This window comes from Nannobrachium achirus, assembly GCF_963921795.1.
Source record: "Nannobrachium achirus genome assembly, chromosome: 20".
NCBI lineage: Eukaryota > Metazoa > Chordata > Actinopteri > Myctophiformes > Myctophidae > Nannobrachium > Nannobrachium achirus.
Genome location: NC_137827.1, coordinates 35,420,895 through 35,487,030, shown reverse-complemented (window position 1 = coordinate 35,487,030; position 66,136 = coordinate 35,420,895). Strand labels below are relative to the sequence as shown.

Sequence of the window (66,136 nt, the reverse complement as noted above, 5' to 3'; positions counted from 1 at the left end):
TATGCAAACAAGGGTACCGGATTACACGTACAAAGAGACAGTACTGGATGTAAGTTAAGCAATTTTAGATAGCCTTTACTCTATTGCCCAGCTTTTCATTATCATCACTTGTAGATTTGCAATTCAACCATTCTCTCATTCTTTTCAGGACCTTGTGGATTCAGCAAGTAATATCCTTAGTGACTCACTTCAAAAATCATGGAAAGAGGACCAACAAAATGACAAAGGAAATCAGTCAATGGCTGAAAGATATTTACACTCAGTCGAGGGGCTGATTAATGCAACAAATATGACAAATGACATTCTGATTAAGCCAAACATAGAATTAATGGCATGCAGCAGTACCCAGGAGGAGTCACATTGTACAAACACAGTGCTCAACATCACTGTCTCTGTGGAGAACTCAGGTTCCAGCCCTGTGAAAACAGCAGGATTTAGAAGGCTGGGTGAATACCTGCCATCCAAGAACCAACATAGTAAGATTAATAGCATGGTTGTTTCAACAACTGTTGATAAGAACCAATCTCCGAAAGTAAAAATAGACTTCCATTTGATCAAAGAAAGACCTCGTAACAGAAAGATGGAGTGTGTATCATGGAGTGAAAGTGAAGGACAGTGGACTAAAGATGGCTGTAAGTGGGGTGGTCCCACTAATGAAGCACACTGTGAGTGTAGTCATTTGTCCTCTTTCGCCATCCTCATGTCCAAGAACCCACAGTCCGTTAAATACCTAGATGAGATAACCTATGCAGGACTGGCTTTGTCCATCATTTCCCTTGTAACATGTCTGGGAATAGAATTGGTAGTCTGGAATGATGTCATCACAACCAAAAGCTCATGTCTTCGCCATACTGCACTCGTCAACATCTACCTGTGCTTGCTGATTGCAGATTGCGGTTTTCTCGCATCTAGTTTCCCTGACAGGATTACAGATAATTGGTGTCAGGTATTTGTGGTGGTAAAGCACTTCTGCTACCTGTCCATGTTCTTTTGGATGCTGTGTCTGAGCTTCATTCTTCTTCATCAAACCTATTTCCAGTTACATCAGCTTACCAAAAGAAAGTACATGGGCATCTCATTTCTTCTGGGTTATGCATGTCCTTTCTTGATTGTTGCAATCACATTCATTACCAATGGCAGTGGTGCTGAAGGCCTCTACTACACGTCTGAGACATGCTGGCTGATTTACTCTGGGCTCCTGAAAGGGACTGTACATACATTTATTATGCCGGTCGGTATAATTGTGATGTTCAATATGTTCACCATGGTGTTGGTGATCTTGAAGCTCTTGGAATCTCCCAAGGGTTTAACAAGTAGCCTTCATGCTGAAAAAGCAGCTACCAAACACATCCTGAGGACAGTTATCATCCTGACTCCAATTATTGGTACGACATGGATTTTTGGATTTGCCGTATGGGCTGTTGACCTCACATATGGAGTCATTGCTTACATTGTCAATTACGCCTTTACCCTGCTGAATGCATTCCAGGTATGATCCTGAAATCAACAAAACCATGTTCAAGCAAACATTAAGATACAAAGTATGTGTGCGTCACATGACGGCCATTGTTCTTACATCATACATCAGACCCTGTTTAGTAACGTGTCATGTTTTCTTTTTCTTTTTTCAGGGTTTCTTCATTTTGCTGACAACATGTTTGGCAGATAAAGCGGTAGAGTGCCTTTAATTTAAACATGGTCTAAACAATCATGGTCATTGAAAACATGCACAAAAAATGGTTGAACCTTGATTTTTTATTCCATTTAAACAGATACGAGATGCACTGATGAAGCGTGGTAATGCTCAAGTGAGTCTACAATACATTTAAAAAATATATATATTTCTTTACATTTAACACAACAGCTGATCTTAACCTGTTCATTTCAATTATTTTAGAACCTGTCACAAAATACCAAGAACTCCATGAAACTTAAACCAGCATCAAAGAAGACATGAAAACTGGTTCAAATCTGTGTACAATATTCCACTTCAACATTTTACTCTATAGTAGCATTTATCTGTAAATTAGACATCCTAGGCCTATATACTTCATTAATTCATGAGATATTTGGACTGTTGTTTTTATTTTATTTAGATTAAACCTGTAGCTACATCTTCATTATAATGTACTTGGTTGCATAATTTCACGATTTGTTTTGATTATCAGTTTATCTGGCTAATAATAAATGCTTTGAGTAATATTTGCATTCCATGACCATACATAAATGTGATGTGTATGGTCTAGCTGTTGCACCAACAGTTTTGTGTTGTGTAAAGTACAGTTGATACATTGAATTTGTCATCAAGAAAAAGAGCCCGTCACATACAAAACAGTACAAATAAATAGAAAATGTAATATTTGTGTAGTCTATTAATTTGGAAACATGACTTCTACTACATTACAATTCAAAGACAAATGTTGTGCTTTTGACTCTGAATTTGTGTGGGTAACTGCATCATGTTCACAAACTACAATCATTGGAGCGAATTCCTTGCTAAGCCAGGACCTGTACATAAATTGGGATGTAATTAAAATTAAAATGATTAGGTAATTAAAATGTAGGCTATAATGACTAACCTTTTTCAATTGAGCTCAGAGTCACAGAGTTTTTGTTAATTCAAATGCATTTCTATGCTTAATGGATGACTTCACCCATTTTCAAGCTTTTAATCTTCAAATAATTGGTCCTCCCTAATGCTCATTATAATATGGTACCAACTTTGTCTACTCGGTCAATAGACCCATTTCTTGTTTACAAACATTGAGACTAAATGCACAGGTGACTGTATCATGTAATCAATTCCCACCAATCCCCAAACCTGTTGTTTTGGGGAACACTTCTTTCATTGGCTAATTTTGGTACCGATCTGCGCGCGCAACTAGTTCTTATCAGTGTAACGTGGACCAGAAATGCGTCTATCGCTCAGAGGAGGGCTGTGAGGACAATTCAGAGATCTGCCTACCAATGACATCATCATTAGTAGAGGTAGCATTAGTGAGGACCATCTTATGAAGATAGTTTGAAAATGGGTGAAGTTTTTTTATGTGTTTGCCAGACCCATGAAATGGGTAGGCCTACATAAGCAAATGTCGGTCTGTCTGTCCTGGTTTTCTATATAAAGGGTATATATGATGATGACATGATGATGACATGCCTACAAAAGGCATGATGTCATAAATGATGATGACAGACAGGGGGTCTGGCACAACCAGGTTGACCTGGTCTAGTTTTTTATATGCATTGTGTATAGTCAGTGTTTTTTTTTTTTTTTTTCATCCTTTAATTTGTATTTTTAGTTATGTCTGTATTGTTCGGGACCTCAGCATAAACATACAAGGAACTCTGCATTATGTGGTTTCAGAGAGTTACAATGTTCTGTAATTGCACTGTGGAAAACAACATAGCAATGTATTGATATTAAAAATAGAATCAGTCTACTTAACTTTTGAATACTTAAAAAATGCACTATGTAACTTTTTTTGAAAATGAATACATTTGAATTTTGTCCAAATCTGTTTGGTAGACACTATGGAAATACAATATGACTTATACAATTGGGGTGGTTGTATTTTGTCTCTCTGCTGTTCTATTGAGATCGTGTCGAATGTCATGTCTAACCTAGAGAAAGGATCTGACACCACATGAATTATTCAATTTATCCCCTGAGCAAGCAGGTAGGCTCAATTCTGTCAATGGAAAAAAATGTCAACACTTGAAAGCGGGTTCATATCCGGGGTAGAAGAGGAAAATTACATAGTGCAGTGTTTTTAAAAGCATATATTTGTTATACTTAAAGGTGCAGTAAGTGATTTTCTTTTGTTAAAATAAGTGTTAAATATCTCTATGTTCTGATAGTAGCTCCTAATTGTTGCATTACACTACAGTGTTTGTTCCTCTCTCAAGCTCTTTAGTTAACAGAAAATCAATTTTCAGGTTGGGATACCAATTTCATCCAATCAGGAGAGAGAACTCATAAAGGATACAGTATATAGGAATCTATAGTCATAGCCTTTTTTTTTATTGTTGTTTTCTCCTCCCTCCATGTAAAGCAGGGGTCTTCAACGTTTTTAGGCCAAGGACCCCTTAGTTGATAGAGATGAAGCAGGGACCCCCACAACCTTTTCACAGATTCCATAGTTTCATCCTTTGACAGCACAATCATCAGTGTATTTTGGATTCATGTCAATTTGTGTTTTCAGATATTTAACCATTTGGACCGTCAATACTTAAAAAACTTGACCTATCACTCTTAGTGATAGGTATAGTACTTAGTCTGCTCTTTTCCCCCTCTACACCAAACCTCATTGCTGAAAATAGCCGATCTACAAGCTTGTAGATCGGCTATTTTTGGCTGAAGTACTCAGAATAAGGACCCTGTAGTAACTCTGAGGACCCCCTGTTGAAGACCCCTGATCAGGGCCATAGCGCATCTAATCAGCGCTCTATGCGAGCTCTCTCGAATGCGCCTCTCTCCACGCGTATTTGGCGTGAATAGTCGGTTTTGGGCCGGTTTGGGGCTGGTTTGGGTCCACTCCCTCCATTTCGGCACCCCCTCTAGGATGGCGCTCTAGGCGGCCACCTAGCTTGCCTATAGCTAAAAACGGCCCTGCCCCTGATGTAAAGCATCCTTGGGCTAATATTAGCCTATAGTGAAATTGGAAGTGATGACACAAAGAAATGAGCTGACCAAATTAGGCCAAATTTAAGTTGATAAATGGGTACTTTCTCTAACCCACCTGAAAATGTATTTTGTTGGGGAGACCCCTGGTACTGAACAAATAGCCTAGCCTAATAGCTATGATAGCTTTATATAGCCTATATATATATATATATACATATTAATTTTTTCCTTTTTTGTTACCTAAAAAAATATCACTTACCCTCCCTTTAAGTACTTTTTAAAAGTGAAATACTGGTTCTGCCCATAGGTTCTGCCCATTCTTCATCGGTGTCATCCACAGAAATGTTATGTGCTGCCATCTTGTGGTAGGTCTTGGACTCTGACTCAGCACTGCAATATATAAACAGAGGTAGGCTAGAGAAAAAGCAGTTGTCACATGAGGATACAATTTCATGGCCAATTTTTACTTTTACTTTACTTTTTGAAGATATAAAGATATGAACCATATTCAATGTGTTATTACCTTTGAAGAAAACGAACACAGTTCTCGTGTCCGTATATTTGGGCTATCCTGACAGGTTTGTCGCCACAGCGGTCCTCCTTGTCTATGGGGGCATGGAGAGAGTGTAGCAGACGCAACACAGCCAGTCGCCCTGCCTCTGCAGCAAAGTGGGCAGGTGTCCATCCCTGATCGGTCCTGAGGCAGGACCTGGCTCCGTTTTCAATGAGGATTCTAACGATTTCGGTGTGCCCTGAAACAGTGTAAACAGTGGTGGGGAATGAATGTACTCAGATGTTTTGCTTGATAGAAGTATCAATTCTCTGTTACAAGTGGTTTAGTTTTCCGACTGTCTTGTGATATTTTATACAATATAGCCTAAGCCTATATAGACTATAATGCGTTGTATTTGTTGTATTGATTGATTGAAGAGTTTAATGGCAGTTTGGAAAAGGTGGGACCCCAATTCAAACAATTAGCCCAAATTAAGCTAAATGGTGTTCATCCTTTTAGGTGACCTTACCAGGCAGTGAACTGCAGGCCTACTGTTCTGTACCTTTTCCTATGCAAACCTCTAATAAAGTCCTGAGTCCTCACTCAATCAAGTTAAAGTCCGGAATTCAAAATATACTTGAGTATGAAAGTGTTGCCATAAAATACTTTTAAGTAAAAATGTTTGAAAATAGCAATCTACAAGCCCACAACGACTACGCAACGAGTTGTGAGCATTTAGCCTATGTAGGCTATAGGCTACAATAAAATAGGGCTATTGTGGTTAATGTAGGCCCTATGTTTTATAGTATAGCCTAAGTTATACCTGAAAAGTATAGTAGCCAATTTTTTTTGTAAAAGTACAATATTTGGATCCAAGATGTAGTGGAGTAGAAGTAGACCTACAAATACCTCAACATTTTAAGTACAGTAGGCTACTTAATGTACAGTTGCAATTTTGTCGTCTTGTGTGTACACTGAAGTGTAGCTGTTAAACAATTTGGAGCTAAATTAATTTTAAAGTAAAAAATCCCACAACTGTAAAACGCAATTACCGTTTGCTGCAGCCCAATGGAGAGGAGTCTTGTAATTCCAGTCAATGTCTCTGTGATTGAGGTTGCATTTATTTTTTCTCATAATTTCCTCAACTACATCAAAATCCCCAGCCGCTACTGCTTGATGTAACTCTGTCATTTCCATAGGTCATTTCTCAGGACGAAAATGTTGCCAAGCAACAGATCAACAAGAGGGTGCCAAAGTCTGAACTTATGATCCCATGGCCAGGGGTATGGCCGAGCTGTGATTGGTTGGTTATTGGTTGTCTTGTCAACATGATGCACAGAACCTCCTCCTGGTAAACCCTCTAGGTTGATACAGAACCACCTTTATGCATAGAACAACAAGCAGCTGAATCATTTAGACCTATTAGTTGACTCATTAGCTAAAATAAACAATATCAACATGAACTATAATCCCTTCTGGGGATGATCCACAATAACTGGTCCAATAAATCGCCATCTGGTCAAGATATAGGCCTATCGCTTCACATAGCAGCTCGATCTTCACATCCAAAGATTCCAAATTTAAGATTTATTGCCTCCCAGTGGTCAATCTGAAATGCATTCTTAGCTGTAGTTAATATCAAAACAAGCCAAATCAAACTACAGTAGGCTACTAGACAGACAGAATGGAGGCCAGGGAACCTTTATTTTTATAATAGCTCTATATTCTGTATTATTTTTAGCTTTATTTATACAGGCGATATCTCAATGGGAGACTCTTTTACAAGTGGGCCCCGTTTAGGGAAGCAGCAACAACTTAGATTATAACTACATTTACAAAACAGAAACCACTTATAAGTGCACAGTTATAATGGCAAGAAAATACTGTAATAGTAAACATTAGGAATGGCACTGTGGGCGCTGGCGGCGTGTTCCTCCTCCGCGTCATCAGCGCCCACACCCTAGGTGGGGTTGGCGATAGGGCCTTTCTGTGTGGAGTTTGCATGTTCTCCCCGTGTCTCCTAGGGTTGATACCCTCACAAAAACATGCACGTAATCCTGGTCTCAATAATGCCTCCCCCTGGCCAGCCGGGGCGCCTGATTGAGGGGAAAGGAACTGGTTGGAATAACGTGTTCCTTCCACGCGCTACGTCCAAACCAGGGAAATCTCCACTGTCAGGTGAAAAGAAGCAACTTGGACTCCTCATGCATAGAAGGAAGCATGAGGTCAGTCCGTTGTCTCCCCAGGCGCGGCAGAGGGAGCGCAGAGCCCAGGATTACATAGGCAATTAGCACTGGGTGAAAAAATGAGTTACAAAAAAAATTGTGGGATAAAAATTATATAAAAAAAAAAAAAAAAAAAGGAATGTAGTCACACATTCCTTTCCTGCACTTGGTCATTATAAATGTACTTTATAAATAATTTGAGAATCTCCCCAGCTGTTTAGTAGCCTCAAAGCCTCAACAGAAAATATATTTACATTTAGTTGTGATACCAATTTTATCAAATCAGAACAAAGTGAAATTGGAAGTAAAAAAAAAAACACACACACATTTAAGCTGTTACGTTAGGATAACAAAAAAAAGCTCAATCAACTTTGCAGATAGGCAACTTTATTGGCAAGTGAGAATCAGTGGGTGGCTGAAATGTATTTACTTAAAACAATAGACTTAAAAATCAAAATGGCATGGCCGTTGCATCAGCTTCGCAAATCCAGACAATTTTTCACCCAGTCAGCAAAATGGTCAGGGTCCAGCACTGAAACAAATGAAAAAATAAATAAATAATATATCAAATACACTTCAGTATATGTCAACTATATAGAGCATTCTGGACTACAAAATATATTGTATCCTTTGTAATTGCTGGTCCCCCCACCACCAAAACGTGTCAGGTAACATCACATATCTCCTGTTGTGGAATTAACATTATGCCTAAACAACAAGACTTTCCAAAAATAATCCACACACACACACACACACACACACCCCAGCTGGGGGGGGGAATATTTCCGACATTCTCATCGGCCAATATAATCAGACATCACTACTGTAAAACCCCATACATTAGACCAGGGGTTATCAAAGTGGGTGACGGGGCACCCTGGGGTGCCGTGACAGCAGTCCATGGGTGCCGCGAGATAATTTGATAATATTTGGAATTTATTTGGACAATTGAAAAAATATTTAGTATCATTTTAAACTTGAAGTACAAAGTTATTTTCAGTCAGTTCTAACCAAAATGGCCATTATCTCAACGTTTTCCTCGCAACTGTCACACAAAACTAGTGAAAACAGCTGATCTACAAGCATGTGTGCTTGTAGATCTGCCGTTTTCACTAGTTTAGTACATTTTATAGATGATAAATAAAAAACGAACGGTTTTGGACATATAAGGTTTCCACCCGACAACGACGATATTGCTATAAATATAAGGTGCTGGGAGTGAAAATTATAATGTAGGGGTGCCTCGGATTAAAACAATATTTATGGGGTGCCTTGAGACAAAAAGGTTTGGGAACCCCTGCATTAGACAATGTCAGTCAAAACCCAATATAAAACTGGACCATTTCCTCACCTGCTTCCATGATTGTTGGTCCAACATTCTCATCCATGCCTTGGACCCCATGATGATGCTAAACCTGAGGGGGAAAAAATGGAACAGGAAGGTACAGATAAATCAAACTTTATCTAATCTCAACTTTTCATACATGCAGCTCAAAAGAAAAAACATATTTAACCCATTAAGACCTGAGGATGATTCAAATCAATTAAAATCCTAACAGGGTTCCCCCCCCCCCCCCGGCCACAGAACAAAATATTGTTCCAGGGACCCCCAGAAGCAAAGATTTGAATTTTTTTTATACATCTACGTAAAAATTAACAGATGCTTTCCTGTTTTAATGGATCAACAGGAACTCATTACAAATTAGATACAAAAACATCTGATAGCCAACCAATCAAAACCAACCAAACATAAATTACTTACATAGTTTCAGAAGCAACAATACTGTACATAGACTGACCTGATTCAGGATGGCTGACAGCTGCCAACTCTGCATCATCTGTGGAAGACACTTTCCAGTATTTTTCCATCAATTTATTCACATCCATCTCTCCAAGCTCAATTTTCACACTATATTGAGGAATCCCACTCTCCAAATTATCCTCCACATGCTTTGCTGTCAAACGGAGCGGTTTATCAACAATGAGATCGTAGAATTCATCTACAGCACTGTCATCCCAGGTGCCCTTGGACTCGTCAAATCCATCCAGAGAGCACACAAAGGCCTGTGGAGCCCTCTCCATCAGAGTCTGAGGGACTGACCTCACATCCTTGATGTCAACTTCAGACTCATTTCCATAGTCAATAAACAGTACATTGAGAAGATTTCCAGTTTTGCGAATGACCTGAGCTCTGTACCACAGTTTGTCCTCAGAATAGAGTGCGAGGCAGACACTCCCAGGTTCCAGGGTCTCCGAATGGGACACATCCTGCTGTCCTGCACGACCAGATTCCTGAACCAGACTGCACACGCTGTCGAGTTCCTCAGAGTTGGCATGCTGACACCAGAAATAGTAGGGTGCTGCTATGGAGGAAGAATACACCTCCTCAGTCTTGAGTAGAGAAATGTTTGGCTTATTGTACCTACAGATGGTCACATTTGCCTCAGGGCATTTAACCTGTGTCACATCCGACTCACTTTGACCACTTTTGACTAATGTGTTTGCCAAAGTAATGCCTTGATCCTCCAACACGATGTCCCAAGTATTTCCTGTCTCCTTAACGAATGTGCATGCAAATGTCTTTTCAGGATTCTCCGTTATGGCCTTTTTCAATTCAGACACTGCACCCTCATCCCACTGTACATTATCGATGCATCCTCCCTCAAGTGTGCAGGGTATGCTGTACCTTGGACTCACTGCAAAGGTCTCATCAAGGTAACGTGTCTTGAGACATGACACTTCCATGTCATTACCGTGGTCTATAAATTCAACACAAACAATGTTGTCTTCAAGTTTGCGTTTGACAACTGTGCGGTACCAGGAACTGTCATCTGGAAATTCTGCGAGAACCAAATCGCCAATCTGCAGGTCACAAAACTCTACTGGCGTGTCACAGAATGACTGGGGTTTATTTAGTTTCTCTTCCAGATGGTACATGTCATCTTCTTCATTTTTCAGATGAACAAAAAGACTGGAGGGGTTGTTGAAATGAGACAGATACACCTCTGTCACAAAGCCTTGTTTAATGCGTCTTGGAGGCAAGTCACCCATTCTGATATTCTTTTGCTTGTTAGTTTGTTTTCCATGGTCATCTACACTCTTCATACCGTGTGGCACAGAGATTGAAGGTGTGGATAGTGCATCGGTCCTGACTTCACCTTCAGCACACATTCCATTACTGCTTCGGACTTCATTTTGTTTCACCATCTCCCTCGATGGTGGCACAGGCTCCTGTTCTTCTGTTTGACAGCTCGCTCTTGACACAGCACACATTCCATTACTGCTTCGGACTTCATTTTGTTTCACCATCTCCCTCGATGGTGGCACAGGCTCCTGTTCTTCCGTTTGAAAGCTCTCTCTTGCCACACCAACTATAGTGCGTTTTTCGCTGTAAGAGGGGTCGTGTTGACCCTTATGGACTGGGCCAGCTGGTTTCTGTTTTACCTTTGAGATCCTCTCTTGGACCTCTTTGTTGACATTTAGGCAACCATCATAGAGTACAACTAGCAGCTTTCCACTGTGGTCTTTTTCTACCACTGAAACGGTGAAGAAGTTGTTAACAGCATGATAACAAAACCAACTGTTGACCTCGTCTGGCACATCTTCTGGTACCTCAAACAGTGCGAGTCGAATAGCCTGCACAGGAACAGATTGGACTGTACTTGCTTGTAGAGGAATGGGAAGAATATCAGATTTGTCTACCACGAGGACATCACCATAATCTACAAAACACACCTGGACGTTTGGATGCGTTGCTGTAATTTGACCTCTGTGCCACTGATTGTCAGTGTATTTGGCAAAGCAAGGGGTGTCGGGCATTAGTGGGTGAGCTATGCGTTGCGGCTGGTTACACAGCTGCTGAATCTTCTCCGACAGTTCATCATAAATGGAATGTCTGTTCAGCTGGCAATAGAAGTGATGAACACTCTCAGAACATGTTATCCACACCTCTTCTTTTCCTCCAACCTTAATGTTATCTGTACAGTACTTGTAGGGATCACACACAAAGTCCTGGACCGGATTTTCTCCATGAGCATCCGATTCCTCGAGCACTGAAGGAGTGCATGAGGAAAGATCACCATAATACATCTCAGGGGGTGGCTGTTCCGGTTTAATTTGTGCTTCTTCTGTATGCGCTGCCATCTTCATGAAACATTTGTTGATGTTTTCACTGCAATCTCCATAAAGTGTCACATAATAGATACCATTTGGTTCATCAAGTTTCTCAAAATTTGCTGCGACTGACTTGTGCAGGAGCACCGATTTCAGGTAGTCAACTTGCTCTACAGTCCATTCCACGTCCTCTTCGGCTACTCCATGGAGGCAACAGCGGAATGTTACTACTGGCATCCTGAGGAATCTTCTATCTAGTGGTCTGATGTTGCATACTGGGACAACTTCACTCCTTCCATCATCAACATGCAACACTTCCACAGTGCCATCACTTGTCCCAATGTCATGCTTTAGCAGAGAGCGATACCACCTGCCGTTTGTACCTTTTGCTGCACATGGAGCACAACAGGCCCGTGGCTGTCCCTTCACAAGAGTCAGTGTCCCTTCATAGTACTGCTGAATCTGTATTGATAACTTCCTCAGCTCCGTGGAGAAAATTGAGAGTTGGACAAAAATGTGCCGTGCATCACTCATCTCCGTAACTTCAACACTTTCAAATGCACCCATTTGCAGTTCTGGGTAGAAGTACTGCTCAAGTTCCAAGCCAGCATCACTTGATTTGTCCTCTGGCTTTTGACCACTGGCCTCAGAACCTCCTCCTGTTGATGAACGCTGAAATGAAAGAACAAGGCTTTTGAACTGGTCTGTTGAAATCTTCTTTGCAAATCCACGTTGACGCATGTGCTTAGAAACAAGCGGAATGCTGAGGACAATAATTCTATCTGCCATCAGTACATCCTGAACTGACCCACTAATTGTCTTGCCAGGTAATGATTTCAAAAATGTATCTTTTTCAGAACATTTATTCTCAATGAATTGAACATTAGCAAGAACGCAGTACTCCATCTCAGGGGTTAGAAGGAAAAAGTCATCTTGGCCCCACGCCAACATGCTACTTGTGGTGATGTGGTCATGTCCCTCGTCAATAAGAAAGACTTTGTAATTTTGCTTGTGAACTGATTTAATCCGAGCTCTCTGCCATGTTTCATTGTTCTGTACCAGACACAGGTCTCCGGGTTTTCCTTCGGACTTACTGAACCGCTGTTTGGGTTTCTGAATGTCCTTTTTCATTTGTTCATAAACCGGTTTACGTCCATCATCGATGTAAGCCCACAAGAATACAAGACCACAGGGGGTTAAGTTTACCCGTGTGATATGAACGGACACTTCCTTGTATGGTGTTGGAAGCCCAGGAATTGAACACATTTTCATGCCGTGTCAAGATTCACCTGCAAAAAAGCAGAAAGACAGGGATATCTCTTTAATTGGAAAAATACACTATCCGTGAGCTATTGCAAAAGTATGTCTACCAGTTTATAATAAACAATATTTACCCAATTGAATCTAAATGCATTTTGAAAAAAAATATGATTTTATGACATTGAATTATACTTTCATTCTGAAAGCAATAAACGGATACAACTTTTGTAAGTGGTTCATGTAAATAGAAAAAGAATGTTCCTATCACAAAGATTTGGCAGCCCCCCTTACAGCAACTCAGTATAATCTCTGTATTTTGATAGTAATCATTGCTATAGAGCAATGATTCTAAAACATTTTTATGTCAAGGACCCCCAAAATGATAGGCATCATGGAATCCCACCTGCAAAATGTTCTACCAGGAATACACATAAGGTTTGTGAGCCATTTTTAAATAGCCAAAAGTATAAAATAGGGTTTAAGTGGTTTAACACATTTTGCTAGGGACCCCCTGGAACCACCACAGACCCCTGGGCATCCCCAGACTCCACTTTGAGAGTGTTCAGTAACAGGTGTCTCCCTGGTTTTGCTGGTTTAGTAAACAGAAAATGCATTTTTCAGGTTGAGATATCAATTTGACCCAATCAGGAGAGAATCTCAGGATACAGGATAAACAAGAAATTGGAAGGGATGACAAAGATGCACAGACACAATCTAGCTTGAGGACACCACTCAAAGTAATAGGGTGACATAAAACAGGGCAGCCGTGTCCATCGAATTAAACGGCGAAGTGGCGCCAATGCCATGTTCTATTCCAGTGGGTCGGCACCCGGGGGGGTCCTTATATGACAGTGAAGTGACAATTTAAGGACTTTTAAGACCTCAAACAAAAGAGAACAAAAATACCATTGCATCAAAAGTAATCAACAAAATATATTATAAAAACTGGTCAAATATTGGCTAAATTGGCAATATATATAAGAAAGAAGCTAAAGCTCACAAAGCCTCACATTGCGAGTCAAATAAAATTGAATGCCTCAACTCCTACATTCCAAGTGCTTATCAGGGTGGGGGGGGGGGCCTGCTCATATGATTAATTTAGAGATTCACAGCCTGAAAAGGTTGACAATCAGTGCTCTATTCAGTTCAAGCTATCTGAAGTTGAACACTGTAAAATACATCTCAATATACAGTAGAACAAGTGTAATGTAAGTGTCGTGATATAAAATATCACTTTCACTATCTTTACATTTATTAAGCATTTCCTTTGAATTACTACATCTACTCCACTCGCTAGGAAAAGTACAGGACACCGTATAGTTCAGGTCTTCTAATAGGATTTAAACCACAAGAAAGAACAATGGCGTGTTTACATTGGGATGCACTGATAGGCCAGGCTACACTTTTGGGGATACCACCAACCTTGTAAAACATGCAACATCACAACTACTAATAGCCACAACAGACGGCACCTAGGATTGTATTAAACTATGTTAAACTCACCAACATTGCAGCTGTACGGAAAGCTCTTTGTATCTGTCACGTTTGTTTCATAAAAATCCAAAATGGACATGTTATGAGCTACCTTCAGGGGTCATCAATGTGTCCGTACTCCGTACACAGACAAATGTGTCCATGTAGTCAGGGGAAATTAGCAGAATACCTGTCAAATCTGTGAATAAATTCCTTACCAAACAATTTCTTCACCAATGTGTTCATAAAGGTGTCTAGTAACATATCTAACAAAGATTGAAATTGAACATCCCTAGCAAAATGTTTGACAGCTAGGGTAAGTCTGGGTCTCATTCACTTACTATACACTGTACTATAAGGGAAAAACATTCCTTGGTCCAAAAATGGACCCCATACAACTGTGAAAAGTGATGACTCATCACTAAACCATCGTTTTTTTGGGTCAGTTTTTAGCCCAATGAATGTTTTTAGTGCAAAACAAATGCTTGCAGTGGATTCAGAATAATAAAAAACACCTAGTTGGACACCTACTGTAACATGCTACTTAAAGCATATTTCTGGGAGTCATTTTTCCCTTACAGTATAGTGTATAGTTAGTGAATGAGACCCAGAATTACCCAAGCTGTCAAACATTTTTGCTAGATATGTTACTAGACACCTTTACGAACTCATTGGTGAAGAAATTGTTTGGTAAGGAATTTATTCCCCGGTTGTATTAATATCCCCCGACTAATGGCAAAGACTTGGTCTTGTCCATAGCAGGTTTTACATATTCTTTTTTTACACACCATTTAGCCTCATGTTCTTATTTTGATCATAAGACCCAATTACTGAATGTCAGTCTCCAGGTTTCCTTCAGAATATATGTATGACACTGATTTGCTATGAATATGGAATATTATGAGTGGTTCTCAAACATTTTATTCACAAGGACCCCAATAACTCAAATGGAACCAAATGGACCCATTTGTACACTCAAAGAGTTACCAGCCTGGTATGGTCATTCGGGCAATCTTGTGTTTCTGTTATTATTGTCTGCTCTTTTTTGAATGTCTTGTGGCAAAAGAAAAAAAGAATGGACGAAAATGTCCACCATTAGCCAACATGGAGATGAGCTATTCTGTCAATAAATTCCATTCAGGTGAAAAAATTTCGAACAGTTCCAAATTTGCTCATTTTCAAAAAGGCAAAGTCCTGCTGCCCCCTGCATTATGTGCATCATAATATGATATATATATCATTATATATATCATTATGTAAGCAGGTGTGGTGGTAGTAGTCCTGAACAGAGGCCATTTTGGAGAGAAGTTGGGTCTCTTCTCACTTCCTTCATAGGTGTTACCAATGATACTAATGAAGGCTCTGGTCCATTTCATATAGCACAGTGGTTCAAACCTTTAATTTCAAGGGCCCCCATAACTCAGTGTATGAATGGAACCAAATATGGACCCTGAGGTCCATTTGTTTCCATTATACACCCTGAGTTACACTCCACATTTTAAGGGGTATTTGGAACCCCCAAGGAACAATGAGGGTCCATGGACCACACTTTGAGACCCACTGGTGTAACAGTGTTTCCAGTGAGCCAAGCCAAGATGCACCCCACAATATCAGCACCCTGACTGTTTGACAAGAATGGAACAGAGCCTTGATTTGTATTATTGGTGAAGGAAACGAAAAGAGACCCAACTACTCTCAAAAATGGCTTCTGTGCATTGGGTAAGCACTTCATTTTTGAAATCTGAAGACATGACGGTCATGTCATATGGATATCATGGCCGTCATGTAGTCTATGTTTCAGGGTTAGTGGAGGTAGCTGGCTGCCTATGCGCAGTAGGCCAACGCGGGACATGACATTAGTGATTTCCAACTAGTGCCCCCAAACTCGAACGCTATTAGAAAAATACCTGCACGGAATTTGACAGAACATAACTCGGAACATGTCTACGGTGGACTTGTATGAAACAAAAACTTGACAGATACAATTTAACGCAAGCTTTCAATATAGGCTACAGCTGCAATGTTGGCAAGTTAAAGGTATAATGGGAATTTTCTGTTACAAATATTGGTGAAGGGTTTGGCATCTAAATGGCAACCGCAGTTGTTCCATTGAATTGATAATTAATGCATTTCATCTTGGTAAATAATAGGCCTATAGGAGGCCCTGGCCTACTGTTAACAATCTAACAACACAGTGATTTCCTATGAACTAAAAGTTATACTATAGCCTCTATTTCGTTTCGTTTCCTCACCGTTTGCAGACATCTGTTTGCTCTTGGGCGGCCCTCCCGAAAACCACACTCCTGTTTGTACATTCTCCTGTGACAAACCTCATTAGATTTAATTGGGACCAGATGGCAAGAGTGGGAATTCAGGGTGTTTACATTTGCGCAGAATGCGCACAGGTATGCGCGCGAAAGGACCATTTTCAAATGGCCTAAACTGGTATGTTTGACTTTGAAGTGGTTACATGATCTACAAAGTAACTTAGCAACTAAAGTTTTCAAATAATTGTAGTAGGCTAGAGTAAAAGTATAATATTTGCCTCTGGAAATGTAGGCCTAGTGGAGTAGAAGTAAAAGTAGGTGCCTACAGAATACAGAATACAAAATACATCCAATCTGATAAAAAATAGCCTAATAGATCAAGTATATTTTGTCCCAAACTGGATGAGGAAATATGCTAGACCATCTGCAATATTAAAGTAATGAACTCATGAAGTGCATTATTAATTACAATTATATGTGAAATGGGCCATCCTTTGATGGTGTTTTTTGATTGATTGATTGAAGAATTTATTAGAAGTTTGCAATAGAAAAAAGTACAGTTTCATGACAGAACAAATCACTGGTACAAGGTCAACTAAAAGGAGATCCTAGAAAGCCGAGGCTTATTTCCACAGGAACCACACTTTAAGTATCTCATATAACATTGAAAGACAGACGGATAGAACATAGTAGCCTACTTTATCTAGGATAATATCAGTTTCAAAAGCATAACATCAAATACAAAGGCAGAAAAAAAGAAAAGATGGGGGGGAGCATGGGGGCTTAGTCTATTTACAAGTCACGGGTAGCAGCTGTCTGAAGGTGACTTTTCATACCAATTTTGAAGGAGGCTATAGGGATTTGCTCTCCTAGTCTCCTTTAAGGCTTGTGGAAGGGCGTTCCACATGTTGATGGTATAGCAGGAGAACGAGTTAGAGCCTTGTTTAGTGTTAAATCTATGTTGATGATGATTAGTGGAGCTGCCTCTGGTGTTGTGATCGTGTATATATGCCAATATGCCTACTTACTTATATAGGCCTACTGTTAATTTACAAGGCCGATCTACAAGCTTGTAAAATGTAATGCGACATTTTGACACGTTGTGAGCTTGCCTTGTATTTTGTCTATTTGTGGTGCTGTCTGAATAGGCAAATCCAACTGACCACTTTGAAAATAACTGCATGGACACTGGACAGACTGGACAGTCAGTCCTAAAGATCAGACCTATGTAGTCTGAACAAGCCAACAAGGCCAAAGAGATCATATGAAGACAAGGATCAGAATTCAGGATAGTTATTGTGCCACGGAGACCAGGAGCAGGTGATCCGGTATAGGAGCAGTGAGCACTCCACCACTCACCCAATGACATTTCCACAGTTTTTAATTCACTTTGGCTGTCATGTTATCTCCTTTGTTGGGTTCACACTTCACAGAGATTGCGCCCAGACCTAGTGGTGGCACCATGGGTTTGATTCCTGGTTCTTGGCTCACAATGATGTCACAGGTATGAAGAGGGTTGACAACATATTCACTGTGAAAACCTGAGAAAATAAATACCAATCCAGTTAGATTAAGCGATCGGGGGACCAAATTATTACGCTCTACACAAGTGCATTTGCTACTCTTGAACTTTTATAGATCTTTCAGGACCTTTGTGAGGGTCAAATATTTAAACTATACCGGTATATGCATCCTGCCACTGGATGCACATTCATATTTCATTTCATTACCCTACTCTTTTAGATAACATCAAAAACTACAGAATTAATTGCTGTGGAATATTCTGTGCAACTGAGCAGTAAAGGATGTCTGATTTAAGCCAAGGTCTTCACTTGCACACTATTATCTCAAATTCACATGGGCAGATTGCCTTGAAACATTATGCATTCAGCAAGGATGATTTTGAGTACCCTGTGGCATTTCCTCTAGCACCATCCTTAGGTCAAACCTTCCACTTACACACAAATTATCTAAAAGTTCTAGACAGATTGCCATGAAACTAGCTGAGCACATTCATGCTCCCTGAAAGATGAGTCCTTTTTGTGTGAGCTCATCTTTCTTGGGTCTTTAAGTGGCAGGTTAAAATGTATAACGTATTGTTACTAATCAACAATAACTTGCTTTGTCTTATCAAAATGGGTGAGTTCTCTCTTGTTGCTGCTCTGGTGTCTGCTGAGCTCTGCTATGTGTTGTGCACATGCCTGTATTCCCTTCCTCTTCCCTCGTCACTCTAACTGCATCATGCATGTAGTGAGATATTTTACTGACTGGCCATTCTGATGGCATTGATGCCATTCTGTTTGAATGTAGCATAAAATTAAAACATTTTTATTTTGGTTGGTTTCCAGCCTCAGCATCAGGGCAAGGCAAGACAGCTTTTCCTTCGTAGGGTGACGTACGTTTGAGTCATTGGTATGTATTTGTGTTTCTCATGATGTAACATTAGTTGTTGGTGACTAGTCCATCCACTAGCTACCGTACTGGGGACTTTCGTTAAGATTGGCCTAATATAAGCAACAATTCCACAATGTCACACAGTTAGTAAAAAATAGAAATAAAACAACGACCTTAGAGCCAATACTCTAGGGATGTGTCCCGATTTAAGTGCTATGCAAGGCTGGCTTTGACTGTCATGTAGGTGATTGCTTATAGTACGATAAATCAATGGTTTTCCACTGCTGTCCTGCGTGGTTACACAGACTACTCTGCTACACAGTAAAATGATTAGTGCTAATGAGAGTGTACAAATGGAACCAAATAATGGACCTTATAATGTGTCTTAATGCTCTTGAAGAGCCTTGTTGAGAGAAATGAGCTTTACAAGTAATTAAACTTGCCTTTGCCTTGCCTTGCCTTAGAGATCCATTTGGTTTGTATATACTTTTACATTAAATTAAGAGTTAAATTAATACTCAGGCCAATGGCCTTCTTCCGCGTTGGCCGGAATGTCTGAGTGATCTTCTGCTGGGGCTACTCAATAAATAAGAGATCCTAAAAGGACCAAGTGAGTGCTGGTGATCTTTTCTAAGATACTAATGACATTATTCTCAGATTAGGCAGCTAGTATGAAAACCAAATGTGCTATGGCCTCCCAGTGCTGGACTAAATAGATCTAAAAGTAATGATACAAATATTTTGTCTTTATTTTTCTACATACTGATCCCACTGGTTCTTCTCCTAGAGTTGTCAGAGGGAGGCAGCACCTTCATCAGTCTGTCCTCTTCCCTGACTTCTTCATAGCATCTGACTGAATGTGTTGAGATTTGTTGCAGAATGATGTTCACCATTTAAGCCCCATTGGGGGTCCTTAAGGCTCCTGGCTTTGAACACAGGCCCATGGCCATGCTGCTTGTTGGGCTTGCCTTCTGTGTCCCCCTTTCATCTTCTAATAAAAAAAAAAAGTTATAATAAATATAAAATGAGCAAAATCGTGCAGTGACTGCAGTCATGAAACTATCATGTGTTAAATCCTTGTAAGATGACTACACCTCGGATGTTCTGTAGATTAGAAATATTGATGAACTTGATAATTAATTGATTGATCAAATGAAATCATAATAATAATTTTCTACACGTGCATAACAAATCTGAACGAATCACGTTGTGATGTTCAGTGGCAAATATGACACATGAAATGAGGAGGTTGAAGAAATGCGGTGGTAGCAAGAGGGGAGCGACAGCAAGATAGATGAGACAGGGAAAGAGTTTATAAGAGTTTCATGCCAAAATTACATATCCAACATTTGAAAAATACTACTACTGTTGCTCTGACAAAATCATTTCCTTTATTATAGTTAAAGTTGCTATTTATTACTTGAATGTCGGACTGTACCTCGTGCTGTTTACATTTCAGACTATACCGTAATTATTGTGACCTTAGTTCGCAGTTAACTATGAAAACTGGCGTAACGTCTCAATGTCTATAGCTGCTGACCTGTTGTGGCATCACATTGTTGACATTGTGACATCAGATTGTTGTGAGTGACATCACATTGTTGACATTGTGACATCACATTGTTGTGCCATCACCTCATCAAAGATCAAACCCTGGAAATCCATACATATAACCAGTGCGGTTGCCGCGACACACTTGCAAATGAATAACGGCCTTGTCCCTTTTATGCCCATACCGGTATATGGAGATCCCATATATGGAATATTTTGTCCACATTTTGTCCAACTTAAACAACCAACTCGAATCACACTTGCAAATGAATTCCGTCCTGTGCGAATTCCGTCCGGTAACATGTCCTTGGTTCGAACTCCCTTTGTTCCGACCACCTACAACTAACCTTAACCCTAACACTAACCTGAGTAAAAACTAACGCTGGTGAATGCTAACCTTACTATCAAAACCTCCGTCTCATATCTCCGCCACCGTTGCCCCTATCCATGCCAAACTTTGCACTCACACTCCTTGGCTGTCAAACCACAACCCCCATCCCTCATTTCTCACTTGGCCCTCTTCTAGCACCACCATGAGGCCGATTCTTGAAAAACTAATTTTTGGACTCTGCTCCTACAAATTTTGCCTTAAAATCACGCAAAGTGGTACACAGTATGTCATGTTATACAAAATGTAATGCCTCGACTCTTAGTGTTGGGGTGGGGGGTCCCCATTTCAAATATGATTATTTTGGGGGGTCGCGGCCTCAAGGTTGAGAACCACTAGATAGCCCTCTCCAGCTCTCAGCAGTAGGCCTAGTTGATGATTCTACTGTTGTTGATACATAATCAATAGCTGTGAACTCAGCAGTATGCATTGCAATGTTATTTACAATAAACTGTGATCAGTAGCAATAGCTGACTAAAGTTCTTTTATTATATGGAAGATGCTGTACAGCGTTAATATGAAAACTTGGACATTGCAAATAGACCTAACTTAGCAGTTCCCTTCCTACAATTCACCCATTCAATCTTGAATTGGATCTATGAGACCAGCATGGCTAAGATTGACATCAATCTAGTTTATTTTTATATGGGGGGTGTTTCTGCTTTTTTTCTGATAGTGACCGAGAGAAAGATAGGAAAGGTGGGCGAGAGAGGGGATGACATGCAGCAAAGAGCCTCAGGTTGGATTCGAACCCCGGCCAGCTGCGGGAGGGCTATAATTTATAACCTTATTTATGTGATATGCACTGTTACCAGATGAACTACCGCCCCAGGGTAACCCCTCATTATCTTATTTTCTCCTCGATGCTGACATCAACCTCCATGAGTCATCACTGAATAATTATTTTTTAACCAAATGATTCATTTATATGCAGCAATATAAAGCATTAAATGGGCTGTTTTGTTTGTTAAATGTTTAAAATAGTTTGATATTCCCACTGTAATCATTGCTATAGAGACTTTGTTCAATAACATCGGTCTCCCTGTCTCTCAAGCTCTTTAGAAAATACTTTTTGAACAGGGATACCATACAGTATATCTCCAATCAGGAGAGAGAACTCATACAGGATGGAGTGGAGATATTGGGAACAAAGACTCTGTAGCATTGTAAAGCATAATATATTAATCTTAACCTTTTAAATAATTACTTTTTGCTTTAACCCCAAAATATGACTTACACTTTGATTCTGTATCAATCTAAGTTGTTTTGTTCCTTTTGAAGAAGAAAAAGAAAAAAATCCATTTGCTTGTTTATATTTTCTTGAAAAACATCCTTACTACCTCTAGTTGACTCTCAGTGCTCACGTTTCTTCCCATAGCAATTATTTTATGTGATTATTCTATGTTCACAGGGATATTGTCACGGCAGATTTTAGATCTAGAAATTGAAGGTTTTGTGCTCATTTGTCACCCTGGATGGGAGCACCAGCTGACTCCCTTGAATCGTAAATGTGAAATGTTGATTCTGCTTGAATAATTAACAGCGCTCACTCATCATCGTCAATCATTTCCAGTAAATGCAACTCCTAGACCATGTCTTTTGAAAAAGCCCATTGATGTTTTATTGATTTTTGATCACTACAGAATTTGTTTTTGGGGTGCAACACATGCCACATGTATAAAAGAACAAAATAAATACAGTCACTTGTGTTTTAATTCTTCATATTAGATATAAACATTTACTAGACAAAATTTTGGACATGACAATTGGATCAGACTGTATAAATACTAAGGACTTATGAAGGGGTTTGGTCTCAGTTTTGCTGTATACAGAACAGTGAAAAGCTTTTGTGACTCCACTACTGTAATGCTTCATTTTAACTCTGTTGTATGATGGTGTCACTCTCTGACAATGGCTGATCTACAAGTTCACAATGTGTCACGAATCTCACGATGCATCAAAAGGTAAGCTTGTAGATTGGTTATTTTTGGCAAGCGACACCATTATACAAAGAAGTATAAATCAGGTTTTAGTGGACTACAAGCAGACACTCTTTGTCCATGCTTGCATAGCCTAGAATTGGGCAAGCCAAACAGCCTAAATTATAACATAACCTGGTTGCCACCCTACACTAAACACTCTTTCTGAGGCTTTGCCAAGCATTTCTTATGAGAATCTTGCTTCATTAATGGTCACTGAAAAATGGAATAGATTAGAAGATGAAACCTGCAACAATAAAAAGTTTTTCTTTTTCTTTACAAAAAATCTTTGTATGTAGGAATGCAGTGTGTCCAGTAAACATATGTAAGGCTTTTTCCTTTTTGTTGCAATGGAAAAAGAGCCCCTGTCACCAGGTGGCCTAGAGGATGGGCTCCAAGTATCACGGTCAAAAGCCAAGATTGTATTCATTTTGCAGTGCTCTTCATTTCTGTAAACATACTGATATGTATTGAGTAATGATACTCAAGTTGAAATCAAATAGGCAGTCTGTAAAATTGTAAAAATCCAACCAATTCTGAGTTTCGATGGGGGATGATGCATCCAGCATATGGGTACTTTGCCTATGGCTGGTGGTAATTTTAGCTTTTGCCTAATTTCAGTGACAGCAGTACAATTAGCCGTAAGAGTGCATTATAAACTACTGGCTATTCTCTTCCCAGATGCCACTGAACTTAAATTCAAAACAAATATTTACGTATAGCTCTCTGTCCAACACCATTCCAAGCAGTCTATCTTTCACAAACTCAGTGGCACACATACACATGTATCAATGGAAGGAAGCATGCTCCTGGGTGGGTAAAATAATAGAATCACATACTGTACATCCCATGCAACAATACTAAACAGATTTTTGGAGGGCTTCTCTTTTGTTACCCACCTAAGGATGCAAAAGGTAAGAGATTATATTTTTTCGGACACATAATATATGCATGCAAATAACCTACTCTTCTTGTTCCATTTGTATGAGAACACCTGGAACAAACTGGAGCCCCTCTATTCTCCAAGAGCTCAAGAAGCCTGGACAGTATAGACAGTTACAATTATCATAGGAGTTATTGTTTGTTACTATTATGTAAAGCATACGGTAGCTGCAGCAGTGAAAATTGGGGTTTCTAAATACTGCAGGAACATAATTTAATGCAGTGCTCCACCGATATACAAGCTAGAGTTGAATGAGAAATGTATAGGATTTACTGTGCACAACTCACATTGGCAGGTTTTTGAAATATAAACGTATGATATTGTATAGCTAGATTCAAAATTATTCAGCATTTGACATTCTCATGCATACAACCACAAGAAGCAAGTCCATTGAAAAATAGTCCAAGCATAATTAGTATTATTTTTTTCCTGTGGAAATGGCAGAGAACTTAATAAGACATTAAAACATGTGCTGCTGTCCAGTGTGTAGATACAGACAGGGAGACATGAGCGAGCTCACTTCTGCATGTCACATTGCAAGAGGAGGACGATGGACGGGTCGCTCTTCGCTGCCTCTTTGAATTCTTCCAAAGAGATCTGGTCATCGTTATTCTTATCCATCTTGCTGAAGATCCTGTCCACCCTCTGCTCCGGTGTCAGGCCATCCTCGTTCATCTTCATCATGATCACAGTGCCCACCATTTTGTAAATTGCCTGTGCACAGGGGGTGAGGCACAGAGACATGGTACTGTAGCTGACATATCATTAAAGTGTTGAAAGAAAAGCCGCATTTGTTCAGGACATCTAATTATTCTCATGGTGGGCTCCCTTCGGATTGTTAACCTTTATTTATTAGCCTTTCAGCAACTCCCTGCTTCACATTCATACAGGTACCATTGCACACCTGCCGACTGCCTAGCAGAACTATGGCCTTCTGCTTAATGGCCATGGAGCAATTAAGGAATTGCCAGTGTTGCTGTGGCAGATAATGGTAACAGAGGGGATTCCATCATGGATTGAGGATTATTGATCAGATAATCCCTTACCTCAATTATCTCCAGCATCTCCACCCTGGTGATTTTGCCGTCACCATCCAGGTCATACATGTTGAAGGCCCAGTTAAGTTTCTGTTCAAAACTGCCACGGGATGTGATGGACAGGGCACAGATGAACTCTCGGAAATCAATGGTTCCATCGCCATTTTTGTCAAAGGTTCTGAAGGCGTGCTGTGCAAATTTTGATGCATCACCATATGGAAAGAACTGAAAGAGAGAGAGGGGAGGGGGAGGGTAATCATGTATTTCTAACCAACAATTCAAAAACAGATCTTGTTCTTGAGAGAAAACAAAGTGGTTGAATAAAATAAAAGACAAAAACACTGTAGAGAGTAACAGAAGCAGCACCGAGAGACTTAAGACAGAAATGAAAATGGCAATACGTCATAATTCTTGGACACTTGGCCAGACCCTCAGGAAGCCATGGGATAAGGAGAGTGTTCACAGACCTTGACATAAAGCTGCTGGAACTCGTCCAGGTTGAGCCTGCCAGTAGGACAGTCCTTCAGGAAGCCTTTGTACCACTGCTTGAGCTCGTGTTCATTAAATTCTGTGTTCTTCACGAGATCCTCCATCACCTCAGGAGTCAGCTTGCTATTCTGTTTCCCCATGGTTCCTGTGGGATGCAAGAACACGTGAATAACGCATTTATGTATGCTTGAGTGGTGTGACAGTATGAAAATGTTCTCTGCTCAGTGAGAGAACCACACCTTTTCAATTCTTCACATCAAACACGAGCCACAGTGAATGTGTTGCGGTGTTTTTGACGAGCACCAAATGGTTCCTTGATGCCACTGATCTATTTCTGGTTCCCTGAGCCTGTTTTTTACAGCAGCCGCTCTGAATGAGAGTACACACTTACTACACTGACCTGAATCATCACTGTCAGTGTCAGCAGAACCAGTTCATCAAATGTTCGATCTGTGCTATCAAGTTTCCATTACTACCACTGTCCTATAACCCGACAATGACAACAAAGCTACTGCACATTTGGCTGTGCTGTAGGGGCTGCAAAATGCTTGTCAACCTAAGACAAACACTGGCCCCTAAAGGAGCCAGTGTAGCCTTGGTACTGTAGGCCTACATGTGAGTCAGTGGTATATAGTGCAGGCTCTTTGCTGCATAATTGATTTGTCAATCAATTTACCCTGGCTTAATGATTAGGTAATTCATCAAGAGAGAATTAGCTGATTGTATCAGTGAATCCACAGACCAATTGCACTGCATTTGTTGGTTGTTCACACCGCAGGCCCCTATAATCTTCAAATATTGAGTAGCCACAGAAAATACATAGTCTGGGTTAATGCATGATGTGTCAAATGAGAGAATGTGGTCTGAATGCGTCAATTCTCGACACATAGCATAATGTGGCAAATGAGACTGCAGAATCCGAGTGGAAACCCATAGAGCATGCGATTGCAAGGTTGTCCACCACCTGAACCATATTATGATCCACGTCTCTGGCAGCAGCAGTACGGGACAGCTCCACAAGCACACTGCAATGGCTTGGGCCTTTTTATAGCAAAGGGCAGAAATGCGTTGTGTAGCCTAAAAAGCAGTACAAAGCACATCCACCACAGCTCTTGAATTACATAAGCTATCAGTTGATTATGCCTGACGAGGCCAAATTATAATTATAAATCAATCAAGTCTTAATCTTTTAAACAGGCTACAATGACCTTGAGGGGGGAAATCTTGCAGGAGGATGACAAAACGAAAATATTCTCTTGAGCTGAAATAATGGTTTCTTTAGAATAATGCTCGTCGTTGATCACGAAATTGGCGCATTTTTATAGCGAACTATCCGCTATAATTCAAGGGCCACTAGACTACTTTTAAATGGAGAAAAGTGGCAATAAATGTATTACATTATTTGAGACACAACATCCCAGTTATGTTGTTAATGCTAACTGCCTGAGATTGGGGCAATAGGGGCGCCACTGCATTCCGATAGAAACGACGCAGTGAGAGAAAAGCCTACTGCTGGAGATGCGAGCCCATATGCCATCCTTATTTAAATGACATCTTTCCATGCGCGCATCGGATGAAAAATATGTCATATTTTCATTTCCAACGGCCCGGACATTTTTTTTTAAATAGCCCACAAGACAGATGACTCAATGTCTTTATAAAACATCAATAGATATGCAGATCTATTCTAATCTAATAAACTAATTTGCATGACATTTTGTTCATTCCCCCAAATTATGTGTCGATGTTTTCTGCTTATTTTCAAGCGAAACGTAGCCTAATGCTTTCATTTTAAGGAATGCGCAGGTGGTAAAACCTCTCCCCGACTGCATGCCAACCCTCTCCACACACACTCAGTCAAGGGGTAAAAAAAAAATCAAAATCTTATAAATGAGAAATACGTCAACATTCAGTAAAATCAAGTATAATTTGACATAGCCTACATTCCACTGCTGATAACATAGCATACATATCTGCAGGCAATCACTTCTTACCTTATTACAAATGTGGAGATTCTATATTGCTATAAATCTGCACTGGCGCGTACAGAGAACAGCAAGCCCCGTCCGTTGAATGCGTTTGCCCAAATGGGATTATTCTCCCCCAAATCAGCTCCTTAAAAATGCTGAATGATTTCTTGATTTCCCGACGTTATTCCAGATGAGGCGCAGCAGGGGCCGATCCCACGCTCGTCTTTGGTCTTTGGGCTCTGCGACTATGGCACATGTACGGCGTCACCCGTGTGCATCACACACAGATCATAAGTTCACTGCTGCTCTGCTGCTCTGTAGCCTCTAACACCACATCTCGACGGGCTGACGTCCACTCCTTGAGCAATGCAAGGCCCAAGTTATATAATTAGCGAATAATCATTAGTCGTTTTTCGTTGGCTGGGGGGGAAAAAAGTGATAGGCTACATTGCAGGAATAAGTTCCACACCTTGTTAGCAACAACTTTGATTATTAGCTATAGGGATTGTGGACAACGCTATACTATCTCTCTCTATGTCTATGTGAACCAGTGCTTGGGGGATTTAAGGCCAAATTCTTCTTAATGTTTCTTACTATCTATTCTAGGTTGAATGGAATCACATCGTTTACATAATGCATTTTGCCACCATTCTCACATCTTGCTGATAGGCTAATATAATATTGGTGGACAATGAAGTCCACCAATAAACCATTCTCAGATAATATCCTGACCTAAACCAATCCTCAGCCAAAGAAAGATTCATTTTGAAGGTCTTATAGTGTTATAACATATAACATTTAGCAAACTTCTCAACACACTTTTTTTTTACTTGATTAATTAATTTAATACTCACATACGGTACAGTATACACATGATTTCATTTACATATCACAAACACAAAAAGCAAACAGTCAAATACATAGATAACTTTAGCACCAGAATAGAATATGATCCACTCAGCTTACTCTAAAATTCTTCTTCATAATGATTTTTCAAAATAAAACACCCTAGCTTGATCTCACTTGGCATGGCTTACATGTAATACATCTTACAGCAGCATTCACTTACAAAGGTTATTTGATTAAAAAAGGATGCATACTGTATGCCACAAATGGCATACAAAAGCAATACTATAGCCTTTAGGTGTTCTTGTGTGACATTTATGGTGTTTATCAGTCATTCTCTACCTCGGCTTCAACACTAATGCTCGTTAAAAACATATAAACATTGGGGATTAAAAAATCTGTTTGTCATGAGTATACTTGATAGGCTATGGGGATACACTGTAAAATCCTGAGTGTTAATTTAACCGAAAACTCTCAAGAGTTAAATTGACATCACCCAGGATTTTGCAGTGGAGAGTTGGTCTGTATTAATCTTGCATATTCAAACATAGATATTGTATAACATTCACAATGCTCTCCCTTATATCACGAGAGTACAGTATATCAGAGAATTTCTTTGTCTTTCTATATTGGCTATCATTTGTCTTGTTTCGGCAATATTGTTTTGTACTAAAATGATATTACAAAGGATGATTATTTCACTAACCAAATGTCCTTTTTTACACAGTGATGTGAAAAAATAGTATCAAAATGATTTCTTAACCTCTTCATAATAAAACCACCATAGCAGAGAATGTACGGCTTCCCATTGGATTAAAGAATGGATGCGTCTTGAACTTAATTAACAAGGTAAACCTTGTGAGCTTACAGAAATGATGTGAACACTTGAAGTATAATTTGCATCGTATAATACATATCTCGTCAAGCAATAAAAGCACCGCATCACAAGCAAAGTAAAATGTGCAGTGTTCCTTTAACTCTCATATTTACTGTCAATGAACACCACATGTTTTACTGTGCAGCTGTACTGTAGGTCTGTGGAGTTATAGTAGGAGACCAGGGTAGTACTACTCTTAGACACTGGTCTTGTCTCCTCTGTTACATAATGTGTGATGGGTATACAATCCACAAGCTGAGAATTGTTCACTCCAAATCTGTGCTAAAATCATACAAAATGAAGACTTTAATTTAATACTATTAAGAAAAAACAAGGCTGAATATTTGGATCATCAACACAAGACATTATGAAATGCAAAATTGTCAGTGAAATGTATTGTTTGGATCGTTCCACACTTTTTGTGAAAGAAAATGATTTCAGGGCGTTTTCAGAACTTCGTCTGCTTTAGTTTATCGATGTGGTAGCAGAGTTTCAAGGCGGGCCCCAGCTTCAGTCCAAGGTATTTCATTATCATGTCGCTCTTAAGGAGCAACAAAGCATTGCCATCAATTTCCTGTGAAAAACAGAGGTTTGTGTTAAACCAATGAGAAATGTACTGCCTCACAACATGTGCTATATAGAGTATGTGTACATTCACTCATGTATGCTCTGTTGGATATTTATTCTAGCTGGTTAAATCAGGAGAGAAATGAGGCGTCTTGTATTTCTGCCCGACATGTTCTGTTATTCTCTCTTAACCAGTTATATTGTGTCTTTACTTGTCATCTTGAATGTTTTGTTCCTTATTCTGCTCCTTGTATAACAAGAAACTTTCAATGAGCCAATATTTTTTATCTCACCGGTACGAATTGGTAATGAGCATCTTTCTTTTTCTTGTTATCATTTTAATGCCATTATATGGCAATGCATTACTGCTGTGTGTTTGTTTTTAACTCAACTCAACTACGATATTTCTCAATACTGTAAATAACATGTGTATACAAGGTGAATTAATCATTCATTCATCATAATTTCAAGTCTTCCATGAAGATTGGTAAAAACCTACATGCTTCCTAAAGACGTCTGCATGAGGCCCCAGAGCCTGAGGGTCAGCATCTCTAATAAACCAGACAACATCCTCCACAGACCAGGTAGATGGGTCCTTACTAAGAGGGGGCTTGGACTCCTGGGCCTCAGAAGATGCATTATAACCTCCTGGCAGGACAAAGGGGGAGAAAGGGGGGAGTTAGATAGATAGATGGGAGGAGGCAGAGGGAGAAGGGGATGGAAGGAAGCAGAGAGTGTTGCTGATACACTGATGACTCAAATGGCGGTAAACTGTCATACTGCCATGGTCTGTTACAGTGGTTCTCAAACCTTTTCATGTCAAGGACCCACAAATTAATGATGTATTTGGCTACAGACAACCATCTGAAAAGATGTTGTGCCAGGAACCCCCGCGAGAGAGGATTTGTGTTGTTAAAATGTTTCAAAAATATTAAAAATATGACACATCAAGATCTTTTGAAAATTGCATTGCACCGCGACACGTTATTAGCTTGTAGGTCGGATATTTTCGAATAGCCCATGGCATGTATATAGGGTTAAAGTGGTTCTACAGATGTTGATGCTATATTAACTTATTTAGCTGGGGTCCCCCTGGAACCACTTCAAGGACCTCCCTGAGCCCTACTTTGAGAACCACTGGTCTAATACACATACACATAAACACACTGCTTCTCATGAACCACTCACCTGTCCTGTTGCTTTCCAGGAACGTGTTGGGGCTGCTGGACGTCTGCCTGCACATGCCCATGGGGGCAGTACCGTTGGAGAACGGCTGTGATGAGCGGAACCCATAGGAGGGCTTTGGTGTGTACGAGGAGCTTATGGAACTGAAAGCAGAATCACCTGGATCCACCGAGTAGCGCTTAGCATCTGACTGGTCTAGATGGTAGTCCTCAGCCATAGATGTTTCAGCTGTGTGTGTGTTGGAAACAAGACAAAAACCGTTAACTTTGCAATATACTTCATAGTTAAGGCATTTTAGATCTGGTATCAACTTTGCATTGAATTTTGTGACAATATTTCCCAGGAGATTCATTGCAGTTTGTAGAAGCACTGCAGGGATTTCCCCTTTAAGAGGTCTTAATCTATAAGGAAAAGGATAGTATACCATCTGACTGATAGGAGCCACCGTTATGCTGTGTGATGGGCTGGTCACTGAAGAGGTTTTCACAATGCAAGCTGCGGCATAGCTTCTTCAGAAAACGTAGCACATAGCCGATACTGTTCACTACAGGGAGACTCAGAAGGTGCTGTTTCCCATCAAATGTAGCTGGAAAAGGCAGAGCATATGAACACTTGAGGGAAAAATAAAACCACATTAACCCTGGCGTGCCCATTTTGGGCATACCATAATAGGTGAAAATAAAAAACGATATCCTAGGCCTATATGCTTAATTTATATACAATTTACAATTACAAATTATGACAGCAAGGACAGCACATATATAATTCATAAACCGGTGTCACACGGCAAAAATTGCAGGCTCACCAAAATTACAAGCTTACCATGGTGAGCTTGTAGGTCTGCCCTTTTTGTTGTACAACGGTGTCAGGCTGGCTAAAATTACTTTAACACTGGTATCCCAATTTTATGTCCGCCTTTAGTCATTAAAGGCGGACATAAAAGGAATAAAATCTTTGTCAATTTAAAAAAGGATTGCTGATCTACATGCTCACAATGCATCACACCATGACACGTTGTGCTTTTAGATCAGCTAATTTTGAAATAATTTCAACATTTCTTTGTGGTTAAGTGGCCCAGTGGATACCTGATATCTTCTCTCCCCCGTAGCCTTGTGTGAGGAGAGTGAACACGGCTTTCTGCTGGAAGGCGCTGTCGATGCAGCCTTGGACAGCCTGCTGGAGCACCACAGAGGGCCTGTCTGGCCCAAAGTGATCCGGGAGCTGCTGGACCTTCTTCCTGTCCAGGTTGGGGCCTGTGTTGGCTTGCTTGTTAATGTAGATACAGACTGGAGGCAGTGAAGTGGTAGAGGGAGGGCAAATAAAGTACAGGAGGGAGATGGGAGGAGAGTACGGTCAGAGGGATTGGGAGAAAAAATAAGGGAGAGCGATGGGAGAGAGAGTTTTACTTAAATCTCTCTGCTTGCTTGATTTATGAGGTCCAAGTGTTTATGCTGTTTACGTTGCTATACACAAGTCACACACTATAAGGTTGCATCTAAATTGGGACAAGATGAAAGCCACACAGTACAATCCAGTAAGAATTTACCCTTTTATGGATCCATCAGAGTTATGGCAAATGTATACTCCATCATACGCTAAAAAATAGCCATCAAAAAGCTCAGCGGGAGCTTGTAGATCAGCTATTTTTGGCACCTTTTTACAACAAGGTATGAACACTTTAGAATTAGAATGCGAGTGTCTTCGGTCTTACCTGTAAGCACCTGGGGTGTGGCAGAGTGGGGGATGGTGGCAGCATCTTGAGGAATGGAGCTCATGTCAGGTTCAGGGGTGCTGCTGGGTGGAGAAATGGCCAAGGGTGTCATAACCATCCTGGGTTTCAGCTGCCGATGGAGAGACAGAAAGCACATGTTATTTTTTGTCTATGTGAGCGTAGGATTTGACAAACTACTATATTTGACCAAAGCATACATAGCACAGTTTTGTACTTTACTGTTGCAGATATACATCCACTGACAAGTTAAAGGGCAATAACATTAGGGATAATCTTTTAATGCAAATTGCTATCTACATACAGCAGTATTTGAATACAGAAGCACAAAGGCTAACTGACCGGGATGCCACAAACCTCCGAAGGGCAATGGAGACTTTGTGTACACATGCATTTTTAACAAGCTGTATGCATAGACTATACATCTCATCCCCCTTTCCCCCAATCTAGCTGACCTTGAAGCCCGGCTTTCTCCCCCTCTTCTTTGGCACTTTCAGGGGAGGGAGGGATTCTGGGTAACGGTTTGGAAAATCCATTTTGGCGACATTGCGGAGCGGGGGTCTCCCTCGCTTCCTGCCTGGTATCTTTCCTGACTGGCTAGGGATGAAGGAGGGAGTCACTGCGGCCGATTGCATCTCACTGTTGCTGTCTGCTTTCTGTGCTGTTGCCGCAGGTACACTCATTTGGAGCTGGAGACATTCAGGGAGAAAAGCAAAACACATTTTCCATTCAACCTAATCCATAACAAACCAAATAGGCTAACCCATGATATTATTACAGTTCCCTGTTGGCATTGATGCAGAGCAATAACATGCACATTTTAATGGCGTGACCGGGTGGCAACAGCAACACAGCATCAGCAGTTTGCAGAAAACTCAGCGGAGCAATGCAGAGAGAGAGGGAGAGAGAGAGAGAGAGAGAGAGAGATACAAGAGAGAGCACTTAGTGGAGGACCGTAATCAAACAACACAAAGGGGCAGCCATGCATAAGCTCTGTGGAGGAAACAGCACCTCCATCCTGCTATGATAACACACCATACACCATGGGAGCTTCCATTACCTGCTGTCTTCTATTGTGAATGCCTCAGAACCAAGCCCCTATTGTTTCAGGTCCCAGGAGCCCAGAGGATGAGTATGGAGCAAAAGAGAACCTCACAAGGCTGTGAAAGCCATCTTGTGCTGTATGTGTTTCTCCCTGCCTGTGCTCACGGTCTCTTTAAGGTCTATGCTGCTGCTGCTGCTGCTGCCGCTGCCGCTGCCGCTGCTTGCTGCTGCTGCTGCTGCTGCTCGGCACACTGGCTGCAGACATCTCATTAGACTAATGCATTCAGCAGCAGCCACGGGAGGGGGTGAAATTGACTTCACCATGGCTACACAGCTATGAATTACCATTACGATGACAGCTTTCAGCCTAATCTTGGAAAAAAAAGGCAGCCTCAAGGAAAGAAACATGTGGCATGACTCCCGTTTAGCGGCACACATCGCAAGGGGCGAATGAAATGCACTTTGAATCTCTGAAACGATGGCATGCTTGTTACCTTGCATTCTCATTTTATTTCTCATGCAAACACAAAGACCACGGGAGAATAATGTAAACAAATGACCTTAGCTCATTGTGCACTCACCATCAAAAAATAAATAAGGTCTGAAGAGTATCCCTTTTGCCTTTCTGTTTTCTATATTTGCGTGCTTCCAATAGCAGAGCACGAATCTCAAGGCAAGGCAGATTCCACTGTAATAGTGTGTGTGTGTGTGTGTGTGTGTGTGTGTGTGTGTGTGTGTGTGTGTGTGTGTGTGTGTGTGTGTGTGAGAGAGAGAGAGAGAGAGAGAGAGAGAGAGAGAGAGAGAGAGAGAGAGAGAGAGAGAGAGAGAGAGAGAGAATAGAGGGGGACAGTAAAGTGTGTGTATCAGAAGGAGAGGGGGAAGAGAGAGAATGGCTCCTCTGTTGTCATGGCAACAAGCCTGTAAGTCTGTAACACCCTGAATGCTATCTCTTATGTTTTGTCTGCAGCTGAAGCTCAGAGCTGTGTGTGTATATATAGGCCTAATTAGATTGAGCTTGTGCAGCTAGTGACAATGTAAAATGCATTTAAAAGTCTGAGACCTCAGAAATATTAAATGGAGTTTTTAACCTCTACCCTTCTCTCTGATGCATTTTAGTGTAGGCCTATGTGCGTTTACCTTGTTGAGTAGTTTACTACCAGAGGACTTGTTTGGATCTATTTGAGATTTATATTTATCAATCAACATTTGTCACACAAACATTTTCAAGTAGGCAGTTGGACTTTGTTTTATATCGCCAGTGCTACTTTATTTCTCTCGCCAGTAACAATTTTGATCATTGAAACATTTGTATTTATTATTATTATTATTAGTAGTAGTATTAGTATTATTATTATTAGTAGTAGTAGTAGTAATGTCATAATCTAGAGGATCCTCTTGTGTGATAGTAACATTTCTGTTGTTTGTTTGTTAAAAAAACACATTAACATGAATCCAACAAATTGGCAAATATAATGTACAAACAAACAAACAAAAAAACTAAACGGGATGTCAAACGAATCTATGGAGCCAACAAAGCTGTAGCATCACTTGGAGGGAACCCACAGGCACTTCTGGGTTAATTGTATATATATATATATATATATATATATATATATATATATATATATATATATATATATATATATATATATATATATCACACACACACACACACACACACACACACACACACACACACACACACACACACACACACACACACACACACACAATACACCAATACACCTTGGCCTGAAAAACACAGAGACCCCACATCATTTATATATGTTCCAATCAATATTTTGTGGTTGGCTCAATTCTGCTGTGTAGGTCAATTTACATTTTTCATTGCTAAATTACATTCATGGATCCTCATGAATTATGCTGCTAATTGCAGGTGTATAAAAGACTGCCAGTACACTGAAGGGAAACAGCGCCCTCTGCTGGCTAAACAATGACGCCCTGGTTTGGTTTGTTTTGTTTTGTTTTGCTAATAAAGCTTTTCAACAAAATTGGAAAGCAAGATGGCGACGTGCATACCGCTCTCAGTAAAGATGTCACCCCCAATCCCACTAGGCTTACGATACATGTTCAAAGGACGATATGCTTCCAGAACGTTATTTAAGGCTTTGTCAGACCTTTCCAGACGAGGTGAGACTGTTATTTTGGTGAGTTTCTTTGTGGTCACATTGTGATAAGTGTTCGTTTAGTGGTTTTGAGTGAACGATGTTGTTTAAGTGACAGTGAACTACAGTAACTGCTGTTGTTGTATTCCAATAACACTGCTAGTTTACGTCAACACATCTCTGTCTCTGAATATCTATACGCTTCAGAATAAACTTACCTCGTATTGCCACCTTGATGTTGTTCTTCCTCCAAGTACAGTTGGTTAGTCGGTTAACGTAGTCTGTACTCTTATTTAACAGTGGCTATAGAGTCGATAACCTTTGGACATCGTCTGTAGACTAACGCTGGAAATTTGACCACATACCACTGTACGTACATATAAACGCCACTTTGTCATACTGTGAGAGGGGAAAGAGGCCGGGGAAAAATTGACCTGACGCCATGATCTGTCGTTGTGGTTATTATTCCCAAGGTTATTCTGCGAGTGCACAGCAGGCGGTTGAGGACATCAGTGCAAACGGCAGCTACAGCGGGCCACTGGAGCACTACAACGGTCTGGTCAGAGAAGGCATCCTGCGGGAAGATGAGCATCAGAAAGCGGTGATGCAGACGCTGGATCAGATGCGGAAAACCCTGAGAGGGTACACGAACACACCGACGTCGTTCTTTTCAAAGGTATGGCGGTACATTTAATAACCTGGACTTTGTTAATGGTGCTAATATACTTTATTATATACATTATTGATTATAAACCATATAAAACCAGGGAGCATTTAACAAGGTTTTTGTTTGTTTTGTTTTTTTCATGGCAGTTTTTCACAAAACCTAAACCACCAAAAGGTTACTATATCTATGGAGATGTTGGTAAGTACTTGAGATTAGCAGTGTTATTAATTTGAAATAAAGTTGAGTTTTTAATGTTCCTAAATATGTATTCTCTGTATTGTCTAGGCACAGGAAAAACAATGGTAATGGACATGTTTTATTCTCACGTTGAGACGGAGAAGAAAAAGAGGGTTCACTTTCACGGCTTCATGTTGGATGTTCATAGAAGTGGGTATTACTAATATATTACGAAAATCTCTTTGGAAAAGTCTGATTTGAATGCCCTGTTGAAAAGGCAGATCCTAGATTATGTCATATCTGAATGGTTAGGGAGCCTGCCTGGGGAACCAGTTCCCCTGGTTGTCCCTGGTTCGATTCCCGGCCAGGATAGCAATGTCGATGTGTGTCCCTGAGCAAGACTCTTAACCCCTAATTGCTCACTGCAGCTGGGTTGGGCTGTAAAATACTGAATTTCCCCCGCGGGAGGAGTAGGTAACTATTATTATATCTAATTATTGGAATGGTTAGCTTTAAGCTTGAGTTATACTTGGTTGCACATTGTCACTCACCAAAAATACCCTAACTAGTACAAGACCAGTGTTATATAGGCCTATGCTATTTTCAGTGCGCAACAATATAATGGAAACTATTAATATCCAGTCAGGGTGAAGGTTGACAATTTATTGAAGATTCAGCAACAGAGAAACGGCATACAGCATCAGCTTGGGGCAGAAGACCTCCTCAAGTGTCATATGGGACACCTCTTACTGTATACACACAGATGCTCTCCCTAAATGGAGATAAATATAAACAGGCTTTACTAAGTGACAGTACCATGTATAATAAAGCTGATTGGTTAAGTTAGAAATGACCATGTATAGCAGCGGTTCTCAAACTTGGGGTCGGGACCCCAAATGGGGTCCCCAAATTATTATATCTGCACATTTATATAAAGTGACAATTTAAGGACTTTCAAAACTGTCACATATTAAGTAAGCAAGAGGCGCACATTGTGAAAATAACCGATCTACATGCTCACAACGACTCGCAACGAGAGGCGTTGTGACTTGTGAGCATGTAAATCTGCTATTTTCACAATATTTATCTGTTGAACCGAGTCACATTAAATGTAATACCTACAATTCCAAGTGCTTGTCAGGGTGGGGGTCCCCAGTTCAAATATGTTTATTTTGGTGGTCACGGCCTAAAAAGGTTTGAGAACCCCTGATGTAGTCTCACTTAGGACAAATGGCATGCTGAGTTGCTGACACAGAGTAGAAGTTGAAGTCACAGTCCATGAAGGATGTCAGCTGTTGGATTAACAGCTGCAGGCAAATCTAAATTAGTACTTTGGTTTGTGAGATTTGCTTTAGACTTTGTTCTAAACAGTTGAATATAAGTAGAATAAATACACATTTGACATTTCTATAAATATTGCTACCACAACAATGGTGCACAACTAAGAATAAATCAGGCTTAATGTGAATCTGTGCGTTTTTCTTTTTGTACGTGTCTGTGTTAGTCATTAAACTACTAGGAATGTAACGATTCACTCATCTCATGATACGACTTTAAACACAAATTTATTTTCCAGACACATTTTCATTTTCTCTCTCTTACACAAATACAATATTTTCTTTCTCTTTACATTTTCTTCTCTTATCCTCTTTTCAATACCGTAGTAATTTTTTTGAATCAATTCTCTTACAAAGATCCCGTATTTTCTTCTCTTTTTTTCACGCAGTCCCTGCTGTTTGCATTGCGATTCTTATTGCCTCTAAACTACGCTTGTTTGCACCTTTAGACCAAATGGCCATTGCAGCCAGGTACAGCTGTAGAGGCTAAAATGGATTTAATTTCTCCACTTGATTGTAGGGATACATCGGCTGAAACAGAGTATGCCGAAGAGGAAAGCAGGGAAAATGGCCAAATCCTATGACCCAATTGCACCTGTCGCAGAGGAGATTAGTGAAGAGGCTTGCCTTTTGTGCTTTGACGAGTTTCAGGTAATGACTTAACACAGACCTTTCTATGTTTACACACCATATTATTACTGTAACTGATAATACTGTTTCTATTAAAGATAGGTTTAGATCAGTTCACAAGTCAGTCATCAAAACGACGTTTTAGTATGACTGGCTTCTATTGGAATGGAACTCTGAACATTGTCAGTTTTGGCAATATGATCTAGTCTAACAATTAAGTTAGGATAACTGATAACATATTGGGTAAAAAACAACACAATCTTACAGGTCACGGACATTGCTGATGCCATGGTTCTCAAGCAGCTTTTTGAGAACTTGTTTTTGAATGGCGTTGTTGTAGTAGCCACTTCTAATCGTCCTCCTGAAGGTAAGTCATTATTTCCTGGGTTAATTCTATTGGTAATGTTCTGACAAATAAAGCAATTAAAAACTCATAAAGGCCAATTCTTTTCCCTCAGACTTGTATAAAAATGGACTACAGAGGGTCAACTTTGTGCCTTTCATTGCTGTGTTGCAGGTAAGGTGTTGCAATTGTATATCATCATTAGGCTGCATCTTTGTAGAAGCTTCAGAGTTGGTGTTGTTTGTTAAAATACTGTACATCGAGTTTTTACAGCCAGTTGAGACAGATTGTTGTTCTCACATATTAGAATGCCTCTTAAATGTGTCTCAATATTCAAATAACCACGGTCACACCATATAAACCGACTCACTAAAGATGATTCACGGAATCTCAATACTGTATATAGGCTATAATGGAGTATGAATTTAGTTGACTGATGAAAGGTTACAGGGCTGGTTACAGGGCTGAGGGGGGAGATTTTTCAGTGACTCTGGTTAGTGAATACTTTATTTATTAATGTCTTATATTACCGGTATACAATTATTTATTGGGAACCCTTTTTTTTCTCTGGCTTACAGCAATATTGCCAAACTCTTCGCCTGGATTCTGGAATAGATTACCGGAAAAGGAATCGTCCATCCGCTGGAAAACTGTACTTCCTGTAAATAGAACATTATGCAAATTAATGTATTGCTTCCATTCTCTGTTAAGCGGAGAATTTCATGTAAGCAGTTGTAAGCATGTAAACCTTCATCTGTAATGGACATTGTTTTATTTTGTTCATATAAATGCCTTTTATTCCAGCTCAAGTGAACCTGATGTAGAGGCCACACTGGATAAGATGTTTGATGAACTGGCCTTTAAACAGAATGATAGTAAGTAGAGTACCAGTATTCATCAGTATTTCTGAGATCTTGTGAAATGCGTACAGTATTTTGTTTAAATTGAAACTTTTTACGTCAGTGTTTTTTCTACATAATACTTTCTTATTCAACCTCAGTTACGAGACCAAGGGTGCTGAATGTGCATGGCAGGAAGGTCGGTCTAAACAAAGCCTGTGGGACCATAGCTGACTGTACATTTAAGGAGTTGTGTGATAGGGTAAGTGCTTTTGTGAATTACAAATACTGATACTCATTGCATGATGATATAACGATTACCAAGGTATTTTGCCTGAAAACGGTACAAGAACAGCCGATCTACTAACAATCAGGACTTTCTGTGGCTGCTGTTAACATTTATTGTTTCAGTGCAAGTTTGTATAATTCGATCAGTCCAGTAGACAACTAGAAAAGGAGACCCATAACAAGCATTTTCAGGTTAAAGGAGTAGTTCACTCCCAAAATGACTTTTTTTCTATTGATTAGTCACGCCATGGAGAGTAGAGTTCAATAATATTAATATATAAAATTGAACTCTCCATGGCATGAGTAATCAATAGAAAAAAAGTAATTTTGGGGGTGAACTACTCCTTTAAAGGGTTATTTCACTTTAAAAAAACACTATTGGTCATTTTATTGTCTAATTAGGCTTTTATGAACACACTGAACAGTTTTTAATTTGCTTCATTCAATATTTAGATACTTGATGTAAATGTTATCAGGCCCAGGGCTGCTCCCCATACACACCCATTGTAACAAACACCCATTATTTTTTTCTGGTGACTCATAATACCATCCTAATATAATATGTGAGCAGGCCGTGTTTTTCGATAACCTTTTTTCATTTATTTAAAAAAAAATGGGAAAATGAAATACAAAAAATAATGATGAAATGAAATGACCAAAAGTTTTTTTGAATGTGAAATATCCCTTTAAGATGGTGTAGACATTTGTGACCTCTGATCTTTAATGACCACATCTCAGCAATAGCACTGAGATGGCAAGTGTATCTGTTCTAGCCAGTATTAATGACATGCACAGTACTTCTCTTAATCCTTTGTTAAATACAAGTCCTAACCTTATTGACTCTTCTTAATTGAACTGACCCCAGGCTGTTATTTAATGTGATGCTTCAGCCATTAGGGGCCAGTGACTACCTGGAGATATCTAGTCTGTTCGACACTGTCTTCATTCGACACATTCCTCTCCTGACGCTTAACAAGAAATCACAAGCCAGGCGGTTGATAACACTCATAGATGCTTTCTATGACCATAAGGTAATATTATGCAAGGTTATGTATTGTTTTATGTAATTTCTTAATTGTATTTTTTCTATCATTTTGTCTTTGTTTTTAGTTTTTTCTTTGACATGTGGTATTGATATCATATGGTAAGTTAGTTTGTTTTGACTTGTTCTTGTAATGGTCATTGGAAGATATGCAATGTTTTGAATTGAATTTGAATAAAAGGTTTTTCTTTTTATTAAGGTGCGTGTGGTGATTTTGGCTGATCACCCATTGGAGGATATGTTTGAACATGATGGGGAGCATGATCATGATGAGAGCCACATTCTCATGGACGATTTGGGCCTGAAAAGGGTAAGCAAAGTTAATGTGTTCTTGATTAACCTGTTTTTCATGTGAACATGGTTGGGGGTTACTAAAAGTAACGAAACAAACTGGCTGAAGAAGTTTGCCCTCAGCAAATGTCTACAAACAAAGAATGTCTCAGCAAGAAAGGACACCAATGCGTTTTTTGGCACCACGGCAATTCGCCATGACACTCGGTGGCAAAACTAGCTCCAGGAGTTCTGTGAAAAACATTGGAGTCTATGAGCGCCGGCTGGGACAGTTCATGAACATAAAAATAATTCTGAACGATAAAGACCTTTAGAAAATACTCAGCTCAGGAATATAAAAGAAAACATGTCACACATTGTTTTCTGCTGTGTTGCTTTTTGACGTGTACACTGTATGACTTCATAGAGGCATCTAAAGAGCACGAAGTACGTTTCTGAACTAGCTAGTATCGCAAGACGCTCCACCATTCCCTGTCTGGAATCCACATCTCGCGATATCTCTGAGACAGAAACTATACTTGCCGCTGTTTAGCTGCCTCAATAACATTATGTACTGTGCACATCGAAAAGCATGTGATTGTAAAAATACCTGTGATATGTCTTCTTTTATATTCCTGGAGTGATTATATATATATAACAAAGGTCTCTATCGTTCAGAATTCTTTTTTTGTTCATGAGCTGTCCCAGCCGGCGCTCATAGACTCCAATGTTATTCATCGAACTTCCGGTGCGAGTTTTGCCACCGAAAGTGTCATGGCGCATAGCCGTGGTCACTGAGCGTTCTTCTCCTTCTTGTAGTCTTCTTGACTACAAACAGGAAGGCATGACACAGGGGAGGGGTGAACCCATTGCAATTGATTCATGGGTTGCATTTGTAGTCCTAAACCGGCCATATTGAGGACCAACACAGGTGTTCAATCTGTCTGATTGGCATAGAACCAATGTTCTATGTTAATCAAAACACCTGTGTTGGTCCTCAAGATGGCTGGTGTAGGACTACAAATGCAACCCATGAATACAGCCTCAAGTAGCAAACAGTTGCAACTACTTGCAAGACACCAGCACCTCTGATGATAAATGGTTTCACGATGTCTCAACTTTCTCACCTAGACTAAAATTTCAGTCACAGACATTCAGTGTAAAGATCACTGTGATTGAAAGAATTCAGTAGTTTGAGGTTGAGTATATATTATACAGTATTCTGGCATGGGTGCCCCCCCCCCCCCCCACCCCACCCCACCCCACCCAATAGAATCCTGGTACCATTTCCATTTTTAGGACCGGATGTAGAAAGATGGCGGCATGCACAGGCTTGCTAAATAGGCTTCATTTACTGCCTGTAGAGTATATGGGTGTAGCTTCGTCCATCTCTTTTTTTACAGTCTGTGACTACAGCCCATGTTTCCTGCCGTTCCAGTCAGACCGGCCCTCCAGCTGATGTCAATCACCTTGTTAAGACTGCTCTCCGGTGTCAATTACCTTGTCTACCAGCACCTCCACAGTGAAGGCACCATGACATTCCCACAATAACAGAGGATATCTAACCACACTAATATTTTCAGGATACAAATAACATTTTTTTTTAATTATTAATTTAAATAAAAATGAACACTTAAACCACACCCCTCTATCTTCCCTGACCAATTGGTACAGTCTGAAAACGTAATTGACAGTCTTAACCAGGTGATTTAACATCAGCTGGAGGGGCCGGTCTGACTTGAACTACAGGAAACATGGACGGTAGTCCATTGTAGTCCAGAAACAACTGACTTGATGATGTCACAGGGGAAGAGATACAGAAACGCAAAACACACTCCCACTTCCAAATCGGTGAACATCCCCTTTAGCTTGTTTTTTCTTGATAAAAGAAAAGGAAATCACCTCTTTTAGAAAATGCACCACCACATTGCTTTAGTTTTCCAAATAATTGTGCTGGTTTTCTGTTCAACAGGACTCTGCCAGTGACCTGACCATCTTCACCGGAGAAGAGGAGGTCTTTGCCTTTCAGAGGACAGTGTCTCGTCTCACTGAGATGCAGACAGAGGAGTATTGGATAGAGGGCGACAGGAGCTTAAAAACCTCAACAAAATAAGCTCCGTAACAAAAGCTGCGCTCTCAGAAGCTTACCTCATCTATCTGCCAAGAACAGTCCAAACAGAACACTAGTCTTAACACATCTCATCTAGCAGAATCCGCACAAATAGAATGGATCTACAGGGTGTTCAAAGAGTGTCTGGAATCATAGAGAGAACTTTACAACTACTACTTGTCTGGGACAGGGCCTGCCATAGGGGTGTCTAATCAGAACTTAAGCAGCAGCGATTCCTGCCTATATGCACAATGCAAGGTGTATGAATGACTACCAGCAGAATTATGGCGAATGTTACTCTTGAAGAAGTGTGGGTGCAGGGTTTTTACTTTGATGGGAGTTGGGGGTTCTTGAAGGCTGTGGTACCCGCAGTGGACCACCCTGACCCTATGAGGTCCACTTTCTGATGTGGTCAGTCTTATGTCAACTGAATCGTCGACTGAAAAAGTCGACGATGAAGATAGAGTTTTGGATGTCAGGTTTGAAGAGTTGAGAGCGGGGCACTGTTGGAGATTTGAAGGCTTCATAGTGGGAATCTATTCCAATCTCTCACTATGACCTGGAGTGCTTATAAAATCTGTCAGTGACGCTGTTGTCGTCACGATTAGTTAGCCATGCTCAACTACTGAATTCTGGGTCAGACATGCCCAAATATGGGATTCCATGACGTCAGACTTGCCTCTTAAGTATTTTGATTAACAGCGGTAATCATAGCCACCCACCTAGTATCATTCAGACGTATTGGGTAACCGTGTTGTTACCAAACCTGGATGAAGTGAAAGTTTAGCATGAAGTCAGGGTAATCTGATCTTATTCCTAATGATTCTAGACATTTTGGACACCCTGTGGTTACTGTACATGCAGTATGTTTGTACACCGTGTACAGAGGAATGCAGAAATGCAAGAAGATTAATATATTATATCTTTTACATTTTTATTTTATTTTACTCTGCACTTTTACATAGTGGACATATGTACAGATCAAGGATGAAACTTTGCTGAAACTATATGCTTATATCGTTCTCAACTCGGCTGTAATGGTCCAACTGTACTTTTATACACCCCAGGAAAGAGGGCATCAATGAAAATCTGTGGATTTCTTTGGAAATTAAATTCCAAATGGGTTTTATGAAGATACGTACATTTTAAATCATCTCTATTGAGATGGATTTATTTATGGTAGAAAGTGTTATTGAATTTCAAGTTGTATATGGTACAACACTGTAATAAATTCAGTGACTGCAGAACAGACTGGTGTGTTTATTTTATGTCAAACACATAGCCTAATATTTGTGGGAATTTATATTTCTCAAAACCTAAAACCTGTGCTATGTTTAGTTTCTGTTAATTTAAAAGTTTCTTGTGCTGCGACTGAGCCATGTTACAGCGAAATAACGCAGGTTGTCGAGCTAACAACTACTATATCGTACAACGGTGCCGCGCAACAAAAATGAATAGCCGATTGGCGGGTTGTGAGCTTGTAGATCGGCTGTTTTAGCCATACGACACCGTCATACGATGAAGTGATCGGGCTATACACTGTCGCTTTAATTTGAGTCCAATCCAGGGGGCAGGTCTCTTCTCTTGGACAGAGCGTTTGCGTCTCTGCACAGCAATGATTGAATGAACTGGGTTTCACACACTGCTTGTTACCACAGAGGTTGCCTTGATGGACAATGGTCAAGATGTGAGGGGTTGTACCGATCGAAACAATTATCGATCATTTTCGAGAGATGGTGGCTTGTTGAGCCTCGATACAATTCTTGGATTTTTTGTTTTCTTTTTTAATCGGGCCTATTGAAAAAGAATCTCCGCCTTGATGGTATCATGCACACAGGCGACTATATGGCAGCTCTCTGCACGGATGATAAAGAACTTGGGAAAGGATCTGGTCAAGATGGCAGCTGTATACGGAATGATGATGATAAGGTGATGCAGTGACATTCGTGTGGTAGCAGCAATCATTTTAAGGCATGCATGGCGTACAGTCGACGGGCGCTTGTGAAGGAACGCCGTTTGGATTCCTCCCAGGACTCTTTGTGACTCTTCGTAACTACACGTTTCAGTGAATTGCAATGCATTGTCCAGGGGGTGTGGGCTGTGCACATGGAATGGCATTGTTTTGGATAAATCAACAAATGGATGAAAACTGGCACGGTCTATAATTGTGTGTATAACAATTCTATAGCTTCAGTGAGACGACAGGCGCACGTGAGAGCTGTGGAGAGGCGTTAATGTGCACGGTCGTGCGTTGTAAACTGTTATCGAAGCAAATCACACAACATTGATGGAATGCGACTCGGACGTCTTCGTGCGTTGTAATTCTACATCCCTTTGTGCAACGACCGAGACATCACAAGAAACATGGCCGAGGAGGCGTCGCACGACGAACACCCTCTAAATGTCGAAATAGACCCAGATTTCGAGCCCCAGAAGAGGCCACGGTCCTGCACATGGCCCCTGCCTCGTCCAGAGTCTGGTGCGGGAAAGGCTGGAGCCAATGACACTGACGTAATCCCAGAGGAAGAGGATGATGAGAATGGGCTCGCTCAGAAAGACGACGGCACTTCGCCCAGAGATCCAAACACCACCGCCACGCAGCCCGTGGATGTCCAGAGGACCCCCGTTAAAGAGGACTCCGCCGATGGGTCCCCGTCAGCATCCACACAAACCCCTGTCACGGGTCTCGGTGGCTCGGCGTCCCAACAGTTGAGGAAGTCCTCTGCCCGCAGGAATGCCTGGGGCAACTACTCCTATGCAGACCTCATTACCCAAGCCATTGAGAGCTCCCCCGAGAACAGGTTGACACTGTCCCAAATCTATGACTGGATGGTGAAGTCTGTGCCATATTTCAAGGACAAAGGCGACAGCAATAGCTCTGCTGGCTGGAAGGTGAGTGGTGGTGACATGCTTTCTGTTGTCAAAACAAAGACCCATAGTGTAACGCTCACTATGTGTCAGCCTTTTATTAGATCCTTGTACAGTAGAGTAGACAGGGGTTTAGGATGCTCTATTGTTCGCAGTGGCATCTTATCAAATAGGGCTAATCACTAGGATCAACACATTGGATACTTTGCAGAGTGATTATATGGTCTGTACTGTACTGTATGGTTGTAACGTGGACTTTCCTATTGAGTGCATGAGGCTTTGTTCTCCCTGTCCTTGTGTGTAAATATGTACTTTTGTCACTATGTGTATTCGTCAGTATCTGTCTACTGTATCTTCCCCTGGACCAATAGCCTATCACCTGAGACACATTCCTGCACAGCTACAGCACAGTGTTGAATCAAGCAGGTCAGATTCAGATAATGACTGCATGCAAAACTTTTAAAGGGTGACGTTTGGATGCTTCATGGTTTGTCACTATTTGGGTGTCTGTGTGTATGGAGCTTTAGGATCTAGTGTGTGCACTGTTGATAACCACCAGTGACGTGGAAGACATGTTGCAGTCTGATAGACACAGGGAGAGTTGATACAGTAATGCCAAATGACATCTAACCCATTCCAGATCAGTATTGCACAAAGCCTAGCTGAAGGCATTGCTTCAAGTCACCTCAATAGGAAACAGCAAGGACAACCTAGTTAAGAAGACGTATGTCAAATCCAGTCATGGACCTCCAGATGAAGTTTGGGCCGCAACTAAAACCCCACCAATAATACTTAATTTATGTTATGTCGTGTGACACCAAAATGGCAGATCTACAAGGCCTGGAAAACCAATTAATCTGTCATGGAATGGAATCAAGTCTGAGAGTGCTGTGAGCTTTGCAGTATTAAATTAAATAAATAAATAATTCTGCACAAGTTAACTATACAGAAGTGTATGGCTGTTGTGGGAGAAGGTGGGGTAATCTGAACAGGGAAAAAATATATATATATGGTAATGTTCTTCAACCTTGATGAAATGTTCATTAAAAGTAATTATGCTATTTTAGTTATAATATATAATATACAGCACTGCATTGTCTAGTTTGAATAAATCTTGGCTTACAGCTAACAGTATCTGGACATTGAGGTTTGCATCTCTCCTTTGTTGTGAACAAACATACTATTCTGCCTGCATAGTAAAGGGTTAATGTTAGGGTTTCAGAAGTGCTGACATCAGCATTTGCTGGGAGATGCTATTTTAGCAGTGTGTGACATTCAGCAATTATCTTTAGGTTGTCCCATCTTTGCTCTGCTTGGGAGGGACAGCCTGCATCATTTTCCTTTTAGGTTTAAGGGTGTGATCATCTGTAATCATGTTCAGTCTCTTACTGGTGTGTAGTAAATACAGATACCCCCCCCCCCCCCTTCTCCCCCGGGAATGCCATAACAACATACATTCTTCCTCCAGTGATGGCATTTGTGCATTGCAGCAATGTTTGGCAAAATCTTGCAAATTGAAATCAGATTGACACTGAACTGAAACAGATGCATATTACAGATGTTTGCTACAGTACTTGACAGTGTGCGCTCTGGTCTGTGCTCAAGGTCCCAGATTAGAATTCTAATGCTAACATCACAGCCTGGCTAATGCCATTGGCTGCCGCTCTCACCACACCATCTTTCCATGTGGCCCCGGCACCAAGAATCAATCAGCTGACTATAAATTATCTAGGTCAATGTGTAGCAATGTGAGAGAAGCTTGCCGTTTCACTTTGGATGTGGCCTTGGCTAAACTGGCATGGCTCCAGTCCCCTGCCTGCTCAGAATGAGGCTTTGCTCAAAGGGTGCTGCAGCACTGCTGTGGCTGTGTGTGGGGGGAGGGGACAGGCAGGAGTTGGCCCTTTTGTGATTTATCTTTTTAAAATGCTTGCATGTACCTACCAGAAAACACTAAATGGGACATTTCTCAGCAGCTGAACAAATACAATGCGGCATGTCATTTCTACTCGGCTGGCCCCGGTAGATTTAGCTACCACGCACCATTTTCTCTCTCTCCTTTTTACCGGTCAGAAAATGCAGAAATGTTGTCATGTTATTGGTCATATAAGTCTTATACTGTGTATTATAGCAATACTATGGTTTGCAGCAGACGTCACGTCAAGCTAAAACCTTTGGGTACACTGAGATGAAATGTTAAGTTGAAGTAATTACATTTCCTCAAACAATGTTCTTAAAATGAAATCAATGTGAAATATCTGCAATATAGTTCGGTATTTCCTCCGCTTATGCTAAAATGTAATGACAGGTTCATGCCTGTTGACATTCCATGATGCATAATAATCCTTGAAGTGTCCTTTGAAATAAATATTCTCCAATCAATTTAGATACTTGTACATTTTTACCCATTTTAAGGTTTGAGGGAAAACTGCTGTTTACATTACTCTGAGGTCAGCAGCGCTCTGTGAGGTTACTATCCTTGGCTTGACAAAATGGAGTCTTACCTAATAGGTAATACCCAAGTGACTATGACAGCAATCAAAAGTATCCAGGAGATGATTTTTATATAGTGGTTTAGTAAACATCAAATCTTAAAAGGGTAGGTTTGGCAAATTAGTATCTTACATAGTTATATTTCTTTGTAGAGCGCTGTCCTTGTCTAAAGACATTCTAGTTGACTGATAGTCATTGGAATTTGTTAACTAATTGATTAGTTGATTTAATCAACAAATCTGCAAATACTGTTTGCTGTTACAAACAATCATGCAGAGACCAAGCTTTCTACATCAGATTTCACAATACTGTAGCTACTGTCTATTGAAAGTCAGAGACTGGAAGAATTAGAGTTATAAGAGGAAAATGTATGCGTCGCTTCAGTTTATATAGGCATACTGTATTAAAATAGCTAAATGTATGTACCGGTACTCTTTGAATTGGAGGTTTTGACATTTCCTGATCCATTTCTCAGATCATGTGTCAATAATATTTTTGTAGGACATGTGAATCTGGAATTACTAGACGATGAGATGGCATATATTGTCTATTCAGTAGAGAAGACACTAAGAGCAGTGAATCTCAACCTTTTCTGAGCACTGAACCCCTTCTGTCTCAAAGGTTCAACTAAAGTACCCTTAGCTACACTAGAGAAGAGGCCATGGGGTCACAAAATCAGTAGAGTTTAAGTTTATCTTCCTGTGAGCATGAGGGCCCTGGCCAGTTTCATGGCAATACACCCCTTGGGTTATGAGATTTTGTGTGCAACTGGATATTTTGACCTATAGGTGGCGCTACAGAAAAGCCACAGGGTTATCATAATCAGTAGGGGTCATCCTCTGCAGAATATAAAGATGTATAGCAATTCCATGGCAGTCCAGCAAGTAGGGATACATTTTCTGGGAACAAGTGGTGGACAGACAGAGGGACAGTGCAACCTGTCGCTGTCCTTTGAGTAAACAAGGTTAGTGGGGATAAAATAATAATAATAATATAGCGTGTTTTCTTTGTTTAGTCTATGTCAAAAAGCAAATGAAATAATATATTTCACCACAAAAACATTTGCAAGAATCAACTCACCAATAGCACAATTAATGGCACAAATACACATACAGTGGGTTCTCTGCCTCGCCTCACCTACAGTATGGTAGGCTATGCATGCATGAAGGGATACCACCTTGTAAACATACAGCCAACTCTCTGCCAGGCCAGTAGAATCTTATCCAATCAGGATGGACTATGAAAATCTGACAGATCTGTCTTGATGTGTACCGAAGTGTGTACCGAGTAGCGTGATGTTTGGACAAAATCTTTAGGAGCAATAAAATAAAGAATTGGCCTCCTGGTGGTGCTATAACCGGAAAATGTGAAAGGGTGGTATTTCTTCCTCAGCCTTATGGGAAATTGAATGTGTGTGCAGTTTCACAGCAATCAGGGGCTGCGTTCATGATTTGAGGCTTTTTTTTTTCTAAGCGAGCCACTCCTGCACAATTTTGGAAGCCAATCTTTGTCAATCATGATGGAATATGAAAAATCGGACAGATTTGTCTTGGTCACCTAACGAGAGATAATGTGAAATGATGATTAAAAAATGTATTTAGCAGAAATCTGAAAAATGTGGGGCAGAGGTTTTTCCTTTGCCTCTAAGGAGTGTGTGTGCAAAGTTTCACACAAATCAGTCCGATTATAGGTAAAGCGTGAATTGGCCTGTTATATGAGACTGGTTTGAAAAATGTAGATTGGCATAAAAAATGTATTTTGCAAAGATCCTTGTGGTGCTGTAACAGGCCGATGTGAAAAAATGTCACTCCAGGCATTTTCACGCTGATCGGTCCAACTGTGCCGGAGATTAGCTGTCCACAGACAGATGGACAAACAAAACACACACAAGGACGGACGGTCAGGGGCGAAAACATAGGCGGCGTTCAGACAACGCCGTTTCCACGAGGAATCCGCAAAATCAAATGTCAGATATGCCTTCCGTTCAGACGACAATGGCATTTTTGGGGGTTGAAAACGAAAAGCAAAAGCTCTTCCCAGGATGAAAATCTTTGAAATGATCCTCCTTGTGTTTCCATCTGAACGGGCGAGTTAATGGGAAACCGCGAAATGTGTGATGTCATGGCTAACGCTGCAAAGCCGACAGCAGCTGAAACCTGTAGTGATGGCGTAAACAAATTCTGTGACAGGAAGTAGAGCGGACATGATGTCACACACTGCCAGTGTGTCACTGCCACCTAGCGACATGGAGTCCACACTACATCGTTTCAGTCCCTGGTGCGTTTTTCGTATGAACACTGGGGAAAAAAAGTGACAACGCAACGGGGACCTCGCTGTTCTAGCTACAGACCGTTGTCGTCTAAACTGACGGAGACAATGACACACACAATGTACACTGTAAACTGTGTTCATTTAACTTGGCGTGTAAAAATTGAATCAAAAGGACTTGTAAATAAACTGATGAGTTTACTGTGTATGCCTCTAGAAGTCTACAAAGATACAATTATTCCCTCCACATTGAATATGTGTTTGGTACAAGAAATCACCAGGGATTTTGGTAATGTCTAAAAATGTGTTACCATGCATAGTTTAGAGAGAAGTATTACTTTTGTTCCGTGAAGTGGCCAAAGTTAACATTGTACATGAGTTGTGGTTTGAAGATATGCAGTCATTATGCAACAGATAATGATAAGATATTCTTCAAATAAGCCTATCGGGGCAACCACTAAACCAGTCATATGGCTAGGAATCTTACAAGACAAAGTGTTAACGTTTTTAGAATCCAAAGTCTTTGGTTAGATTAAAAGCCAAGCTACCTTAGATCACTCAGTTGATCGGTTCTTTTTGCTTATGAAAACACACTAGAATTTGATTTGTTTGTGGTAGAACCAGTCCATATGTAGTGGACTGTGGAAGCCATCAACCCATAGTTGAAAAATGAGTCAAAGATTGGTTGAGTGAGAAACGGCCAAACTAAATGACAGTTGGTTTATTCTGAGTACCAACAAATCCCATCAACTGTGCCAGCTTACGTAGAAGGAACTACATTTTTTAAAACGGCTTGAAAGTACCTGTGTGTTAGATATAATAGTCACACGCGTTGTCCTAAGTGATGAAAGTGCTCACCAGTTGACTAATCCTATAATTAGCTTTGAGAAAGGGCTTTGCTGGAAGTTTGATGTCAGCAGGCCAGTTCATTGACTCATACATGAGAAGACCATGGCCAGTGATGTACCACCATTAATTAAGCCAGAGAACTTTCATTCCTTACCTTTACAGATTGCCAGCCCTATTTGTTGTTCTGCCCAATTAGCCTTATTCACGGCCCGCCCACCTACTTCCGTTTCTCAGTTTCCCCCGGGTGCTGACTTCAATTTAGAAGGGGAAACTATACTGGACTTAAAGCCAACAAATCGTTATTTCTAACAGTAAAGTAAATTATAGTGCTTTGTGCCGTTTAGTATCTTGTGTTCTTGATCATGCTAGCCGTATTTTATACTTTACTATTCGGAAATTGCATTAAATTTGCGATTTCTGTGCTAACTCCATAGGCTATGGTAGGATTTACCCCTTCAAAACGGGACTTCAGCACCCGCGGGATGCTTAGTGGGCGGGCCGTGAATTAGGCTAATTGCAGACCAGTCTGATTTTGTGTTTCCAATCAGGGCTGCATGGTGATGACTAAAATGGTAATCCTGATTTTGTGGCTAGATATTGTGATCACATATTATTCATGATTAGTCTCAATTATTATTTTGAATATTATAATTGTCCGTTTTCTATAAGAAACAAAGCCTTTAAGTAGTGCCTGTATGATATACATTTGCGATGTACAGCAGCTGGCATAGTTCTCTGTTTTGATCCTTTTTGTGATGCTGTGCTGTGGACCCATTTTAATACAATTTTATATAACTAGAAGCTCGGCCGCCCGTATACTGGACCTCTCCCAGAGTCCTCCTGTAAACTTCAGTCTTGTTTCTGCAGAGATCACTGCAGTTTCTTTTCTGCTGCTGCAGTCTCATTTAGTTGAGACCAAGCGCGCAGGCTCCAGCTGTTTAATTTTGTACAGTGTTGAGAGTGTCTCGAGGGAAATCCTATAGACCTTTCACAGAAGCCAAAAATAGGTCATAGTGTGAGGTGCAGAGAACTCTCTTCTTAAAAGACCAACACTTGACTCAAACTGCAGTGGTTGTATTGTCTCCATAGGCAAGTAGTTCAAATGAAACACAATTCTGTTTCTTTAGTGGTATGAAATGGGACTGCGCCCTTAGATTTAGTCCATTTGTAGTCCTCTGTCGTAGAACACACCGTATACTAGACCTGGATAGTATGAATCACATACTGCATTGTAGGTCTTCCCCATCTTATAACAATATATAGTAGCTGTACAACTAAAAGGTTGCTCACATTGATCCCCAAGGGGAGCCCAAAGAATTGCAAAACAATGGCCTCTCACCATAATTTCCAGATCGGTATGTTATTTTACAAACATTATTGTTTTGCCGTCAAGTTCAGTCTTCTGTTTTGCCATGATTACCCATATATGGTTCAGTGTTAGCAGAAACAATGTTGTGTTTTTATTTACCGTATTTATTTTTCATAAAAGACGGAAAATCTGCTGGTCTCCTTCAGTGTTAATGTAACTCCAAGTGTCTACAAATGGAACCAAATGGATCCTTACAGGTCCATTTGGTTCCAATTGTAGACACTTTACTGTGTTTGACCTATCTACATTATAAAGGGAGGAAAGACATGCACATCCACGTCAAACACAGTAAACTCGAAGTGTCTACAATTGAGGTACACACCTCCATTCCGAAACCCCACCATTCCGAAGATTGACTTCCATTATTCGGAATGGTGGGGTTTCCCATTGTTCTATAAGACCCCACCATTCCGAAAATCAGAAACACCACCATTCCGAATATGCAGTTTCATTTTCACCCACCTCCATCCACCCCCACCAACCTCCACCCACTTTCACCCACCTCCACCCACCCCCACCCACTCTCAACCTCCACCCAATTTCACCCAACTCCACCCACTTCCACCCACCTCTACCCACTTTCACCTACCCCACCCACCCACCTCCATCCACCCCACCAACCTCCACCCCCACCTGTACCCACATCCACCAAGTTTCACCCAGCCCCACCCACCTCCACTAACTTTCACCTACCTCCATCCAGATCCGACCACCCACCCCACCCATCTCCACCTGCTTCCACACACCTCCACCTACTTTCACTCACATCCACCCATTTTCCCCACCTCCAACCATTTTCACCCACATCCAACCAGTTTCAGCCACCCCCACCTACCTCCGCTCAATTTCACCCACCTCCATCCACTCCATCAACCTCCACCTACCTTCACCCAGCTCTATTCACTTTCCCCTAACCTCCACCCACTTTCACCCAGGCCCACCCACTTTTACCCAACTCCACACACTTTCCTGCCCCTTGGAGTCGGGTGAAAGTGGGTGGAGTTGGGGGGGCCAAAGTGGGTGGATGTGGGAGAAAGTGGGTGGAGTTGGGTGAAATTGGGTAGAGGTGGCTGGGTTTAAGTTGGTGGAGGTGGGTGGGTGGTGGTGAGTGAAAGTGGGTGGAGGTGGGAGGAAGTGAGTGGAGGAGGGGGAAAGTGGTTGGAGGGGGGTGAACGTGGGTGAGGTAAAGTGGGTGGAGGTGGGTGAAAGTGGGTGAAGGTTAAAATAATTACAATTTCGGAATGGTGGGGTTTCGGAATGGTGGGGTTTTGGAATGGTGGTGTTTCGGAATGGAGGCCCGTCCCTGCGAAGATTAAAGGAGAAGCCTGCACACCGTGGGCTCCAGTTGTAGAATCTTTGTATTGCACTTGAGTGCTGCTATATGTTTTCTGGCTCTCGCCCTTCCTCAGACAGAAGTGAACACAAAGAGACACCCATAAAATACAAACAACATGATCACACAATGCATTGAAGCTGTTGACATCAGACACAAGGACACACATGACAAATGGCCAATCTGGTATGATTAATGTCCAATGATGTATGATGTTGAATATAATTCCTGTTTATATTTCATGACCTCTCTTCATTCCTATTTGTTTCAGAACTCGATTCGACACAACCTGTCCCTCCATAGTCGTTTTGTCAAGGTCCAGAATGAAGGAACGGGGAAGAGCTCCTGGTGGATGGTCAACCCAGAGGGGGGGAAGGGAGGTAAAGCCCCACGGCGACGGGCCGTTTCCATGGACAATAGCAAATACATAAAGGGCGCTAGGGGGCGTGCCACCAAGAAGAAGGCCTCGTTGCAGGCAGCCCAAGATGGCAGCTCAGAGAGCTCCTCCAGCCTGTCCAAATGGACGGGCAGTCCCACCTCTCGCAGCAGCGACGAGCTGGACGCCTGGACGGACTTCCGCTCTCGCACCAACTCCAACGCCAGCACACTCAGCGGCCGTCTCTCTCCAATCTTGGCCAACCTAGAGCTGGACGAGGTGCCCGATGACGATTCACCCCTTTCCCCCATGCTCTACTCCAGCCCCAGCAGCATGTCACCCTCCACAGGGCCCACGGGGCTTTCGGACCTGGCGGGCACCATGAACCTCAACGACGGACTCTCTGACAACCTGATGGACGACCTCCTGGACAACATCAGCCTGACGGCATCCCAACAGCCTCCTCCTGGTGAGGAAGAGAGCGGCGCCAACGAGCAGGGGAGCTCCGTGTTTACCTTCAGCTGCGCGGGAAGCGGCCTGGGTAGCCCCTCTGGCAGCTATGTCCCCAACACTCTCTTTAGCCCTCCGTCCATCGCGAGCCTCAGGCAGTCGCCCATGCAGACCATACAGGAGAACAAGCAGACCACCTTCTCTTGCGTCTCCCACTTCAGTGAGCACCAGACCTTGCAGGAGCTGCTCAACCTGGAGTCCCAGAGCCCCTCCGATGTCATGCTCACCCAGTCGGATCCCTTGATGTCGCAGGCCAGCACCGCCATTGCCCTGCAGAACTCCCGCCGAAATGCCATGCTACTCCGCAAAGACCCCATGCTGATGAGCCCGGTCAGTGCGAGTCAGGCCCAGGTTCCTTCAGTGCCTGGTTGGCAAGCTGGCTTGTCAACCTCCGCCAATGGAGGCTTGGGGTTAAGAGCTGCTGACGCCAAACAGCATCACATGAAGTCTCCCAGCAAGAATGCCTCTATGCAGCTTGGTTCAGCCATGTTGGCTCAGGACCGCTTCTCTGCCGACCTGGATCTGGATGTATTCAATGGCAGCCTTGAGTGTGAAATGGACTACATTATTCGCAATGAACTGATGGATGCGGACTGCCTGGACCTGAGCTTTGACTCCAATGCCACCTCTTCTCAGAATGCTAACAGGAACGCAGGTAGCTTCTCAGGCTCGAAACAGACCTCACCTCAAAGTTGGGTTCCGAGCTGAAAGGTAAGAGGTCTGAGTCCTAAAAGGTGTGAGGAAGGGAAATGTATATTAGCTTTCATCGTCCTGCATTGTGCAACTAGAGGGAAGAAAGAATATGTGAAGGTGTATTCATGTAGTGTGAACCCCCCTTTTTTTTTCTTTAATGTCACAGGCATTACTTTTGGTACTGTATTTTTGTGTCAAAGACACACTGTGGTGTACTCACAAAAAAGGAAAGGTTTATTTTAAAAAGATTAGTGTCCAGGCAGTATGAACAGCATTACTGACTGGTACGTATGGAAACGAAGGACCTTTTCTTTTTCTTTTTTTTACGCAAAACATCAACTCTTGTTAGTCTCAGGGAACCATTCATATCACAAAGTGATAACACGAAACTGATGACGATGATGATTATGTTTTCACACCCTGCTTCTTCTCCAGTTCCACACCCTTTTCAAACCTGCACCAACAACGTTTTTTGCCAAACCAGCTGTCAGCCAATTGGGGATGACAGCCTGTTTACAGAACAAGCTGCAGAGAATGTTACATGATGTTTCTGTGGAAAACACTTGATCCGTTTGTTTTCTTTCTTTCTTTCTTTCTTTCTTTCTTTCTTTCCTTTGAGAGACATAGCCTAAGAGGACTAAATGTTAAATAAGAATTGTTATTGAATAGCTTTCTTTCATCACTTCACCACATCGTGCACCAAATATCAATCTGTAGAGGTGGGGAAAAAAAGTTTAATCAAGGTGTGACACGATCTACATTGTGTGGTTTTGTATGTAATAATGTTTTGTTCTTATTTTGAGAATTTAACCCTGTGATTTTTAGTGACATTACTGTGAATTCCGTTCCTTTATAAAAGAAAGAAAAGATAATGAGCTGCATACCGGACATCCTGATTATACATTATTCCTGCTGCAGCTCATTTTGCCTGTTTCCTATACCCTCTGCAATACCTAAACTACCCTCTTCCTCCCTCTGCAATACCCAAACTACCGCACAGTTATCAGAGTTTAGATAAGGACACTATTAACAATCTACAAGATCTAAGCTAGTGGATACGAATGCTGGTCCTCAGGGACCCTTGGTACTACTGTTTTTCTATCATATCAGGCAGATGATTGCATTCGCCTGGTGTCCCAGGTCCAAGTATAGGCCCTAAATTAAATGGACACCAGTCGCACTCCTGGTTGTATAGGAAACGAAGGCCTGATTTATGCTTAGTCATGCGCCGGTTGTTGTACATCGACAATACAAGCTCACAATTTGTGAGCTTGTTGATCAAAAAATGTTGATGTGTGGTGCATTGTGCAACCAGATATAAATCGGGCTTAAGTGTCCCTGAGGATTAGGTATGCTAACCGTAAATTTAAGCTATAGTTGCCATCAGTTACATTAGCAGTCACTTCAGATCATTCAGTATGGGAATAAAGACGACCATCACACTCAGAGATTCCAGAGCACTTAAATATAGTATTGTAGTGTCCATAAATATTTTGGGAGAGTACTTGGTGCTATAAATAAGATAGCAGGGTGTGGCTGCATATAGTGCAGCATTCGTAGCCTCCCATTGTTATCAGCACTATAGCAGGTGCTGGACAAATGGTGTTTTTTTGTTTTTTTTGTTGGAAGTTATATGGTAACTTTAAGCATTTTAAGTGGATGAAAGAACAACCACAATATTTTAATTTAATTAAATATTGCCAAATGTTTCTGCATTTTAAATATAAGTGGGAACAGGGAAGGAGGGGGTATCCAGTGTTTAGATCCAGTGCTAAGGGCAAATAATTTACATCAGCACAGTTTTTGTAGGAACAGGAGGATAACGTTTGAGTTTACATGTTTTTTGCCAGCTGAAAATGACTAAAAGGCCTTTTTCAGTGAATTCTTTATTAAATTGAACTTTACCATCAGTGTTTCAGGGAAGACATTTATTGAATGTTATTTTTATTTTATTTTTTACATTTAGATAAAAGCATTTCCATTAAGGATGTGTGTGGTTGTACTATGGTAGGTACTGTGTGTACGCACTTCTGTTTTAACTAGGCCTACATTGTGACCATATATTTTAAGCATTTATTAGCACATACGATACAGACAATAGCAAAGAGTCTGATGAACTGTTAAATATTTCATTTAGCGTTTTTCATTTACAGTTGCTACACTTTTAGGGTTAAGTAACCCTAAAACCAAAGGGTTCATATGTAAATCCAAACATGCCGCATTGAATCAGATATGTTACTGTGGTGTATCAGAAATATTGGATTGATTAATGCCATTGGTCCTAATTTTCCATTTTCAATGATATTTAGCTCTATTGTAGTTTCAAATCTAGACCTTTTGTATTGTCCTGTGGTGTATTTCATCATAAAATGCAACAGCCAAATATTTGTTTTTCAAGGTCACATTCTACAGTATGTTTGAGTAACACTCACTGCCAATGTCCATACTGTTCTTTTCCCTATTGCTCCTACAAAACAGAAAAACTAAAAAGCAAAAGAAAGAACAGACTTTACTGGGTGAATTTCCTATTGCTATCTTGGTTGTATCAGATGGTGCATGTAAATAAAGCTTGAAGAAGCACTGAATTTATGCCTTGAGTTTTTGATGTACATTTTATTTTTATCCTTTCTGAAAGTACCACACAGCTGCAGACATGATTCTGCCACTGAGCAGGTGATTTGCTGTTGCATAATTACATCATGAGCTGAGCACCAATCATAATGCTGTATCCAAGAAGACTGGACATGCAGTAACTAAGTGAAGTGAATTTTCTTATTTTTAGTAATATGAAATGGAAGATTACGGAGATGCTCAACAATCTCAATCGGCATGCGTTTCTATAGTACATTGATTTCCATATATATTTTATCACTGCATAATGTACCACAAAAACCCAATAATATAGTAATATATTATAGGCTGGCATCAAAGGAGGTCTCTGATGCAACTTGAGAGCCATCTACAGATCAAATGGAGTCATGTCTTGCTGATACACAAGCCTCCTCTGGGGGACAGGCAATGGGGAGGAGGGTCTGTTTTAGGCTAGTCTCCATGGATACCCTACAACAGTTCGGTAGTAGCTGCAGAGATTTTGATGGAGCCAAGGGAACACAGGAGCTGAATTAAGAATGTTTGACATTTTGAAGATCAATCTTAGAACATTTTTGAATTTTGCAGATTAATCTTAGAATGTAATGGAATGACGAAGAGATTTATCTTAGAATATTGCAATCTCAATTTCAGGAACTGTTACAGATCCGTTGGAACGGCTAAAACGATTTTGCCATGCCTAATGTGTACAGAGTTTCTTCCACTCCTAAAGTGGAGCAGATGGAAGCTGAGCTGTCTGCTCAGCTTTCAGCACTTAGGACAGAGGTAGAAGAGAATGGGGTTCCCTTGGGAGAGGCACCCTCCAAATCTTACAGGTGTGAGAGCTGTTCTGGGTGAAAGTTAAGGCTTAATTTGGTTGTCATGTAAAATGTTTTGGGTTAAATAGAAGCTGTAAATTCTCAGCAGAGTGTCGGGGCAATTCACATACAGTTCTGGTTATGTTTTCAGTCATACAAAACTATATGAATAGGCTAGTAAATACAAATACAGTTTGATCCATGTTTGGTGATATACAGTATTTTATACACAATGTTCCTTACTAATTTTGAGTTTTGTTTCAGTTCTGTTCCACTCCCTAAGGACTTTTCCTTCTTCCGCACTGAAAGGGAGCAGGCCCTTAGGAGAGGCCTTCAGGTGAGGATGAGAAGATTATTGATAATAATAATAATATACTGCACATACTGTCAGCCTTATATCCACTGTCAATAGTATGTACATCATTCATAGTTAGTTTTAACGTAGTTAGATTGTACATTATACTTACGCCTATATTATATTTAATGATTGTTTATTCATTATGCTAACCCAGTCAGTCTAAGTTCAGATGGTTACACTAGACCTGAAGTTATATATATTAAATGGTTACTCTTATCTCACACAAAAGATATTGGTTCTTTAATGGTACTTTGGGGTGATTAGGGTGCTATGGCACCACTGCCGTACAAATAACCTGTTAAGCCCCTGTATGTACACTTACAGGCATCTCTAGTGATTCTATAAGCCCAATTTGACAAAGGTGTTCTATACCTCTAAATACTGTAGGTGCTATCCCAAACCAGCCAAAGCCAAAGAACCACTTTAGGTGCTACTTGAGAGACAGCAAGTAGTAAAGGTAACATGTGCCACGGCATATATGCCACTTAACTGTTTAGAATATAGTGTTAGATTTGTATCTCTCTACTCTTACCTATATCTGTCTTGTTTTTCATGAGTAGGGCCTACTGCATTTATGGGATGATACCTGTCCTGAATTTCCCTAGGGGGTCAATAGAGGTCTATCTATAGCATTTTTTATTTAGCTGAAGCTCAAATATAGAATAAAATGGAGTCATGATGAACTAAGGATTAGCTGTGGTTTTGTTTTTTTATACCATGGAGCACTCCTTTTCCATATTTTTCCAATCCCTTGGGGATGAAGGTGTCGGAAGCATTGCCGGTGGTGTCTCCAGCCCAGGTCATGCAGACAGAATTGGACAGTTGCCTGAATATGGAGTATACAGCTGAGAGCCTACCTCTTTTACTGCACCAGGTAACCTGCAATTTAACCGTGTACAAATGGTTCACATTTGTACACTTTAGGAATTACAAAGGGATAAATGAACACTTATGATTTGTGTAATGACAGAATACTTTTAGTAAAAGAAAATAAACCACAAAAAACTGTAGGACTGTTGTGTAATCAATGGATCAGTTGGTTTTAGACTTTATTAGTTGATACAGTCATTCTTTGAGTTCATTCATTTGTTGAGTCACAGGATTTGTGGCATAGAACACAAAACAGAATAGAAACATGGGCATCAATTATTGATAAAAAAAAAGAAAAAAAAAAGAATCTTAGTAAAATGGAGTTGCTGTACTTGAACTATTTTTTCCCACCTAGACCAAACATCTTTGCCAAAAATAGCCGAACTACAAGCTTACAACATGTTACATTGTGATGCGCTGTGATGCGTTGTGAGCTTGTAGATCGGCTATTGTTGGCGAATGTTCCCCCCAGCTATAAGCATAGGGATGAAGTGGTTAAGTAAATTCAAAGGTCATTTCAGAAATAATCAGGAAGGATTTGCTGTGTGTTTCCAGTTCTATGCAGACAGATCATACCAGCTGGCTCAGCTCAAACATCAGCTCATGCTGAGATGGACGAGGTTCTGTCGCCACAGCGGTGTCATCGAGAAGATGTATCCACACTACAAGGTGACACTTGCATAATGAAAGGCAACTTAATGCCTCATTTATATGGTGACGGTGTAGCTTGACAAACTGGAAAGCGACACCATCGATTAATATGAAAGCTTCATTGTGTAATATTTCTGAGCACAAGGCCTCAAGTAATAATGCTCTGTGAAGGTTTAATTTGACACACTACTGACCATTATATGCACTTGATGGTCATCCATATATTTTTTCTTTGGTGGTTTAATGTTATAGCAGTAATTCTCAACTTTCTTTATTCCAAGGACCCCCAGTTTGATATATATTGGGCCATTGAAACTCCTTGGACCCCAATCTACACTGTGACATTCTTTAGTGATAATTGAACTCTTGAGTTACAGACCTGTAAGGATCGATTTGTAACAATCAATCATTTAGCTGGGGAGTGGGGACCCCCTGGAACCTCCTCAAGTAACCTGTGGGGTTCCTCATATCAAACTTTGAGAACCAGTGAGTGTTATATTAATTCATCAGATAACATGTTGTTCAATTCATCTTATTTGACATTGGTTATTTTATATACTAGTGTAACAGATAAACAGCCATTTGTGATTATTTATACAGATATATTATAATAACATAATACAGATATAGATCAATTTTCAGTCTTAGAAAACAAGGTCTCATCTGGCCTGCCGAGCCCATGCAGAGCACCTTTTCCACCCCTGTCTTTTTTTTTAATGCCTTTAAATGTCTCAAAGACTCAGTGTACTTGAGTAGGTCAGACAAAAAATGACTGTTTCATAACATGAAGCTTCTATAATGATTGTTTTTCACTGTGTATACAAGCTAGTACTCTCTCTTTCAGCATCAAAAACATAAAACATGTTTCAATCCATTTCAAAAGCTTTGCGTTTCGCAATATACTAGACTGTATATATTCTTCTTCTTTTTTGTTGTCAGGAACAAATGTCATATATGATGAATGAGTATGACGATGCAGTTCAGAGGGCACGTAGGCTGGCCGTATCGAGAGAGAAGATCCTGACAGATCGAGGAAACCCAATCAACGTGGTCACTCAGGACGACGTTGTCATTTACCTGAAATGGCTGGTCTGTCACCTGCACTCAGTGAAGACCATTCATAACTTCCTGCATGTAAGGACCTTAAAGCAAGTTGGTCATTGTTCCGTACAATCCTTAGTGTTCATTTAAGTGTAGAATTTGGAAATGTAGACAAACAAAGCCTACTTTGCGTTTGCTCTAAAGGCTAGTTTGCTTCTTGTTGTTTTATTTTTTTCATTAGATGTTCATAAAACATGCACAACTTATTTATCTTTTTTTCCTCTATTTTTGGTTTACAGGTGCTACACTACATCCCATCATGTGATAGAAAGGATAAAGGAGAATCATCTCGGCAAACCTTCACAAAGGATCCATTAAATGAGCCTCAACGTCTTGATGGTCAGGGACAAATCACCACCAACCTCAATCAAAATCAAAATTATGAAATATAGACCTCCTTAGCTACTGTATAAAGTCAAAGTACAGAGATATTGACTTATTTATTTGTCTCAAAGGTCAAATATCATTGGGGAAGAACAATTACCTCATGAACAGATATACAATTCAGTTAAATAGCCTAGTCTAATGTCACCCTAATGTTTTTCCACTGCAGGACCAGTAGAAGATCTTCCTATGCATACTGTTAAACTGAACGATTTCCGTGCTGAACTGCACTCCTTGGTTTCCCATTTCCACCTGCCTTACGACATTGTAAACCTCAGGACCACTGGCGATGAAATGGAGCTATTCAGCAAGGTAGTACTGTTGTTTGATCCACATATACACTATACTGTATAGCACAATATGACACCACTACAGAGAAATCTCTTGCAATACTCAGTAATTATTCTTGGAACAACTGTGGGCATCTATCTGACATCAAGCACAAACTGTGAATACGGAACTGACATTCAATACCACCACTACTAGACACACGGCTGAGTGTTTGCCATTAGAATAGGTCATCAGAGGTGTTCTTTGCACAGGTGTCAAGGGAGTTCAGAACAATCTTCAGAAGACAGGAGCTGATGAAGACCTTTCCCCCATATGACAGCACAGAAGTCAAAGATAGCCAGTGGGGGAGGAAAAGTCCAAATATGGCTTTGAAGAAAGAGGCAAACTGGATCCCCTTCATTCAGGTCTGGATGAAAAGGCCTCAGAACCCAATACTTTAAACGTTTTTAGATAAAAACAAGACAATATTAAAAGTCTGACTGATATGTTTTCATATTAGGTGATAGCTTTGTGCTGTGCCTGAATACGCCCCCCCCCCCCCCCCCCTCTCCTCTCCTCTCCCCTCCCCTGCTGCTCAGTTTTCACATTACACAAAAAAGTAGTTTCTCAGTAACTATGTCTTCAGGTTTTAAAGGTCATTCCAAATGACATGACATTTCAAGAAAGCAGTTTACTGTGTTTTTATGCAGGTTAGGCCCTTGAAACAGGATCCGTGGCAGAAGAAACTCATCACAAAGCTTAAGGAAAATAATTCTGTTGATGAGTTACTGAAAATGTACTGCAGATTTCTTCAGGTAATGATGGCCGTGACGATTACTCAACCAGATCTGGAACAATAGATTCATGAATAGCCAATGAAACGTGTCTTGTTCTGATTCTTATCTTTTCAGGCCTCAGATCTGCTCCAAGTATGTGAAGCTCTAAGACAACATGCTGCTCATGTTTGTGAAATGCAAGATGGAAGGTCTTCTTCAGTGGCATCACACACAAGCAGACCAAAAGAACAAAATACCTCGCAGATCTGGACCAATATTTATAATGTTGCTGCTATCTCTGAGGCATGTTTCAGTACTGTTATTTATAGTTGTTAAGTTGTTTTGGAAGGGGGAAAGTACTTGCATTCTCTCAAACCCATCTGTGTCAGAGTTCATATTAATCTTATAATTATAATTTAATAATATATAATTACAAGGGATATTTCTCCCCCTCTTAGGACACAAAAATGGTTGGCTCATCTAGACTCGGAACCACGAGAGGCTTGGACAAAAGGGGTTGGAAAAGCAAAGTCACGCCTGTAACCGCGAGAAGTAAAAGGTTTGTACAATCACAATCCTAGAATAGAAATAGAATGTATCATGTTATGTCACTTTTCTAATTACAGTTACAGTGATATGGATGGCGTACAGCTCCTTGGTGTAGATGGCAACCCAGAGGAGGGTACCTCAGACCCCATCATAACCAGGGGAGCATACCTGTCCCTTATTTACTTACGCCATCTCAAGATCCGAGAACTACAGGTGAGCTTCACAGTAAAATGCTGCTGCTGCTGCTGCTGCTGCTGCTGCTGCTGCTGCTACTGATACTACTACTACTACTAACTCTAAGACTGTACAAATTAAAACAGGGTCAGTTTGGTTTCATTTTCACGCCCTCATCGGTATAAATGGATGAATTAACATTGAGGATTTTAATGAAAGGAAAAAAAAGGCACCCCAGCAATTACCAAACAAAACCGCTAAATCTGTGTACACATTTTATACATAAGACTTCTATTTTGGGTGAATATGAAATCGTATCTTCTTTTTTTTTTTTACTTTTTTTTTTTTTTTTTTTTATATAGTAAACAGGTCAACCTGGGCAGCAGAGATACAGAAAATAAAAAATTACAATGCAACAATTTTTAAACACTCATTATGTTACGGTTCATACAGTCCATGGGTGAGAGGTCTTATTCCATCACAACTTCAGTCCGTTATAAAGTCCTCATTCTGATCCTCCAGAAACAACAGATCTGGTGTGCCTGTTAACAGACTTTCCAACGTCACATTCCCCGTCCCAGCAACATGCTGGACAGGTCTCCAGATACAACGGTGGAATAGATAAAAAATAAAACAAAAAAGTTGGGTTGATATGAGATGTACAAGGAAATAAACTAAAAACATGACAGCGGTAGAAATATAACACACTCAAGTACACAGATTGTCTCACAGAATATCCAGAATATCCATTTTCATTTTCAAGTATCCATTTTTGCCAGTATTTATAAAACTTCTCCAAGCACAGCCTTACAGAAAAAGTAAGTCTTTCCATTTCATAAATGCTTCGTACAATGGCTGTCCACTCTTCCCTTGTTGGTGGTTCTTTGATGAAATCGTATCTTCAAATATATTTGGCTGTGCCAATTTTAAACCCTGCTGTTTGCAAGAAATAAAATAAGAAATCTAAAGAAATACCAGATCTACAGGCTCACGCATTATCACACGTTATTTTTCCGACCTTGTTGAATCTTTTGATGATTTAAAAAGAAATAAAACCAACACTAACCAACACATTTTTGAAAAGAACTAACTAAACTAGAAAAATATTGTTCCTTCGAAACAATTGTGGGCTCGCTTCAAGCCGGAAAACAATGGCTATAAAAGTACAAAATGTCAAGATCGCAGGCAGTGCTCTCTTTGACGTTACTGACGTCAAAGATTGGTCCATTTTGTTCCAAAAATGTGTTGTGCAAAAGTTGACCCGCTGGTGGCGCTATAACAGGCCAATGTAAGAAGGGTGGTATCTGTTCCTTGACCTATTGGGAATGTGCTTGCAAGATTTCACGCACATTGCAGGCTGTGTTCATGATTTGAGGTGTTTTTGGCTTTGGACACTTTATCGCTGCTTGCAGCTATATTTATTATTATTATTTTATAATTTTTTTGTGTGCACTTCATAGGCATGTTAGATAAAGGTCCTTAGATTGCGTGTAGAATGTTTCATGCAAATTGCAAAACAAATCCTAGAATAAAAACGGGTTTAAGCGTTTTACAAAC

The 66,136-nt window shown here is 40.6% G+C and overlaps 7 protein-coding genes across 9 annotated transcripts in view; 3 read left to right on the top strand and 4 right to left on the bottom strand.

Moving 5' to 3' along the window:
• The window catches only part of adgrf3a (adhesion G protein-coupled receptor F3a), a gene marked incomplete at both ends in the record, with an annotated part of 4,799 nt that extends 3,111 nt beyond the window's left edge, over positions 1–1,688 (top strand). The window contains 2 exons of the mRNA XM_080751011.1: positions 710–1,489; positions 1,632–1,688. Of these exons, the coding sequence (XP_080607137.1) occupies positions 710–1,489; positions 1,632–1,688 (837 nt within the window). The remainder of the gene's footprint in view (positions 1–709; positions 1,490–1,631) is intronic.
• A 1,928-nt stretch (positions 1,689–3,616) lies between these two features.
• On the bottom strand, positions 3,617–6,308 carry ankrd66 (ankyrin repeat domain 66; the record flags this gene model as incomplete). Its single annotated transcript, XM_080751010.1, has 4 exons — positions 3,617–3,621; positions 4,917–5,014; positions 5,148–5,376; positions 6,170–6,308. The coding sequence occupies 4 exons, from the start codon at positions 6,306–6,308 to the stop codon at positions 3,617–3,619; spliced, it is 471 nt and encodes a 156-aa protein (XP_080607136.1).
• Positions 6,309–8,722: 2,414 nt separating this feature from the next.
• On the bottom strand, positions 8,723–12,721 carry tdrd6b (tudor domain containing 6b; the record flags this gene model as incomplete). The annotated part of the gene is made up of 2 exons (XM_080751009.1): positions 8,723–8,757; positions 9,142–12,721. 2 exons carry the CDS (start codon positions 12,719–12,721, stop codon positions 8,723–8,725), a joined length of 3,615 nt encoding a protein of 1,204 aa, XP_080607135.1.
• An 11,505-nt stretch (positions 12,722–24,226) lies between these two features.
• vsnl1b (visinin-like 1b) lies at positions 24,227–25,376 on the bottom strand (the record flags this gene model as incomplete). 2 transcript variants are annotated; one of them, XM_080749986.1, is made up of 3 exons in its annotated part: positions 24,227–24,424; positions 24,757–24,972; positions 25,215–25,376. In XM_080749986.1, the coding sequence occupies 3 exons, from the start codon at positions 25,374–25,376 to the stop codon at positions 24,227–24,229; spliced, it is 576 nt and encodes a 191-aa protein (XP_080606112.1). The 2 variants fall into 2 exon arrangements, with proteins under 2 accessions (XP_080606112.1, XP_080606113.1); XM_080749987.1 differs by lacking the exon at positions 24,757–24,972.
• A 2,707-nt stretch (positions 25,377–28,083) lies between these two features.
• Positions 28,084–35,974, bottom strand: scml4 (Scm polycomb group protein like 4). The gene is made up of 8 exons (XM_080750656.1): positions 35,799–35,974; positions 32,866–33,099; positions 32,393–32,522; positions 31,767–31,967; positions 31,106–31,267; positions 30,685–30,909; positions 29,996–30,144; positions 28,084–29,503 (listed from the first exon to the last, which is right to left on the bottom strand). Exons 2-8 carry the CDS (start codon positions 33,091–33,093, stop codon positions 29,378–29,380), a joined length of 1,221 nt encoding a protein of 406 aa, XP_080606782.1. The 5' UTR covers positions 33,094–33,099; positions 35,799–35,974; the 3' UTR covers positions 28,084–29,377.
• Positions 35,501–44,399, top strand: afg1la (AFG1 like ATPase a). 2 transcript variants are annotated; one of them, XM_080750654.1, is made up of 13 exons: positions 35,501–35,605; positions 36,054–36,256; positions 36,394–36,445; positions 36,533–36,634; positions 38,282–38,412; positions 38,659–38,758; positions 38,850–38,908; positions 39,313–39,395; positions 39,539–39,609; positions 39,735–39,835; positions 40,752–40,892; positions 41,103–41,213; positions 43,146–44,399. In XM_080750654.1, the coding sequence occupies exons 1-13, from the start codon at positions 35,509–35,511 to the stop codon at positions 43,284–43,286; spliced, it is 1,392 nt and encodes a 463-aa protein (XP_080606780.1). In that variant the 5' UTR covers positions 35,501–35,508; the 3' UTR covers positions 43,287–44,399. The 2 variants fall into 2 exon arrangements, with proteins under 2 accessions (XP_080606780.1, XP_080606781.1); XM_080750655.1 differs by having other exon boundaries at positions 35,513–35,622.
• Positions 44,400–44,980: 581 nt separating this feature from the next.
• foxo3a (forkhead box O3A) lies at positions 44,981–58,436 on the top strand. Its single transcript, XM_080750714.1, has 2 exons — positions 44,981–46,175; positions 54,732–58,436. Exons 1-2 carry the CDS (start codon positions 45,648–45,650, stop codon positions 56,052–56,054), a joined length of 1,851 nt encoding a protein of 616 aa, XP_080606840.1. The 5' UTR covers positions 44,981–45,647; the 3' UTR covers positions 56,055–58,436.
• Positions 58,437–66,136: the final 7,700 nt, after the last annotated feature.

Excerpts from the sequence above, each read along its gene's own strand:
- scml4 (XM_080750656.1), bottom strand. The coding sequence starts at position 33,093 with ATGAGTGTACCTGCGGCAACAGCACAGAAAGCAGACAGCAACAGTGAG. Across the intron at positions 31,268-31,766 it reads CGGGGGAGAGAAGATATCAG|CTACATTTGATGGGAAACAG; the intron begins GTATCCACTGGG and ends TGCCTTTTCCAG. Across the intron at positions 30,910-31,105 it reads TGGCTCCTATCAGTCAGATG|CTGAAACATCTATGGCTGAG; the intron begins GTATACTATCCT and ends ACACACACACAG.
- afg1la (XM_080750654.1), top strand. The coding sequence starts at position 35,509 with ATGTCACCCCCAATCCCACTAGGCTTACGATACATGTTCAAAGGACGA. Across the intron at positions 36,257-36,393 it reads CGACGTCGTTCTTTTCAAAG|TTTTTCACAAAACCTAAACC; the intron begins GTATGGCGGTAC and ends TTTTCATGGCAG. Across the intron at positions 38,413-38,658 it reads TGTGCTTTGACGAGTTTCAG|GTCACGGACATTGCTGATGC; the intron begins GTAATGACTTAA and ends ACAATCTTACAG.
- foxo3a (XM_080750714.1), top strand. The coding sequence starts at position 45,648 with ATGGCCGAGGAGGCGTCGCACGACGAACACCCTCTAAATGTCGAAATA. Across the intron at positions 46,176-54,731 it reads ATAGCTCTGCTGGCTGGAAG|AACTCGATTCGACACAACCT; the intron begins GTGAGTGGTGGT and ends TATTTGTTTCAG.